General features: G+C 37.1%; 1 long non-coding RNA gene across 2 annotated transcripts; it reads left to right on the top strand.

The window, feature by feature from the left end:
- The first annotated feature begins 29,571 nt into the window (after window positions 1-29,571).
- Window positions 29,572-38,572, top strand: LOC138831543 (uncharacterized). 2 transcript variants are annotated; one of them, XR_011373369.1, is made up of 5 exons: window positions 29,572-29,647; window positions 30,127-30,270; window positions 31,328-31,380; window positions 35,260-35,378; window positions 37,346-38,572. It is a non-coding gene; the product is annotated as an uncharacterized lncRNA (long non-coding RNA). The 2 variants fall into 2 exon arrangements; XR_011373368.1 differs by lacking the exon at window positions 37,346-38,572 and having other exon boundaries at window positions 35,260-35,852.
- Window positions 38,573-72,089: the final 33,517 nt, after the last annotated feature.

The raw sequence follows: 72,089 nt of genomic DNA on the forward strand, positions 1-72,089 counted from the left end.
GTCTGGTTTATTTCATTGAATATGATCTCCACTTCCATCCATTTTCTTACAAACAACATTTCATTCCTTTTTATGGTGATATAGCATCATGTGGTGAATGTGTACCACACACTGTAGGATTTGTGGTTCATAACCCGGTAGGCTAAATCCATCACTTTGCTGCTCTGAGTAGAGCCACTGGAAACAGGTATGAGGTGTCTCTATTTGTAGACTGATTTACAGGTATGTAGCTAGGAGCACAATAGCTATATACTTGTAGTAGCATTATATTTAGTTTTGTGAAGTACTAAAATAGAATGGGAGAATAGAATTGATTTCTATTTCAAGTCTATTTTCTAAAGTAGAATCGATTTCTTGTTTCCACGTTGGATGGGCTAATTTACATTTCTACCAGCAGTGTATTAAGGCTCCCTTCTGCCCTCCAACCTCTCCCGCATTTGTTGTTTCTGGCTTGTGTGAAATGGAATCTCATTGTACTTTTGATTTGCATTTCTTCCGTGGATAAAGATGTTGAACGTGTTTCTAAATGTAGTACTGGTTATTTGTGTCTCTTCTCTGAAAAACTGTTAATTTTCTCATTTATTGATTGGATTATTTTTTCAGTGTTTAACTTTGAGCATTTTACATGTTCTGGATGCTGATCCTCTTTCAGATGGATAGCCGACTGAGATTTTACTCCAGCTTGCAGGGTGACTTTCCACTGTGGTAAGTGCATCATTTGCTGTGCCTAAACTTAATAATTTTGTGTTTGCTGTTATCTCCTGTGTTACTGAGGTCTACTTTAGAAAGTCAGAGAAGATGCCTGTACCTTTGTTTCTGTCTAATAATTTCCCTCTTTCTGGTCTTTCATTATAGTCGTAGGTCTATATGTTGAGTTCATTTTCGCACATCTGAACTCTTAACTATTATTCTGCATGGATAGCTGGCTTCCACTTGCATGTTAATAATTAGAGCAGATTTATGTAATTGGTGCAAACAATTTAGTACCATTCAGGATAAATAAGATGGATCTACTGTGATTTGACATTTTCACTTCAACTATTAGTCCCTTCATGGAAACATGTACAAACCCCTCTTTTCTCTTACCTAAATTTGTATTTCAAAGAAAGACCTCCTCAAAGGAACATAAAATGATAGAGTCAAAAGGAAAACAAAGATAACTCATGAAAGCATTTCAATACTGCCAGTGCACAGGGGACATTGACAAAAATAAGAAACATCTATCATGCAAATATATGCAAATTAACACACCATACATCATCAGGAACATGGAAACTAATGTTTGCATAAATAGTATTTCCTTGGAGTAAATACAGAATCCAACTTCATTTCTCCAATGCTTTTCACTTGGTTCACAGTTGTGGTCTCTGATTTCCAGAGACTTCTCACCAGAGTGAACTCAGAGCTGGCCTTTATTAGGGGAAACTTCATCAGGAATGAGAAAACTATAAAATCCAGCAGTTTGCTCTGTCACCTTCCTTTACCTGATGCTTTGCTTTCAGATGAGTTCAAATGTATGCACTTTGAGACTGTGATAAATGCTGATAGATTTATTCATTTTAACGGAGTTAATTGATTTTAAAAATTCATTGGGATTTTTTTCTTCTTAACTTTAAACTTTTTTCAATACCCAACACACACACGCGCGCGCGCGCACGCACACACACACACACACATGTTTTTCCCTCTGAGGATGGTGAAGGTACACACTTTTGTTTAAATTAAATGATCAGAGGCACATGGGGAACTGAGCCTTTCCTTTTAATGCTGTTGGGGAGGGGCTCACTTGGAGGTTGTTGTATACACTGTCGCAGACATTGGTATTGCATGCACTGAACTAGAAATTTTATTTATTAAACTTTCTGACCCTTTCTACCCCCCACAATTCTCAGGCATCATTAATACATGGCATCTTGGAATTAATAGGGAGAGCACAAAAGATTTTTTTTTTTGGTTGGTCATGCAGCCTGAACTCTGGGCCTGGGCGCTGTCCCTCAGCTATTCAGCTCAAGGCTAGCACTCTACCAATTGAGCCACAGCACCACTTCTGGCTTTCTAGTGGTTTTTATTGGAGATAAGAGTCTCAGAGACATTCCTGTCCAGGCTGGTTTTGAACCACAATCCTCAGATTTCAGCCTCCTGAGTAGCTAGGATTACAGGCATGAGCCACTGATGCCTGACCCTGTTGTCTATTTTATATCAACACCACCTTAATTTTAATTAATAAAGTTGTATAATGTACTTTGCTATCAGGGAGTGTAATATGTCCAACTGTGTTCCTTTTTGCCCCTAAATCCTCAGGGTATTTAGAATTTTTTTTTGTCATTTAGGATTTTCTTTGTATTTCTGTAAAAATAATCTATTGGCATTTTGATAATAGCTACACTGATGATGTCAATCACTTTGGGTAGCATAGCATAATAACTTTAATTCTTTCAATCAGTGGGCAAATGACATCTTTTCATTTATGGTATGTACTCAAATTTCTTTCATCAGTGTTTTATAGTTTGCAATGTTCAAGTCTTTCACTTCCTAAGCTAAATTTATTCATAACTATCTTATTCATTCTCATGCTCTTATAGATGGAGTAGACTCTTCATTTCCTCTCAGCTGGTCTGTTACTCATGCCTAAAAAAAGTATAATTGATCTTTGTTTATTCATTTTGTGTGTTGCAGCTTGACTCAATTATTAGTCTTAATCACTGCCCATTGTACCCAGCTAGCTGTCTCATAAACACTTTTTGTCTGATTGTTCTCAAAACATGATCCTCCTGATCTCACATCCCAGGTAGAGAAAGACTTTTGAAAATGCATCTGGTAGCTCTCATTGAACATCCTGGATTGAAAACACACCGTGAACTCTGAAATTTCACAGCAGTTAGCATTCATATTACCTAATTAAATGTTCTTGTTACAGTCAATTTAATAAATAAACACACACGGAGAGCATAAGCTTAATGAACATTATATTTTTATTTAAAACTTACAATGATTAGGAAAGGAGTATATTTGCATGCTGACCTAGCTCCTCAATTATAATGACTGAGGAAATGGCATTTATTCCCATGTATCATCATTCATTTAGGGGAACAGTAGGAGAAACTGATGGTTGATTCTAACATACAGTAGAGCTGTAACGTACAAATGTAAGTGAATGCAAGGAGGTAGTTTATATTCTCATTCATTTGTGAGATTGTAGGCATTCTCACCTATGACGTCTACATTTTTTTAAAATGGGGTTTTGTAAATGCACTTTGTAGTCTCCACACTGTGAGGAATAGGAACAAATGAAGTGATGGGATTGTTAGTTTTCATTTGGACTGGTTTGGGTTTTATGATTTCCATGCTTGGACAGCCAAAAAGACAGTTGCAAAGCAGTGATAAAATGATGGTGGCTGACCAAGATTGCTACCGTGGCAGGTTCAGCAGGCAACGGTCGTACTTCTATTTAATAGACACAAAAAGGAGCCTGATGCAAGTCACTGAGAAAGAGAATATATGTTATGCTTTATCATATATGTCACCTTGCAGGTTGAATTATAAACTCATCTGGTTTTAAATACCTGACTCTGAGCACTGTCCTTAAATAATGGTTTGCTACCAGAACACATAACTTTATGTGAATGATTTCAACACATTGCTCTCCTTCCATCAAATATATTCTCTTCAAATTGGCTTCTAATTTAGTCATCAGAGACACTAAGGGAAAACCATTTGCTTTGTTTCCTCCTAATCCATATATTCTGGGTTTCTGAGGGTCATTGCTTTCTCTAGGAATATTATAATAGTAAAAGTATCAAAGTGGATAGAAAGTTGGATCCTTCTTTAGGTCATATAATGGCAGACAGTTCAAATACATAAATTGATAGGAAGACCAGAAGTCTGAAAATTAGGAGGCTGAGCAGTTGCTCTGATTGAGAAGTAGGATATCAACTTTTTAAATTTAAATTAGTTATCTAGCTTTTCACGATTTACAGAAACTTTAGCTATCTGTTATGGAATGCACGCGGGTGTAGCGAATGTGTGCAGTGAATATCTCATGTGACAGTGAGCTTAGAATATCTGCGTATCACGACTGCTTCAACAATATGATTCTTCCCATATAAGAACGCTCAGACACCTCAGGAGAAAATTTCAAAGCTCCTAATTGAGCATTTTTTATGCTGTAGGCATTGCAGCAGTCATTTATCCCCAGAAGGCTTGTAGCGTTAGTACTTTAGGCTGACTATTTTGTTCCTGTAATTATTTCTTTCTTGATAAGAAGGTCATTTCAGTAAGCTAATCATATAGGATCTTGTAATTGACATGATAACACGAGAGAATACTCAAGAGAAAAAAAAATCTCTCTGACCCTCATCATGATTCTGTTTATCTCATCCACGCCAGGTGTGTGGATTGCCAGTGCTCAGAGGAGCAGGATATGGGAAATGAAATGAGCACCTATTTTTAATGTACCATTTTTCTTTTTGATGATATACATATACTTATCTATGCATATGTTTAACGTTAGTAACAATACATAACCAAACACTTTCTGCCACGTAGTGAGTCTACAGTACTTTGTTTTGTGAAAGATGTTACAACATAAAATTCACATTTTGATGATTGGTTTACTATACTAGCGCAATGTCTTAGAGGTGTACTATTGTGAGTTATCTAAATAAAGAGATCCATAATTAAGGAAGTGAAAGGAACAGCACAAATCAGGTTGACAATTACTAATCTTTTCCAAAACCCCAATTCAATTGATCGTCGGAAGAAAGTTATTCTTCTAACACTTTCTGAAGATTTCTAAATTGAAATCCATCCTAAACTAGTTTCCCTTCCTTCTTCAGAAGGAGCTTCATGATCTAAGTGTATGAGACGAAAAGTTATTAGCTTTCCCAAACAGCTTATCCTTATGGAAGAATGTGGTTGAACTGATATTTCAAATGTTTTCTGAATACACTGGGTCTCCTAAAATGTTATTATTCCTGAGGCATTTTTTCAACCATTCAGTTCTTTGTCCTTCACTTGCCTCTCAGAAGGCTTACAGGTTAACCTCAGAGGGGCCTAAGTGTTCCTGAGTGCATGTCAGCAAGCGTGCCCCTGCTTCGTGTTAGCTGTAGGTGTCCAGTGTGGTTTCAGCAGAAAATGGCGGTACAAAGAAAACTGCAAGGCTCTTTTGTCATTAATCTGCTATGTATTTTCCATAATGAATCAATGCTCTCGAGTGTTTGCAGCCAATTTAACTTTCTGCTCTCTGATATACCTTCTTGACCTCTACCTTCTTAAAACGCTTTTCACTTGCCCTTCCTGACTGCTCTTGATTTTTGTCCATTTTTGCTTTACCAGTAGCTGTGTTTTAGACCAATTCATAGCTACTTCCCTCTCCTTCTACTTCCCGGCTGAAGTTTAGGGGAAGTATCTTCAACACTTGGCTTATATAATAATTATCTAACAATAATGTGTATGTGTGTGTGTGTGTGTGTGTGTGTGTGTGTGTGTGTGTGTGTGTGTGTGTGAATACTCTGGTATTGCATATAGTACAATAGCTCCAGCAGCTCAGGAATACACCCTCAACATAACACCACCATACAAACAGGTTCTGAGCTAGGTGTGACAGGGAGAGATGCAAAAACAAATTAAGAAGACAAAAAGTGAATGTAGTAGTAATTCTATATAATACAAAGCCACTTAAGGTATAAATTGTGAAGAACAGTAATAGGCAGTCAGGAAAGGCATTTCTTGAAATTAAAGCTGAATGATAAAGATATTCTAGCCATAAAAATGTGTACTGAGAAAGTTGATGGTTACCATATTTATTACATTATATATATATTATTATACCTACTACAGATTTCATTGTTTCTTTATTAAACATTTTCAATGGTCTCTGTGGTATTACATGAATTGTACTCTGCTAAGCCCATATACAATAAACATGTAAAAGAGAGAAGTTTGACAATCATAGTACTTAAACTGAAGGGAGAGATTTCTAACAAATAGTGAAGAAAAAAGTTAGACAGGACAAAATACTCCAAACTCAGTGGAGTTGCAGGGAGGTCAGGGGACTCCTTTGAGATGTGATATTCTAGGAGTGAGATGGAAATGACAAGAAAGAGTCCGTTTTTGTTTTCTATTGTTTTAGCGATTGGGAGAGACCTCAGGCAGAGAGAAATGCTGAAGGAAAGGTGTTAAGACCTTGATGTGTGGTGTTCTTGTAACACAAAGGCACTGTGCCCAAGGGCGGGGGGGGGGCGAGCAGAGCAGCGTGAGTTTTGTAGGGGCTTCGAGGAGAGAACATTGGTGCCTGCTTGTACTTTTAAGAAGCGCATTGCAATGCACATACATGAAATGATAGTGTCTATGTCATTTACTCTGAATCATTTCCAGTAACATTTCACACACATAACTCCTTGTTTATGCCTTCCACAGACATTTATTGTTCCATATGCAGCTGGAATTATTTAGTTCAATATAACAGCAATATATCACTACCAAAATCAAAATAGCCATTTATCAATTATTTATTGAACATATAGCTGCTACACTTGGAATCTGTTCTGGGATTTCCATACAGTATTATTAAAGTTCGCTTCACCACTCTTTACACCAACAGAAGAGCAATCATTGCATGTAAGATTTTATCTACAACTTGACATTTGGGTGTGTTGACCTCATTAAACATGCTACTATGCTGCCAGCCATAGCAGATATTCAGCGTGTCGCTACACACCTGGATCTTCACAAGAGCAGATGTTGGTTCATTTAGACAAAGTGGCAATGTGAAACAGCACCAAATGAATTCACCACAGGTAGATTGCTGTTTACTTTCTATGAAATGGATTTCTATTTAAACAGTTGGAAGTGAGCCATCTTACCAAGATTGTAGTAGTTAAGAAAAAAAAATCTAACATCCTTTGTGTAATTCTAAGCATTTCAAAACTGCATTTTACTTTTTATTTTACCTCATAAAGGTTTTCAGAGTTAAGATGTACAAAACAGAGAGCAGTTATTAAATGTAGTTCAAGCGTGTGATATTATGAGATTAAACATTGATTCTATTTGTTTCTCGTTCTCCAGAATTTACCAATTTATGAAAATTACCTCGTTTTTCTGAATTGTAAGAGTTGTAAAAAAAAGGGACAAACATATCAGAGCCTTCTTGTTCTTTATGTAAATGTGCACCAGCGACAGAAGTGTCTGAATTTCTGAGCGATTCTTTCAATTTTGAAGAGAGACTACAATTTGAAGTCAAATTAATATTGCATATCCTTCCTGTCATTTAGGGTTTCTTCAGCAATCAAGCCACATTTCAGTATCCAGGTGTCAGTCACAGTGATGTAGTTATTACAGTCGGGTGGGAGTCGTGTATACTACCTGTTAGTCCTCTGAGTTTGTGGGATGAGTAAAGGAGAAATTGCATAATTGAGTCCAGGTCCGTGCCTTTGAGTAAACAATGTCTAGAGAGGCCTTCAAAATAAAGAATAGAGCTATTGAGGTATTCATCATCATGATGCTCTTATTATCTTTAAAATTGTCACACAGTATACTTTACCACACACATATATATATATATATAAAGCTATTTATAAGAATCTTACTATTCTCAGTCTATTCATGTACCAATCTTAGTTTTTAAATGAGAAAGAGAATTAGTAATAATTGCCCATGATTTTTGAATATGTAAAGACAAACTCAAGATGATGTTGAATTCTCAACCACAGTTTGGTAATTTCATGAAAAGGCATGTGATCATCTACAGTAGAATTCCTATAGCAGATTAACTTTGAGGAAACCATTAAATTCTCAGTCGGCAGCTAGAGAATTAAGAATGCTGCTTCTAAGAAAAGACAAGGGTGTAAATGTCTTTGGCATCAATGTGGATTGAAATACTCAAAAGCCAGAAGTAGCGCTCCAGACAGAGAAGCATAGCAACAGTAAGAGAGGAGATGCTTTCACAGGTTCCCGTGTCAGACACAAACTCAGGAGGAGATGCGGAGTAGCAATCGAGTAGAGGAGCCTGCATCGATTCACAACAATGATGCTGTGGAAGCAGACCACTGGCCCTAAAATGTATGGCTGTATCAAGAAAAATCTAGCATTATTCAACCATAAAGACTACAGATGGAAGAGAAATGGATGGAACTGGAGATCATTATGTTAACATAAGTAAGCCAGGTGCAGGACAAAGGTCCAAAATGTTCACTCATTTGGGGAAACAGATCTTATAATAATATACGTAAACATGTACAGGATATGTAGATATACACACAAATATTTTTCTAAGTATCTATCATATATAGAAAAATAGAATATATGCATGTATATATATTGAAAATTATACCTATATATAATTTGTACGTGTTTTAGGGGATTAATGGTTATGGGGAGAGGAAAGAGTTCAGAGGGTGAACAATAAATACATTGTGTCTGTGAGAGGAGGTGGCAAAATGAAATGCCATGAGCCCTATTGAAGAACAGTGAAGTGTGGAAATAGCAGAGGCAAAGGTAAGTGAGGACAGGTCAATCTGATTAAAAAAACAGTATATAAATGCTGTCTATTCCCAAGGCGAAACCTCTCTGAATATTAAGCACATACCGAAATGGATTGCCCGTCAGAGATGTAAAATATGTCCTGTCTGGGCCGGGAGGGCAATTAGAGAGGGTGAAGGAGGGTGAATGACAACAAAACACTTCATGTGCATGCTTCAAAATGGAAAATAATGTTGATTGAGGTTCCTTTGGAAAGAGGGGAAGGGGATTGTCAGAGGAGAGAGTGTAATCAGTTCCATGTGTGCATACATGCAAAGGTCAAATTCCATGTACAACTCACGAATGCTAGTAAAAATGTGCAGAAAGTTCTCTGCCTTCCTTCTCTATGAAAACATTAAATGAAAATTGAAACAAAATTAAAACAAGCAGTAAAGCAATCTGCCATATGCAAAGAAATAAAATGTTTTCAAAGAAAAGACAATTGGATGACAGAAACATACCAAACTGTACTTAAGAAACGTTCTCTCTTTTAATGGCTGGATTCTTTTGAATCATGAAAAATACTGAAGTTTGTCAAACGTCTACTCTCCTTTGTAATTTTGTGGTTTATTAAGGTGTTCTGAATGTTTGACTCTCATACGTGGAAGCAATCTTCCATTCCTGCACTCACTGCCCACCCAACGTGTTTATTAACTGAAATAAGGTAGAGTCAGATAGTGCAATTTCTTAGAAAGGTAAGTTCAAAGTTCGACAAAATAAACCCCAGGAAGTAGGTACTTGAAAGGTGTGGGGTGGGGTCAAGGGAAAGGGAAACAGGAATGAAGAAAAGAAATTGCACTTGTTCAAGGTTGTGATCACATTTACATGGTGGGTACAATTCCCCAGTAGTTTTAGTTTTGTGAATCTTTCACTTAAAAATTTTCTTTCTTCCTCCTTCTCCTCCTTCTTCTATTTCTCCTCCATTTCTCCTTCCCTCCTTCCCTCCTTCCCTCCCTTCTACCTTCCCTCCCTTCTTCCCTTCCTCCCTCCTCCTCCTTCTCCTCCTTCTCCTTCTCCTCTCTCTTCCTCCTTCTTTTCCTTCTCCTCCTCCTTCTTCTTCTTGTCCAAATTCATAAATCTATGCTTCTTCTTGTCTTTAAGTAGTTGTATGGAGTTGCCATTGCACAGAGCAGTTCATGGATACATTGCTTCTTTTCAGTGTCACAGCTTTCAATGTTCTCACCCATCCCTCCCCTCCCCAACGTTACTCTTCTTCATTTTGTAGGATATACTTGGATTCTTCGCTACATTCTCCCCCATCTTCATTGCTTTCCCCTTTCTCTTGACCCTAAGCTACACTTCCTGGTATTTATTTTGCTTAACTTTGAATTTGCATTTCTAAGAAATTGCACTATTTGATTTCTCCCCTGAATCTATCTTATTTCAGTTAATAAACACATTGAGTAGACTTGCATACCACCCAAAGTACTTAGTTATAAGTTTATAGGCTAAATCTAGCTTCAATAACAAGGAACAAGATGCACCCATTTTCTCTCTCGGCCTGAGTTACTTCAACTAATGTAACCCCAGGCCTTCCATTTCTTTACAATGATTTTCTTAAGCAATATTGACTTTTAGCATTCTTTTGTATTTATGCATTTGTTTGATTGTTGGTATCTAAAGGTTGGTCTTTGGGACAAGGGGAGAATATTATTTCAGTTTTATATGAGAGGTATTTGAGAGAATTCAATTCATCTATGCATTCTAATTTGTTGTCATAAAATTGTTCCTAGTATGGCTTGAAATCCTTTCATTTCTCTAATGCTAGCTGCAAATGTGTGCCTTCTGTTCATGCCTCATTAATTAGACCTCTTTTCTTTTACGTGATGGTAGGCAAACTAAATGAAAAAAATGGACAAAGGGCTGGGAAGGTAGCTCAGCGGTAGAGTGCATGCCTTGCTAGCATGAGGCCCTGGGTTCAATTCCTCAGCACCACATAAACAGAAAAAGCCGGAAGTGGCGCTGTGGCTCCAGTGGTAGAGTGAGGGACAGCGCCCAGACCCAGAGTTCAGGCCCCATGACCGGCAAAAAAAAACCAACAAAAAAAAAATGGACAAAGAAGAATGGAAAGTGATATAATCACTACATACAAGTGATATTTTCTAGGAGATGTAAGCACACCATGATCACCTATAACACAGCCTCCTTCCTAGATGTCTAGCACAAATAAATTTGAAAATATTCTAAACTGACTTCTACAGCAATGTCATAGAATTTTTTAATTCACAAGTTTGAAAACTTTCACCAAATATCCATAAGAAAATGATCATCAAATGAAGCATGGGTGTAGAATCTATTCTTCCAAATAAACATTAAAGGATAAGTTACTGTGAAGCACCTTAAAAATAAAAATAATAACTTAGTCACAAAAATCTTTCTCAAAATTTCTATAAAATTCAATTTAAATGAAGTGCAAGAATGAGTAAAAGCCAATTTATATTCATGGAAATGTAAATGGTGGTTGCATAAGCAATGATGACTGGCAGAATGTAGGCACTGGACGACAATTTGATATAATGGATTTTGTATTTTATAGAACTGGTAGTTACTTCAAAATGTATGACTGAATACATATTATAAATTTGTCAAAATTCATGAACATATACTTAAGAAATATACATTTCATTGTAATATAAATATTACCTTCTTTAATAATAAAGTTATAATAAAATCCTGGTCCATGAAGTTTTATTCTTAGTAAAGTATATGTATTTGGCCAAAATAATATGCATAGTTCTCTTTTGCACCCTATATGTTTAGGTGATTGATGAAGTAATGCATCTGTATTGATTAAATGTGACTTAAGTGACATTCATTGTGAACAGTGTTGCTGAAGTTAATTTATGCATGAATTCCTTCATATGTATTATTAAAATTTATTTTTTCTTCTGATGAGATTGTCATTGTTTCAACCATTTTATTAAGGGAAACTCTAATATCTACTAAAAGCAACTATAAAATTATCTTCTGTGTATACAAATATACACACTTACTAATGGGTCTATACATCTGTGTGTATACACACATACACTTTAACAGCATTTTTGTAAAATGATACACAGCAAATTGTGCAAGAAACTACATTCTCACAAATATTTTGTATCTGTCCATTAAAAAATTAGCCATGTCTCTCCCTATGATACTGTTGAGAATCACTTAATATTTTGCTGTCATTTCTCAATTACTCATGCTTTTTCTTTAACAGTAGCTCTGTGTGTGTGTGTGTGTGTGTGTGTGTGTGTGTGTGTGTATGTGTGTGTGTGTGTGTGTGTGTGTGTGAGAGACAGTACTAGAACTTCAACTTTGGGCCTTTTCTTCTTGCTCATATCTGGCATTCAGTCAATAGAGCCATGACTTCGTTTCCTGCTTTTGGCTGGTTAACTGGAGAGTTCTCCTGCCCTCTGACGCTCATCGTTTCAGATGTAGAATAGTTAATCATTAGAAACACTTGTTTCTGTGAGGTGTCAGCATCCAGTGCTTTTATGTGCATTCATTCTGTTCTCCTTATCTTTAATTTTCAAATATAGCACTGAACTTTGCGCCTGTCAGTACTCAGCATTATCTGACTCTCTCTTAACTTGTGTATTTATGCTGTTTTCTGTACTTTTGGAATTCAGAAACTGGTTTTTATTTTTTTTTAATTTTATTTATTTATTTTGTGAACATACTGTACAGAGGGGTTACAATTACATGGGAAGGATAATGCGTACATTTCTTACCAAGCATTGCAGCCTCCTCCTTTGTTTACCCTTCACATCCCTTCCCAGCCTCTCCTCCCACCCCCCCACCCAGTCCTCCCTGCCTCCCCCCCCCCACCGCACCAACGTTGTAAAGCCCATTTTCGACATGACAACTTGTACTTCTCATAGTTGCAACGGGTCCACCTGTATCCTTAAATGACTTGTTTTTCCCCATCTCCTCCACAAGTTATACTGACATCAAATATAGTGAAAGCAGGGTTATACTGTGGGGGAGGGACATACAAAGCAATAAAGAAATAATCTTATAAATCAGTTAGAAACAAATGCATGAAAAAAAACATTTAAATACATATCTAAGGGTTCATTTTCCTAACATCACATTATCTGACCTTTTCTGCTTGACTCATACATATACTAGATATTGCAAATAAGGGAAACCATGGGGCCTATGTTTCTTTGGGCCTGGCTTACTTCACTTAATATAATTTTTTCCATTTTTTTTCCATTTCCTAACAAACGGGGCAATGTCATTCTTTCTGATGGAGGCATAGAATTCCATTGTGTATATATACCACATTTTCTTGATCCATTCATCTACTGAGGGGCATCTGGGTTGGTTCCATATTTTAGCTATGGTAAATAATGCTGCAATAAACATAGTTGTGCTGGTAGCTTTAGTGTGGTCTTGTTTGTAAACATTTGGGTAAATGCCCAAAAGTGGGATTGCTGGGTCATAGGGGAGCTCTATGTGAAGTCTTTTGAGGAACCTCCATACTGCTTTCCAAAGTGATTGAACAAGTTTACATTCCCACCAACAATGAAGTAAGGTTCCTTTCTGTCCACATCCCCTCCAGCATCTGTTGTTGTTAGAGTTCTTGATTTTTGCCTTTCTAACTGGAGTGAGGTGGTATCTCAATGTTGTTTTGATTTGCATTTCTTTTATGGCTAGGGATGTTGAGCATTTCTTCATGTGTCTATTGGCCATCCTTCTTTCTTCTTCAGAGAAGTTTCTCTTTAAGTCTTTAGCCCACTTATTTATTGGGCAGTTGTTTCTTTGAGGATTTGTTGTTGGGGGATTTAATTTTTTGAGTTCCAAGTATATTTTAGATATGAGACCCTTGTCTGTTGTATGGCTAGTGAAGATCTTCTCCCAATCTGTGGGCTTTCTATTGTTCTTGCTAGCTATGTCCTTTGCCATGCAGAAGCTCTGCAACTTCATGCAATCTTAAAACAATAGAATGGAAGAAAGATAGCCTCTTCAGTAAATGGTGCTGGCAAAATTGGTTAACTACTTGTAGAAAACTAAAGCTAGATCCTTATATATCACCCTGCACCAGAATCAACTCCAAATGGATCAAAGACCTCGAAGTCAAAGCAGACACTCTGAAAACATTACAGGATGGCATAGGAGAAACCCTAGGTCTCCTTGGCTCAGGCCGAAATTTTCTGAATAGAGACCCAGAAACACAATAAATCAAAGAAAGGTTGGACAAATGGGATTGCATGGTTTTTATTTTTGATGCCCCATGGTTTTCCTCTTTTACCTTTCTTCTGGTATCTTTTTAAAAATATGTCTTAGTGCTTTTCAGTGGAAATGCTTTTAGTATTTAATATTTTTAGTTTCTGAGATTCTGTTTATTTCAATGCAATTTTTCCTCAGCTCTCTGTTTTCTTTGGAGATTAAAACCTAGTTATTGCTATACCCCACAAGCACTGATGCTGTCAGTTTCTACCCTGATCCAGCTATTAAACCCATATCATAGTATTTTATTTTTGATTTTAAATTTTAATCAGAGCATTTTCATTTTTCTTTTACCATTTACTTGTTTCCTGTAGGGTCTCTTACGTTTGTTCTGTTACACTGACATTTTCCTTTATGAGTATTAAAACACCTACACACCCATTTTTATTACACTTTTAAACTTAGAATTGGTCTACCCTCATTTATATTTTCAGGAATGGTCCATATCTGGTTTTCTGAATGCTGAGTTATTTAGATATTTTCTTTTTCTTGACACTGTGACTCTTATTTTGTAAGGAATAAGAAATATGTAATTCTTCCCCCCTCCCCACAACTGTTTTTTTCTTTATGTATTTCATTTAACTCCACCATCAAGTTGATTATATAAAATCTGCATATTGTTTTCACCAGTAGAATAAATGTGTCTTCAATTCCTTGAGGTTACTTGAAATTTTTTCATGCTGACCTTCAGGTGTATGTTTAATGGTTTATCTCAATGGGTGGGCCAGCAAACACAGATATTTGAGGTTCTTCTTAAAATGTATTCCTTCTGTGGGATCAACACGGCCATACTTTGGCTACTATATTTGCCTTCTGTTTATCATGCCAGAAATTCTACATAATGAAATATTCTTCTGGTCCTGTGCTGTCTGTAGCTACTTCTCATGCTAAATGCTGTGGGACTGAGAAGCTTACGTGGTCAGTTGTATTTTTCCCATGGGTTGACTCTGTTATAGAATTCTTCTTCCTTTTCTCTGTCTGGAATTATTTTTCTACTGTATCCATAGTTAGTAGCAATTATTGACAAGGTTGTAGCTTAGTAGGCAGTTACCTAGGTATAATAAAAGTAGATAGACAATTCTTTTATGAGTTACTAAGTATGTATAGCATTAAACATGTTTCTTTTCCTTGTGTTAAAAAATCAATAATGATCTGGTTACCTTTGTAATTGTGTAATATGTTTAGCTTGAAGATACAGCTTCATATACAATGAAACTTAAACTCCACTGTATCTGAAGTATATTTGATAAAATAGGGCTTCTGTTTCCTAAATTACTCTGAGTTGACAGTATAAAAATGGCTAGAATGTAGAACAATTATTCCTTTTACTGTGTTAGGATGAGGGAAATAGACCCAGGCTTAAAATGGAAATTATAGTTTGCTATTGAGTGAAGGGTAAAAATTGTCATAGCGTACCACATAAATGAGAATTTTACATTGGGTTGTATATTCATTGTTAAAGTAGGAAGGAAAATTAACTTACATATAAATTCCTATCAACTATCAACATGCTTTCCAGAATTAGCTGGATTAAAATTTACTATCTTTCTTTCTGTGTCTTGACTTCTCCATAGAACTGTGATAATAATAAAAAAACTCACAATTTAGTGTAGGTTCCACCCCAACAGTTATTAAAGGATTAGTAAGGAAACAGTGTAAATGTCAACTGTTCAAGTCAACTATATATGTTTCATGTGATAATTACAGCTTAATTCTGTGAATTGCTCATTTAGTATTGTTTGTTTAAATGTAAAGAGCAATTCTTCTACATAACAAAATTCCATTCTTATTTGCAGAATGTTCACCATCTGAGTTTATTTCTAGGATTTCACTGCTTTTAAGCTGTAGATGCATTACTAACTTCTGTTTAAATGTGAGGTTGACATTAGCCTATCACAGTAAATTAATACTGCTATCATATTACTGACTTTCAGAATTATCCACCATTAATTTGGAAACCAATTTTGTGAATAACAGTTAAAATGGCAAACACATCTATATAATTTGTTCCCATTTACCCTATGTTTGGCCATATTTAAGTATAATAATTAGTATGGATCTTCATATACTGTTTTCTTTTGACAGAGAACTCTTTCCTGTGCTGTCACATTCTCTCTTAACTACAGGAAAATGATAGCCACAGTCTTTCTTGCCTTCCAGTTCCAGCTGTGCCCTTGATAACCTCTATGTCATAAAATCTATGACATAAAATCCCTGTGCTTCACTGGAAATTGTAGACAATGCTATTAATGTCCTTACAGAGTGCAACGAAGAGCCAATGAGTGATCCTGAAAAACTCTTAAGATCCTACCTCCTACCTGTCCTGGGAGGCATGCTATTTATATACTGGTAACATTAAAATATTTTCAGTAAAGCAGGGAAAACAGTTTTTATAAAATGATATCTCTTACAAGCACAATACATATAAAAACATAATAAATTCAAGACAAATTGTTACAAGGGACGTAACAAAAAGATGTTTTCCAAGAAATATTTAAAATAGGTGTTTCTTTTTTATTCTCTTTCCCACCTTTCTCCTCACTCGCTTTTCTCTCCTCTCCTTTTTTGTCCTTTTTTCCCCTCTTCTGTTTGGTTGAGAAACCCTAAGCACTGTTTAAAACTGAGAGCAAACTTTTGAGAGAAAACACAGACGGCCAGAAGGTTTTAGCAATACCATTTCCTCCTTTATGCTCCCCACATGTGTGTGCTCATCCGTTAGTGACACCTGTGGGTTTCCTCGCGCCATGTCAGTCTGTGTGAGATGTAACTTGATCGGAGTCACTCTCCTAACCAACCCTTTCAGATGGCATCGCCTCATTCTAACATGTACGAAGTAGGCTGAACATGCTCATCCCTCCACCATCTCCATTCATCCTTCCCTTCTGGGGGGTACATATCCCAGATGGCACTGCTTCTCCTTTCTGTCATTCTTAAAAATTCAGACCGAATATTCACGTATACCACCTGTAGTATATTTGTAATTACATTGGTTATTATTTGTTTATAATTTTAGGCTAATGTATGAGGTAGACTAGGAGGTAATCACTAGCTACGTCTCAAACCATTAATTTTCATGGACAAAGTCGACATTCTACCAATGTAATTTGCAATCCAAATATGTGCCTTTTCCCTCTTGGCTACTTTTATATTTACAGGAAGTCTTGGTTGAATTAATAAATAAACAGTAGCTGAAACCTTTCATTTTAATTAGTACGGAGTGACATTTGTAGAGGAATGTTTAACCAAAAGATCTGAGGTGTTTTCTGACAGGGGATTAACACTGAAACGGAGATCTGAATAAATAGGTGGATTATCAAGCCGCACACAGGGGATGGCTGTAGATAAGACTCTTGCATTTCATTTGAGCGAGGATGGTCACAAAAGTGATACATTGCTCAGCGGGTGTCTTTTAGGGACAAAAGACAACAAGATATTATTCTTCACCTTGGAACTCTCCAGCCCTCCTATTTCCTTTGAACCTGAAGAGTTTTGAAAGTGAAAGGAAAAGACCTCTGAAATAATAATGCTTTGTATTGTTTTTCAAGAACAACACAACATTAGCAACAATGTCATTCTTGTAAAAAATGCAAAATTAGCATCAATGTTATTCTTGTAAAAATGTGTCAGCATAGTAATAGGAGAAAGCTTGGATTTTCTACTTCAGGAATGATAAACAACTAAAGTAAGCTAACCTTTCTACAGATGATCCTGGATTTTGTTTGTGGTATCAACATTGTGCAAGCACCTGTTTTACAACAAATATTCACTTTGTAAATCTGTTAAAAAATGTTCTTTCTGGACATTTTACTGCTATACTTTCCATCTAGGCTGACACAAAGATAAATTTTCCTCACTTCTACAATTCCTTTTTTATATATATATATATATATATATATATATATATATATATATATATATATATATATATATATATGGAGATATATGGAGAGAGAGAGAGAAAGAGAGAGAGAGAGAGAGAGAGAGAGAGAGAGAGAGAGAGAGAGAGAGAGAGAGAGAGAGAGAGAGAGAGAGAGAGAACTCTAGTCTGCTCATTCATTCATGAGACAACTTCCTGGGACGAAGTCTTTGTTGAGAGATTTGCTAGGTGCTGTCTAGAAATCAAGAAACTATGTGAGTGGCTGTCTTTCTTTATTTAATTTCCTGTCTGAAGAGTGAAATCACATGTCTCCTGTTCGGGATGTGTGTCACTGAAGAGCGGGAGCGGCAGGCAATGGTAGGAAGGTGTGCCAGAGTCAGACCGGACTTCTACTCAGAACCCTCCACAGAAGGAGATGAATTCATATGGTTTTGTATCATACAGCTGGCACATATCCGTGCATGTAAACCACATAACCATGACATGCACATTTGGTTTTAGGTGCTTCACGCAAACCAACAAAGTGTCTTGAGAATCACAGGGCTCTAATGAGAGATTTCATACCTAAATCAAATAATATGCCCTTTCAACTCTTACAAGTGACACACTGTAGATTTAAAAAGTCATCTAGGGCTGGGAAGGTGGCTCAGTAATAGATTGCCTCACATGCATGAGGCCCTGGGTTCGATTCTACATCACCACAAAAACAGAAAAATTTGGAAGTAGCGCTCTGGCTCAAGTGGTAGGGCGCTAGCCGTAAGCTGAAGAGCTCACGGACACCCCAGGCCTGGGGTTCAAGCCCCACAACTGACAAAAAGTTATCTAAATGTTTTCATAGATTTGCTTCTTTTTATGAAGTCTTAGGGTCCCAAGTTTTTTTTTTTATTGTGAAAATACTGTACAGAAGGGTTACAATTACATGGGCAAGATAATGCGCACATTTCTTATCAAGCATTGCAGCCTCCTCCTTTGTTTCCCCTTCCCAACCCTTCCCAGTCTCCCCCCTGCCTCCCACCAAATCCTCCCCCTGCCACCAAAAGTGTAAAGTTCATTTTCGACATAAGGACTTGTACATCTCATTGCTGCAGTGCAGTTGCCCCAAGTTTTATTACAATGTGGCAGGTGTGCTTTGCAGCTGTGTGGATGCAGTGCTATAGCTTGTGTGGCAAAGATGCCATGGCCCAGCCAGGACACCTCCCACCCAACTCTTTAAGGCTCAACATGGTGGAAAAGCACAGGTGGGTAGCTGCATTTGCAAAAGTTTAACCATCGGATTGCCTGGTAAAGGGCTGATACTCATTAATCTCTAAATAAATTTTAGAAAAGACATAGCGGTGTCATAAGATATTAACAAAATATATAGGTTGAAAGGCATTTTTCAAAAAGTGAATACATAGCTAAGGTACAATAATTAATATATTTGCCAGTTCTTATTATTAATTGCTTAAATTTTCTTTTTGGTTATCAACAGAAAAAAAAATCCAGAAGTTTTTTTTTTTTTTTTTTTTTTGTCATGGGACTTGGACTCTGAGCCTGGGCGCTGTCCCTCAGCTTTTCAGCTCAAGGCTAGTGCCCTACCACTTGAGCCACAGCACCACTTCCAGTTTTCTTTTGGCTTATTAGAGATAAGAATCTCATCGACTTTCCTGCCTGGGCTGGCTTTAAAGCTCAAACCTCAGATCTCAGCCTCCTGAGTAGCTAGGATTATAGGCATGAGCCACCAACACCTGGCTCCAGAAGTGTTTCATGTGAATGAAACTAAAATAATTTTGAAGCCATTCAGGCTCAGTATCAAAATTCAGCCTTCATTGTACATACTTTTACTTAAAATAAACCTTTTTTGTTTCCCATGGGGGAATAAATAAGCACAAAAGAGATCTGAGATCTACTTCATGGGCAGGTTTTTATTTGTTTTTTTTTGGTGGGGGGGTCCGGTCGTGGGTCCTGAACTCTGGGCCTGGGAGCTGTCCCTCAGCTCTTCAGCTCAAGGCCAGCGCTCTACCACTTGAGCCACAGCCCCACTTCCGGCTTTTTTCTTTTTGCTTATGTGATGCTCAGGAATTGAACCCAGGGCCTCAGGCATGCAAGGCAAGCGCTCTACCACTGAGCCACCTTCCCAGCCCCGGCAGATATTTTTAAGGCAAAGACCTTGCTAAATTTTATTTAATAAAGATCATGGAAGTGCATGTCACATTTTCTTTATGAAAGGAATAGCAGGGATTTCTCAAGATTCCTCATGTTCCAGACAAGAAAAACTTCTCTTCATCCCTCCCAAAAAAACTTTAATAGACTCATGTTATACCAGACAAGCAAAGAGCAAAAGATTGCATAACCTTACCAAGTACTTTGAAAGTTAAATTTCTTTGTGAAACTTTCTCAGCTGCCTTAGAGCACATATTAAAACAGAAACACAAGGAAGAAATAAAAGAGTCCATCTTTACATTTTTCACATGTAATTCTCAGACTGGAATGATTTTTAATCTGATTTAAATTTGGGGTTGAGGGTGTATTTCAACTAGTAGAGCACCTGCCTAGAATGTGCAGGTCCTGGGCTGAGACCCTAAGGACACCAACCAACTAAAATTTGCATTGTTGTTCAGTTTCTCTTACTCCAAGCTTTCCCACCAACCAGGAATTCTGGCTTCTTAATGGTCTCTCTTTAAATCCTGGGGTGCTTACCTTACAGCAGCAAGGTAGAATGAATGAAATTACTTCTTTGAGTCAATATTACTTTAACACACTCATTTTTTAAATCTTATCTTACATGTTTGTTGTATGTTATCTCTTTTAATAAATCTGTATCACCTACAATTATCTTCAGACATCTGTTTTTTTTTTAAGATGTGGGTGACACAGATCAAGATACGCTGTATACATAAACTGCAAAAAACTCAATAAACATTCTACAAAATTAACACAAGTGAGGGAAGAGATGGCCTAGGAGGGCTGGGTGAGATTGTGGAAAGGAGTGATATTGACCTAGATGCACTGTTCATAAACTGCTTTGTTGAATGGCAACTCCTTTGTAAAACTACTTTAACACATTTTAATTGTTTTTATACATTTTACATATATTTTAAAAAATATGATGGGTTAGCTGGATGGTTTAGCTAGCTATAAAAGAGATTCACACTGGGTTAGACGGTAAGGGAGTATTTGAGTTCTTCTATGAAGAAGTTTACTGGAAGTAGGGGCAGACTTCAGGTCTAGAAGACATCCAATATTCAGTGATAGGCTTGCCAGTAATTTATTCCTAAGTAGATCAGATGTCTCTGGATATTGCCATATTGGTAGAGTGAAGTATTTAGGATAGTAGCAGTCTTTGGGGATTCTGAAAATAAAAAGAAGTAAAAGAGTAGAGGTGCAGTGAGGACAGGGAGTGCGGGGAGGGAGAGAGGAAGCCAGCATGCCTCTGTGGGTTTCTGAATGCCTGGCTTCTGCAGAGGCAGCTGCCTGCGCTTATTCCTAACACACTCTGCCCACAGCAGAAGGGTGCGTCGCACAGACTTCTGAACACAAAGGAAACCCATGGTCTTCCATCCACATGAAAAAAAGAGGAAACACCATGCAGGAACTAAGCAGTGTAGGCCACAAATGCTAAGGAAGGGTAGAGAGTATTCTGATGGCCATGTGTTTTTATATCGTAAGTACTGCATATAAAGACAAAGCTTCTTAAAAATCTCTGCATTATTGCATGGAATTTATTTTCTGAAATAAAAATAATGTATTACATCAAACCCCAAATCTTTTTCCTAGGACATAAAACAATCAAAACAATGAAAGTGCAAGTAATAGATTTTGAGAAAGTATATGAAAGCCAGTTATCCTTAAGATCCAAAATATATACTGAATTTTTACCTGTTGACAGTGAAAAATTCAAATATATCTGCGATCCTCAGATAGCTAAAAGTTTCTGACTTGTCAATTCTCCAAAGTATGCATACAAATATGAAGTTGCCCATCAGTGATGGGCAAATATTAACACATAAAAATTGTCACTATTATGAACAAACATGAGTAATCAATATGGAGACACAGTGTAAAGGAATTGCTGGTTTGATGTTGCTATTGGGGAAGGGTGGTTAAATTGGTACAGTCACCATAGAAAAAGTACAGAAATTCCTCAAAAAATTAAACATCCTACTAGTGTATGATTTAGCAATCTCACTTCATGGTATATACCTAAAGCTACTCATAAGGCTGAGATTTGAGGATCCAGTCCCAAACCAACATTGGTAGAAAAGTCCATGGGACTCTATTTTTAATTAGCTATCAAAAAGTGTACTAATGGCTTGACTTCAGTGGTGGAGTGAGAGGTATAAAAGGAACAGCATGAGGCTTTGAATTCATTCTCAAATTTAAAAAACAATTTTAAAAAACCTTTTTTTTTTCTTTTTTGTCAGTTGTGGAGTTTGAACTCTGGGGCTGGGCACTGTTCCTGAGCTCTTCAGCTCAAGGCAACTGCTCTACCACTTGAGCCACAGCACCACTTAGGTGTTTTATTAGAGATAAGAGTCTCACAAACTTTCTCGCCTGGGCTGGCTTTGAACCGCGATCCTCAGATCTCAGCCTCCTGAATATCTAGGAATACAAAACACAAGCGTGAGCCACCAGCACCCAGCTAAGGCTTCCTTAATAATAATCCAATCAAAGATGCAGGGTAATGGGCTCTGCTATCTCATTAACAGTATTGAGCTCTCAGCCTTTGTTAACTAAATTGATGAACACACACATTTTGTGATATAGATGTACTGTTGAACTCCAAAAGTGCCATATTGTCTGCCTGTTGGTTATATATGGTCACTGTAAAACCTTTCACTGAAATGAAAAAGGAAAAGATGATAAAACTACACAATGGAGTGAGAAATATTTGGTGCTGCTTTCTATGAATCAAAACCTACATTTGCATCATAAAATCTGAAATAAAATGGGATGAGAATTATAAATTGATGTCCATTGCTATGCATAAAATCTTTTGGGATCTGTATGTTATATTTTCCATTGCATAGGCAGCTTTTTTTATTGCTCTTTTGCAAATTGGATTTTAGTGGAGTAAATAATGATACTTGTGTGGTGATATTTAAAGTAAGGTCACATTTAAAGAAAATATAAATTTGCAATTATAGTCTTTGGAGAGTTTGCTTTTGTGTAATCTTTGGTTTAATAACATTGATTTTTTTTAATGAACTATAAATTATTGATGGCATAGTTTTGAAAATAAGGTTTAAAATGAGTTCAAAATGTAAAGTTATTCTCTAATAGTTTTTAAATTACACAATTAAATGCTATACAAGGAATCCAGGTTTTGTGGCAGAAATTATGCAGTGGATATTTGTGCTCATATGTGTGTGCTTTTTAAATAATCAATTCATCAACAGAGACCTCATAGATTCTTGGTACATGGGTATATGAGCAACATCTGCTATAAAAGTCTGTTCATAAATCTGTTACTACAAAATGAGCAAACCCAATAGCAATTCATCTCTCTCAAGCATTTTTATTTTCTTCACTAAAATAGAAATATGTGTTCTTAATGCCACCCGGATTGACAAATGCCATGAAAGGACTCATGCAGATCTTATTTTCATGGCGTTCACTGGTTTTCTTGCAAAGGGCTGAGTTTCAAACATGATTATTTATTTTGTCAAAAATATAATTTCAAAACATTATCTTTTAGAGTTGTAAGTTTGCTCTAGTCTGCATGACAGTGCTTCAATGGCTAAAACAGTAGGATTTTTTATCCTGTTTGTATTGACCTGTCTTGAGTACAGGTTGAAATTTGTGTGTAAATCATCTCAGATCTCAGAAAAATGATTCTATGTGGAATAAACATGAACTCAAGGCAGTGATCCAGTATTGGATAATGTTTCTTTCCTTTCTTTCTTTCATTCTTTTGTTTTTAATTTGAGGCTTATGCTATAGGATGAGCTTCTGAATGGAAAACATGGAACTTCCTGAGCCTAAGGCTGATGATACTTATTCCCCAACCTGCTTATGCACATTCTTCTACTGGTTTAAACAATGACATTCCATTTCTTTGTTTCTCTGTGATTTTTGTTTTGTTTCATTGCCTTTCATTTTGTGCGTGTGCATCTGAGCAGATGTTTCACCGTGTGTGTGACTTTCTCTTTTGCTCACCTATGTCTCTGTCTTCACAGCATCTGTCCCCGTTGATCCAATTTGGACCTAATGACACAAAGTCTGACAATATGAGAAGCAGATCACATGACCAGGCACAGGATGGCACGGGGTGAGTGCCCATGACAACACTCCATGGGGGTCAACGGAATGACAGGAGACCTGCTGTTAGTTGGAAGTAGGAGAAGCCAAGAGGACAAGATGATGTTGAGATTAGCCTCTTGGTCCTGTGGATGGGATTTCTAGCAACACAAGCACAAAGAAAATAGTTCGTGCAAAGGGAGTTGTCCAAAGTCATGGAGTAGCAGAAACTGGAAAGATATATGAGGACATACTAAAAAAAATAAAGTTCAGGATAAATGCTACTAAAGTTCAGGATAAATGCTACTAAAGATCATGCTCAGTGGAAACCAAAGGAATATGTTTTAAAGTATTTTATGATGTAAATGGAATGCTGCTTGAAACAGACTAATCTCAAATCAAGTCATAAAATGTTAAGCAACAGAAATAAAGATAATAAAATAAATATGATGACAGGAGAGAGAAAAATACAAAATCAGCTTTGAAGTCTTTGAGCTTATCTTGCTCAGAGGATGACTGTGCCTTTAACGCATTAAAGTGTTTTTATGAAATATTTGCTAGTTATAACTTCAGCTACCAATTTTAATCATATTAAAAAAACAAACTTCTAACAGTTCACCCTTTATATTATTAGAGTGACACTTTGTACCTGCTTATAGTTTGTATCAATTGACAGTTTTTGATATTTATGATCATTAATACTTTTTAGCTTTCATGTCAACTTAAAAGCAAGTGACATGGCCCATTGCAGTATTACTGGGGGTCTCTTTTTATCTAGATATTTATCTTTAGACATTAGTTCTATATTTTACATATTTCCTAAAGCAGAAACTTTTAAATGTCCTGAATGATAAAAATCATTACTATATCCTTTTATTCTATTCTTTCATTTAATTGTTAATCCATCTCAAGATTTACCTAAGGCCTAATTTCAATTTAATTTCTCCTAGGAAAAAAATTACTACATAATCACTTCTTTCCTGTTTGTAATCCCATATCTTACATGTGAACAGAAGTCAGATAATGATAATTATTATATATATTATATACTATATTTATTCAATGCTTCTATGTATGTATGTATGTATCTATCTATCCATCTATCCATCTTTGTCCAAGAAAATAAGTTGGGTATTCCTATTCTTTTTGTTTCTACTACAGACAAATCTGCTATAATACTACCGGAAGCAAGTAGTGACCTTTCCTAGAAACAATTAGAAATTAATCCTAGATTACATAGAGTACTATATATATATATATATATATATATATATATATATAATTTGCATATTTACTATAAGATAGAAATTTTATTTTTTATATCCTAATTGGATGCCCAACTTATTTTATGTTATCTCTTAGGAATGTTAATTGTAGATCACAGTTAAGAAAGATCAGCAGAATGTTGGATTTCTAGCACCTTCTCCTTCATGCAGAAGCATGGAGAAATTCAGGAAAGAAAGCTCTGTCCTAGTTAGGGAATCTTCCATAGGAGGTGCAACAACTTTCTCTCTCTTCTTAAGTGCAAGTAATCGTATGGAAAGCAAAAGTATATTGTATATAATCTCTACACATGCTTTTAAATGCAGAAAAAGAAAACATTTCCTCATTTACTAATTATAATAGATATGTAAAATGTGTGAATAAATACAGGATGCTTTGTGGGGTTGAGTGGTTTAGTAAAGAGAAGGATAAACACAATTTCAAAAGGAGATTTTGTTGTGAATAAAATGCTGGTAAAGGCTATGAAGGAAGCCAACTTATTATTCCCCAGTGAGATGCTTAGTGTCAGTAACAACCTCCAAATCATCTACAAACTCTACAGTGATACTTACACCACTATATTTTTATCTTGAAATAACCAAGTCTCATTGTAATGGGCTTTCCCCAACTCCCCATTGCCTGTCAGGGACTGTGTTTGTTTTCTGAGAGCAAGCATGCCTGTGAAGAATAGATTATGACTTTCCCTCATGAAAATCAATTAAGGATTTTTGTCTAAAGCTTTATCAAACACAACAGAATGCATTCACCCTGGAGAAGAAAGACAGGTCAGGGTTGTTCCTGAGACAGGATGTGCACACGCATCTTGCACAATCTAGGCACATGTACTGTACATACACAGGAGGCTTCACAGAGAGATGGGTAAACACCACCCTGCAGAAATGCAAAATAAAATGCTGAAATAAGGATACAGGTTGACCCATTGTAACAATGAGATGTACAAACACTATGTTGAAAACAAACTTCACAACTTTGGGGGGATGGTGGGAGAGGGGAGGGAGGATCTGGGGAGCTGGGGAGGAAAGCGATGGTAGGGGAAATATCAAGGAGAGGGCAACAATGTTCCATAGGAAATGGACTCATTACCTTGCTCACATAACTGTAACCCCTCTGTACAGTATCTTTACAATAAAAATATATATTAAAAAAAGAAGAAATGCACGCCGGCCCTCTGAGAAGTGGGGAATTTTCCTCTGTGCTGGAGAAACTACCATGGTCAGAAACCTCAAAAAGCAGAAAGCTCACTAGTCCCACTGGCAGCTGAGGAGTTTGACAGGTCGGTGGCCTTATCTACAGAGAAATTCAAGAGGAGACTATTTGCTGGGACTCTCAATAAACAACATCCTATGCATTTCCGTAATGCACCGTTTTGTATAAACACTTTCTCCTCTGCATCCAATACATTCTTGAAACCCTTCTTTATTGATCATTTTTCAGCACTCAGACACCATAAGGTTTTGGGAGAGAAGGGGATGAAGGTCTACATGATTTATGTTTGATTGCCTGAGTTTTACTTGTCAATCAAGCTGACAATATAGTCTGAATAAAGAAAATTAGAATCTGAAAAAGCCCAGAAGTTGAAAGGGAAATTATTTAGCCAAATTGATTCATTTCTTAGTGTCATTACAAACAAGCTATTTTATCAAATTAACCTTTGCTGCTTTATGGAATGTAATCATTCAGCTATGTGGCCTATCTCTAATAGGTGACCTAAAAATCTCACCTCATAATTTCCCTCCCTGACTTCTTTGGATTTGGTAAAATGATTTAGATTCCGGGATCCAGACTAAGTACCTTAAACAAAGACATGTGCCTTTGAACTCAAAGAACTTAAAATCAGTAAAAGTAATGAAAGAAGCAATGCATGCATCAAGCACATAAGCTTCTCTTTCTTTCCCTTTCCACCACCTCTTCCTCCCCATCTGCCTCCTCCTCCTCTTCCTTGTTCTTCTCGTCTGTCTGTCTGTCTGTCTGTCTGTCTGTCTGTCTGTCTGTCTGTCTGTCGGTCTGTCTGTCTGTCGGTCTGTCTGTCTTTCTCTGTCTCCTTTCCTCCCTACCTCTGCTGTACACGTTTCAGAGTCCTAGACACTTTTCATTTGAACCTGTTACTCTTTCATGGTGGTCTCACAGCTCTCTCTGTACAGATGAAGAGCATCTGTTGATTTGCATGCTTCAGGGGTAGCTGGGGTTTTATAGGACTTAAAATGATTCCAACTTAGGAGAGAGAAACAATAAAAAATTATTTAGTAAACAAGACAGTATGCCATATATTACTCAGCATGACATATGTCCTCTCCAAGGGCTAGGAGAGACGCCATGGCTACTAGAATTGTTGCTTTCTCTAGAGTTGGTAGAGGGGAAGTTTTGGATCTCCCATCTTTGGTGTTGGGGTGAAGGATGCTGTGACTTTCCACTACGGAATGTGATGGGATCAGGACAGGCACTGTGGAAAATGCCAACCTTTCTTATATTTTCGGCATAGGATATAGTCTCGGGGTGTCGAGTTCTCAGTAGCCAATTTCCTCCAGCACACATCCTTGGTATAGGAGAGGCAAAGGGAAAACCAGCAGCTACGCTCTCTCGCCTGCTGTGGCTGCAGTCTGAACATTCCCGGGCAATCTGTCTTCTCTCCACCTTTCCGTGTTCATCGGTGTCCAGGGAGCTCAGCTAGACCGGCAAGGAGGAGAGAATAATAGCCCGGGCTCCACCCACCGTGACCGGACTGAAACCCCTTTGATCCCCGTTTACCTCAGCACTCATTAAAACACCTTCCCCCCCCTTGTCATTTTGCAACAATAAATGTCTCCATTGCATGCCACTAAATTATCCTCAACTCCGCAAGGCTTCCTCCTCTCGCTCAGGGCTCCGGCTGAGGCCTCTCTGGTCCTGAGCACTACACTACGGACCGACTGTTCCTCCTCAAATCAGCCCTGCTCTGTGGCTGCAGGAGTTAATGGTTGCTTATGAGTCTCAAAGCAACTGCAGGAAGCATGCATTCATCTTCTCCTGACATTTTCACTGTCAATCAGAACCTCATGAGTAAAATTTATTTGATTTTTCTTTATCATGCTGTAATACTGAAGATAAAAAAAAAACTTAATCTGAGCAATGGTATGAAATCACTGCTTTAAACTTTTAATGTATGTTCCTTCCAGCAGCGTTTTCATAGACTACTCTCTAAGGTTTACTGTTATAGAGAAATCGCTCCAGCAAATAAGCAAGGAGAAAAAAAAAACCCGAATATATAGATATATGGGTAAGTGTTGAATGAAGCTGAAGAAACCAAGCTTTCCTTCAGTTCTGAAGATTGTACCCAGGGGTTTTATTGGTTTTAAAATTCATCTTTATGACTGTAGAGGTGAGTTCACTTTGGGTCTTCTTTTCTTGCAGAAGAAATAAAATCATGTGTCTCTACATTAATTTTTTTTTTACTGCTGTCTGGTAAGTTTCTTTCATAATTCATCAGAGAAAAGGATTATCAGTTTATCATGTATAATGTCTCAATTTTTTGAAGTTTCATCTTTGAAAATGTTTCCATGTGGATAATTTGAAGTGCAGAGTTTGGGAGTACAAAGAACTACCATATTTCTAAAGCTGTTTAGGAAAATAAAAGTATTATTTTATTTTATGTTTTACTTTAATCCAATTGCTTTGCCAGATCTTTTATAGAACCCTGAAACAAAAGAGCTATAAATGACAAGAAAACATTTTATTACTGCAATGCACAAGAATCAAAAAACCAATCACTGAGTGTGATTTCTATGCTTAAATCTGTTTATTACCTTTCTGGGATTAAAAAATAAAGCAGAAATCTAACTCAAAGAAAACTTTATATAGAGAGAAGGTCACAGTCTTATACTTGGATCTTAAGAAGGCTATAATAATCTTCCTTCTTTCAATTAATTTAAATATACCTCATCCAACATTTTCTCCCAAAAGTTGAACAGCACAATCTACATATGTTTTGAAGTAATATAAGACCTTTTTGTACACTTCTTATGTCATGGCATTCTGGTTTGAACTTGAGGGCTATCCAGATGTGGGAGTGTATTTTCCCTCTGTGGACATTTGGCTGTGATGTAGGTAAATGTCCAGAGTCAGGTGTAATTTTCATGAGCTTGGCTTGCTATTGGCAGCCAGTGGGAGGGACCAGGACAGATACAATTCCTTCCACAGTATGGAGACACAACCTGTTTAGACCAGATCTGGTCTAAAAATGCCAATAGAGCCATTGTTGAGAAACTTTGATATGAAAAGAATAATTTCAGGGTCTGTTTATTTATGGATTGTTGAAGCTGAAAGATTAAACATCAGATTCATGTTAAGAATTTTATATACGTGAGTAATAGAGGCCATTAGACCAAGGTCTTTATACATTCCAGTAGAAGCTTTATTACTTTATTATGTCATACCCTTGAGCAAATATATCCAGTTAAAAGAACCTTCTCGAGTGACTCCTGATGAAATTTACAGGAATGAAGTTGCCTTCCACATGGCTTTGCAAATCCCTCTCTAATGTCTCTACAGCAGGTAAGTGGGAGAGGGGAAGGTCACATACATTTTAATGGGCATTGTGCTGGGTGTGTAAGCCACAGAAACATCATGGTCTGAGATTCTGGCTAGACGCCATGTGAACCTGCAAGTCCCCTGCTAGCTCAACAGGATAGTCACTGCTAAGACCTCCCTGCCTCCAGGAAGCTAAGACCTCTCTGAACTGCTCCTGGCCCCAGCTCATGGGCAAAGCCTAGGCTTGATTGCTGCAGACACATCTCCACTTTCTGTAAGGGCAGATTGTTACCAATGACCACCAATCAAAGACCCTCTTGAATTTCTTGATGATGTGGTTATTTCTTGCCCAACTGGAGTCTTTCCAATTCTTGCCTCTGGGTGGTGATCTGTAGAAAGTCCCTCTTGACAGGTTTGCTTTCTCCTGGGAATGCTCTGATTCAGGTAAAGGTTTCATCTCACACAAGTTTTCATCTCATACAAATTTTTTTCTCCTTACACAGGACAAATGGAAGGCAGCAGAGCATTCTGAGAATGGGTTCACATTCCAGACTCAGAGATGTTTCAAGCTACAACACTGACATTCTTGCCTACCATATTATTCGCCTGTACGCTACCCTTCCATCTATCAGCTTTTCTGCATACAGGTAAATAACGGAATAAGAAAGGTTAAATTCTCTACCTCCTTACCTGTGCCTCCTAAGCAGAGATGATGCCCTTGAGCACCATGACATATTGACTATAATATCATTGTAACTTGGTTGAGATTTTTTTTAAAGCAATTTCTTTATTCTTTAGAGATCTCAGGGAATTGTAAACTGAGTCAGTAGGCAGGATGAAAATACACCCACATTTCATGATATGGACTAAATCAAACACTTTGGGCAGCACTTTGATACCTTGTGTCCAGGCCTCATAGATAGTAGTAATGACCAGATATCGCAATTTCAAAGCTACAAGAATGTGTGTCTAGTAACCATCAGGAAATTCCAGACAATGTGCTCTGGTAGCTTAATAAACAATCAACACTAGATGGGCTTGAGCTGAAAAGATTTGGAGGGTAAGAGATTTAGCACCACCAGATTACCCAGTTGTCCCCTGAGATTTCCCCACCCTCACCCCTAGGATCTGTTAATATTATATGGCAGGAGAGACCATAAGAGTGAGATTATATTAAAGATTTTGTATAGAGAAATTATGGTCCGATTTCTACTGGGAGATCTTATGAAGGAAATTAAAGGTTACAGTACTATAAACAAGGGGCCGTGAGCCAAGGAGGGCATACAAACTCTAGAAGCTGGAAAACACAAGGAAATGGATTGTCTCCTGGAACCGCAGGAAAATTTAGCCTTGTGCACACTCAGTGGGTCTTATTTGGACTTCTAACTTCTCTAGCTGGAAGAGAGCAGATAGGTATTGCTTGCGAGTTATTGCAGTAATACATTGCTTCAGCCTGCAGTTTCACACAAGCCCCACTTGGGTCTCGACTGGCCCTGAAATGCATGCACATTCATCTTCCCACAAACACTGGCACACCCAAAGACAGTGCTCATGACTGGTGCCTCTTTGCTTGAAGATTTGGCTTGAGGTTTTCACACTAAGTTAGAAATTCAGTAGGACCCTGTGTTCTTGATTGAAAGAAATTTCAGTCATTTCTCTGAGTGGTTGTTTTCAAGCAGAGTTTCCTTTCCTCCTCACTCACAGGAAATGTTCCGGGGCCAAATAATTGTGCTGTTGAATTCAATGCTCAACTTAAGGTAAGTTTCCTTATCCATAAGCAAAGTATCTTAGAGCTCTCTCTTCTAGAGATGCTTTAAGGATTAAGTGAAAGAGGTTTGAAACCTCTGTAATTTGTTTTCTACGTAAATATTAACTACTCTAAATACCAAGGCATTAAGATAAACACTGTTTTTGGTGGGACAGGATCCCAAGAAAAATAACTGCCAAAATTATGGAGTCATGCAGGGTCAGAGACTTTTCTTCATAAGCCACTTGATTTATATTCCTGTTGCTCCTCATGGAGAAGCAGCCTGGACAGAGAATGATAAGCTTTGTCTCCAAAGGCAAGCTTCTGGCAATCAGATCCTATCTCTTCTATTTATTGCTATCTCAAAATGTGGTTGCAGAGATGTTGTGAATTGATGCACTCAGATTGCCTGACTTGTTGCTGGTAGTCAGTAAATATTATCATTATCCTTTCTATTGCTGCACTAAAGACATTTTTTATCAAGAGCAGAAAGAAAGGGAAAGGGCAGAGACACTTAGAAGAGATCCTTTTGAGACAACTTGAAATGCTGGATGGAAAGGCCTTTGCATACCTGAATGTGGCAGACATGCACGACACACATGCACAAGACTTATAGCTACTTAAGTAGACATGTCTTTGAAGTCAAGATTGAAATGGACGGTCAGCTGAGATGCTGACCTAAGTTTCAGCAATCTGCTTTCTTAGGACATACATTATTAAAAACAGCTTCGTTGATAAAAATCATTTTACTGTATTTATATGTAATAGTTTTACCTCTTTAAGGTTTTTGTTTTTTTACAATTCTGTTATGTTTTGGTAGTGGTACAAAAGAATTGCCATTTAATAAAGCTGTTTATGCATACAATGAATCGTGCTCAGTGTCACCCCTTTCCACATTTATACCCACCCTCCTCTCCACCCATTCCTCCCCTCACTCTTCTTCATTTTTTAGTCTGTACATCTAATTCTTCTTTTAGAAAGTTATTTTCAAGGTGGTGTACAGAGGGGTTACAGTTACATAAGTAAGGTAGTGAGTTTATTTCCTGTCCAATTTGTTACCCCCTCCCTCATTTTTCTCCCACTTTCCCTCCTCCTCAACCCTCAAGTTGTACAGATCATTCCCAACATACTGTCTTGTGAGTATCACTGTTGCATTGGTTCCTCTTTGTCCTTTGTCTCACCATTTTGTTTGACTGCCTTCTTCCCTTCTTCTCTCTTTATTCCCCTTTTTCTCACCCCACCCTATTCAAGTACACACTTCCTGGTGTTTATTTTGTTGAACTTTGACTTTGCCTTTCTAAGGAAATAGACAGTCTGAGTTGTCTCTTGACTCTACCGTATTTCAGTTAACACATTTGTCTACACTTGCTTACCACCCAATGCATTTACTTACAAGTTCTGCTGGCTAGGTTTAATTTTCTCTTATTTGAAGTTATTGCAATGTTGTGACATTACTAATTGACTGCTGATCTCCACTGTGTAATAATTTGTCTTGCTTCACACTTGGTACGATGCTTGGCTCCCATTTCATAGTGGGTGATCGCATTTGTCACAGTTAGGACTTCACATTAACTGTGGGATTATAGAGTTCCTGTAATCCTCTCAGGGCAGAGGATCTGTCCTGACAGGGACTTTGTGTATACTCAGTGCTGATGTCCAAACTCACCCAGACTGAGACATAACATAGCAGATGCTAAGAGCAGGAGCACTGCATATCTTCAATTGCACACACTCACACACATTCCTTTACAATCATGCTGGGCTCATAGCTCTACTATGATGGTATCCCTCCTTCTTCCTCTTGCTAACCAAGAAGAACTGACACATTCCATATTGCTTTGCATCTCAGAGCATCCTTTATTCTTTATGGTTTTAGATTCTGACAATGAGCGAAAGTTTCACAGAATGTTAACAGTTAAAAAGGGAGAAGTAGCCATGATCAAGGAAGTATGTCTTTTGTCCGTAGGCAGCTGAGCAATCACCAAAGACCTTTGACCTTTTCTGGATTCACAAGCTTTTTCTCTCAGGTTTACAACTCTACATTCTAGCCTTTGATACTGGGTGTATTTAAAATGGCATCTCATCTTGTTTTCTTGCTTTAATTCTTGAAGAGCACAATCAAGGCACCTCCATTTCAAAGTAAAGACACTGTTTAATATGATGGAAAGGATCTAAAACAGAGATTACTGCCTTGGCCAGTATTTACACAGCTATGTGTGGAGCTGTCTAAACTCGGTAGGCAGTTTAGTGTGATTAAGAATCTATTATCCATTTTATACTTCTCTATACAGATTATCTTGAATATTGCTTCAGTAATTATACTTTATAGCTTTACATCTTGGTATTATATTTTATAAGTTCATTAAAATGCAGTAATGGATAAATGGTTTTGAAATCTATGATTATTTTCTTAGCAAAGTGTGATATACCTTAGATATTTGTTTCTATGATGATATTGTGTATTTTAACCACTTCTCACATTCAAAGAAGGGCCAGACAGATAAACTGCCCCTAAAGAAATATAAAGACATGAGAAGTCAGACATTGCTCTCCCTCCTTCCCTCCCTCCTTCCCTTCCTCCCTCCCTCCCCTCCTCCCTCCCTCCCTGCCTCCCTCTCCCCCTCTCCCTCCCCCTCTCCCTCTCTCTCTTCCTCTCTTCCCTCTTTCTCTCTCCCTCTCTCCCCTCCAACTCTCTCCCCTCTGTATGTGTGTGGTGTATGTGTTTGGCATGTAATCATGGAGATGGACATGTTACAACCTTAAATGATATTGTCAGTGAAAAAGTTTCTGGCTGAGCTGTACTGTCTATCAAAATTAGCCAGAGCAGTGGACACAAGGCAAGGAAACCGATATTGTCCTCTATTCAATTAATACACAAGGTCCTTGTTTTAATAGCTAGAATTAGGGGGTTGTTAGTGTACTAAGAGTTAGAAAGAGGAGCATACACTGCCACCGAGGGATAGTGACTGCCTTCACCCCAAATCCTAAAACTCTAAGACTTGTAAGTTCATAAATAGCTATTTGGAAGCTATGGTGTGTAAAACCAAACTTCGTTGTGCACAACAAATTTATGTTTTTTCTGGTATCCTATGTATAAAGGTTAAATACCAGTATAAAAGGATAAGAATAATCTATCTGTAAAAGAAGTCACCTTTAAGTTTTCTTTTTCTTACTTTTTTCTTTTTCTTATTAGTTTTTTTTGCCTGAGGGAGAAGGATACACATAAAGCATTAAATACATCATCATTAATGACTTAATTAAAGAAAAATGAAAGATGTAGCTGAGTGCTTTCTTTAAGGCTATAATTAAGGGAGTGGTGGCATTTTAGCATTCACTTTCACTTGATTGATTGTCAAAAGCACAGCTTACATAGGAATGAACAAAACTCAGCTAGCATAGAATGAGAATAAGAGAAATTATGAACCACTGCTTCAAAATTAACTACAATGGGGTTGAGTCATACACAATTATTTTATATTAGAATTTCAATAGAGGAATGATGAAAATAGACAATCTATACTTGAAAGCAATAGTTTTAATGGTGTGTCAAAAGTTCGAAGTAAATCAAAGGCACCTTTGAACTTCTAGCATTTCTCTGAGAGGTGATTTCTTCACTTGCTAGCATTCTTCAGATGACTTTGAGACATATCCCTGTGTTGACATGAGTAAACTTTCCATCATCATCTAGCTTCCAGTGACAATTATTTTTGCAAGACGAAAGTGGCAAAGTTTTCTAGCAATTTCTGCATTCACTGAAACGGGTCAAATCATCAGAGTGAATTCTTTCATTGCTTTAAAGATAATTTTAGCAAACAGTGCTGTATACATAGAAGGAAAAGCTAACTTCAAGCCAATGCATTTACTAAAGGAATATCTCTGCCTTCAACAGGTCCAACAATCATGGCTGATATCTCCAGTGTGGATGGTGAACAACTAATGACAATCAGAAATTTCAATTACTACTGTCTTCATAAAAGTTGCAAATATTGAGCAAGAGAAACTGTAAATGTATGAGATGCAATTTATTCCCATGTGATGCCATTGCATGCACGTCACTGTGTGTGTGTGTGTGTGTGTGTGTGTGTGTGTGTGTGTGTGTGTGTGTGTGTGTGTGTGTGTTCTGTGTCTGTGTGTGTATGCCAGTCCTGGGGCTTGAACTCAGGGTCTGGACACTGTCCCCTGAGCATTTGTGCTCAGGCTAGTATGCAATCACTTGAGTCACAACTTGACTTCTAGCTATTTTGAGCTAAGAGTGTCATAGACTTTCCTCACACCTGATCTTCAGATCTCTGCTTCCTGAGCAGGTAGGATTTCAGGCAGGAACCACCAGCACCCAGTTTACCTCTTGCTTTTTGCATTTCCTATTTGATTCCGTTGGCCACACTGTTGCTATTGATGGAATTTGCAGTTTCGAAGGTATACATCTGAATAAATATGGCAAACATATATGGCCTACTTGTGAAGAATTTTTTTCATGGCCCAAAATAGGAGATAAGCTATATCTTTCAAACTTGCAATAAAAATATTGTTAAATCTGGGAAAATAACAGACACCAACAACCCAGATTTTAGTTTTTATTCTAGTTCATCTAAACTGACAGGTAGAGATAGGAGAATTGTCATCCAAAGTCAGTCTGTGCAAAAGCTAGTTATGATCTTTGCAAACACAACATAAAATTAAAATAATAAAACAAAAGGCCAAAGACTGGAGGTCAGGCTCAAGTGGTAGAGCATTTGCTTTCTAAGCACAAGGCCCTGGGTTGAAAGCCTCTTCCTGCTCAACACCAGGTCAAATGAAGCTTACCCAGGAGAAAATTGCCATCTTTCATTAAGTTGCCATTCATTAGGGTGCTAGTGCTGTGTATTCACAGGGCTATTTGTTACTTCTCTTACCAGTCCTTGGCTATTGATTTGAAATGTTTATACTAGTGTTCCAAAGTGTTAAAAATAATTCCTTTACTACTTATTTATTTTTGTGCTAGATGTAGCCATCACCCAGAGATGACTACTGGTTAAGAAGCAGAAGCCAAAAACTAACTTTGAGATAGAAGCCATGACTTTACACACAGGACAGAGAAGGAGGTCTATAGAAATGAAGGGAATAAAGTTTTGTATTTTCCTCTGAGCATGTGTGCTCTCAGTAAAAAGAAAGAAAGAAACAAAGAAGACAAGGAGAAATGAAGGAAAAGACACAGCCAAAAAAGCAAAATTAAAATGATGCAGAAGTCTCTTCACTGTCCTAAAGCAAACTGCAATTCCGTATCATACAAGCACATGTTTCTTATTAGATCTATAAAGGCAGATTCCATATCTCCATTTTAATATTATAGTTGACAGGTAAACAGTACCAAATAATATTACTTAAATGAAAGGGGAAAAGTGAAGAATACCGTAAAGAGAATGTCATAATAGACGCTCTGGCTGAGTTTTACAGGGCAACATGCCATCTCAAGGGGACACAGTGAGAAGGGATCTATGTGAGGTACTGGCTTTGAATGGAAGGGGCACCAAATTCTGAGCCAGGTGGCTCTGAGTCTTCACAGTCTTTTCGATTCTAAACTGGATAATGGGTAAAATGGCACACACTTCCCAGTTCTGTCCTCTCACATAAAGAGCATTGTCCAGTGCAAGCCACGATTGTTGTTGTTTTATGATGAGTCACAATCTCCAAAATCCTTGTGTGGTATGGAGAGAGACATCACATTATACTCCCTCACTACCGTTGCTAAGATTGAAAGAAGAAAAAGGACAAACATATGAAAATTGACTTTTCATGTATGAGATCTATGGAAAAACCTATGCTTCTATTTTAGTATTTCACACCTTTTTATAAATATAGTTTCATGGTTGAAGTAGATTAGGGTTTTAAAAAAGAAATTAATGTCAGTGCATACATTGGATTTCATTTTCAGTAATTAAGTCTCTGGTGGATTTGTTTTTGCCATGAATAGACTAACTTTAATTATAACCTTTCAGATCAATATTTTTCGTCGTGATAATTATAACAATGAGTACTTCTCTGATGTTTTGGGAAAGGCCTGGAAAGTCAACTCTGATCCGACATTTACCATCAGATGACACCCTCTGCTCTTAAAATGCAGCAAATTGGAGAAATCGCTATTGTATTCTGGAAAAATTCATGCATAATTAGTAGACTCTATTCTAATGCTTGTGTTAATGTTAGGCCAAAATTTTTTAAAAAGTGCTTTTAACTTGTATAATTTTGTTCACCTTGTTTCATCTGCCCAAGGTTACATGCTATATTAAATAATATTTCCTTTTAGTTTTCTTTCCAACACCCTGTAAACCAATTGTTCATCTAAAATTGTGGTAAGTGGAGTAACATGAAGTTGGGGGAGGAGGGGAAACCTTCTCAGTTGCTTCTCTAACAGAGCCCTAGATCATGTGGCTCACATCACAAGACAGCTCATTAAAACCTCAGCCTCAAGGCCTTGCCCACAGAGGCTGCTCACACACCCCACACAAGTGGGGTCCCAAATATGGACTGATAGATTTATACCATTCATAATACCAGCTGAATTAACTGTCATGCCTATGTGTTGATTTGTGGGGTGGTCGTCTGTCCTTTAAACTGGCTCCTGCTTGCTTTCCGATTAGATTCAGAGGTTGCACCTTTTAGACAAAAGCCCAATAAATAATCCCAGTATTGGTGGATGAAGGCTGACAGAGGGCACACAGCTCAGTGCCGGGGGAATGGCCAGGTTCTTGTCTGGCTCAGTGGGCCGCAGAAGTCACGAGATCTTAGTCGACATGAAAGCCATGACACAACACACAGACTCAAGAATTGAAGAGGAATTTCCCAGCGACTTAATTAAACTGTTGATAGCAAAGCTAAAATATAAAGATTTCCAGCACTTAAGAAAATATATGTCCCTTTCTTGCAATAATTCATAAATACATTCCATGACAATCATTCCACACATATGTTGGCATTAAAAATGAACATGGGTGGGGCTGGGAAGATGGCTCAGTGGCAGAGTGCTTGCCTTGCAATGCATGAGGCCCTGGGTTTGATTCCCCAGCACCACATAAGCAAAAAAAAAAAAAAAAAAAAAAAATGAACATGGGTAACTCCCAATAAAATGGAAATTGCCAGGCTTCATTATACCAACCTAGTATATCTTGTTTATGAGGGTAAATTTCGTGAGTTATGTTAGTGTTAGGTAGGAAGAAGAATGTATTTGAAAGATGTATAAAATATTATGATATTGCCTGTTCTCACATCGTAGTGTGATTCAGTTTAATAAACTCTTTGGGCAGTTATTTCTAATGCAAACTCATAAATATATTTGCCTGTAACTACGTAACTCTTCATTTCATTAAAAATTTATAAAGAATGACTTGCTCTAAAAGAGGAACTAGTATCTTATTACAGAAATTTGTATCAATCAAGAATTGTTCCACTAGAACATTAAGTTTTAAATTAATCTTTTAAATTAAGATCATATTTATATTGAATTCTTTTTATTAGTTTTCTTGACATCCTTATTTTTACAGACATATCATTAATATCTTTATCACCTTAATTACTGCGTGATTCTATTTTTATTACAGGAGATAAAGTTTGTCAGAGGTAAGAAATACAATGAGCGACATAAGCATACTGTTGTGAATCTACCTTGGAGAGTATCAGGAATTCTCAGTTTAGGACATGGCTCAGTGGTAGAGAGGTCTATTATGTTTGAGGCTCCAGTTTTATTCTCAGCATTATACCCCCACCTCTCAAAAAGAAAACAAAGTAGTGTTGACACATGAATTTTAAGCATAATTGCTTGAACAAATGTCATTTCCATGAGAATTAGAAGATGAAAAAATGACTTTTGGTTTTTGCTTGGAGTAAAGAAAAGCTGAAAAGTATCTCAGACTTGATACAGAGTGTTTTACTATACCACTGAGTTTTCTTTGGTAAGTTTTTTTTTTAAATTGTGAGAATACCGTACAGAAGAGTTACAATTACATGGGCAAGATAACTAGTACATTTCTTATCAAGCATTGTTGCCTCCTCTTTGTTTCCCCTTCCCATCCCTTCCCATACTCCTCCCACCTCCCCCCACCCGATCCTCCCCCCCCCCCAGCAAAGTTGTAAAGTTCATTTTTCCACATAATGACTTGTATAAGTTTTTGTCCCCAAGGACTGGTGACCAAACAGTGTCCTTTCAAAATCAAAATAAAAGGCTGGGTTTGATACTAGCTTTCAGTTCTTGTTTTTACAAAGAAAAAAAGAGCGATTTCAAGAAGAAATGATTTGCTTAAGATCACACTCAAAATTAACATAAGAGCTGCAAGTCAAACTTTGTACTCTTGTCTCTTTTGGCTTCTATACTTGTCTCCCATTAAGTTCTAATTTTATCTTTTCATTTTTAATGATGATTAATTACCAATTAACCTCTTCTGTTATCTTTTTAAATCATCCTAGGAGTAAATAGCTAAGGAACAATTGAAGGGAGGAAGCATTTGGTTTGACCTCTGGATGAAGAATTTGCCATGTGTGGTTGACGAGCTCTGGACTTGTACAAGGTAGAGCAAAGGCAGATGTGTGGTCAGGATTGAAGTTCTTCTACAGGAAGCAGGGAGACTGTCTGCATTTCATGCATTTCCTCCCTCACATTTTTTTTGGGGGGGTCCAGTCGTGGGGCCTGAACTCTGGGCCTGGGCGCTATCCCTCAGCTCTTCAGCTCAAGGCTAGCGCTCTACCACTTGAGCCATATCGCCACTTCCGGCTTTTTTCTTTGTGCTTATGTGGTGCTGAGGACTCGAACCCAGGGCCTCATGCATGCAAGGCAAGCGCTCTACCACTGAGCCACCTTCCCAGCCCAACCCTCCCTCACATACTTTATTTGAGGTCCTGGCTATCAGCCTTTGGGGTATGGCAGCCACATTCAGAATGGATTTTCCCACTTTAGCTAATGGTCTTTAGTAAGGGTCTGTCTCAAAGACACACCTAGAAATGAGTTTCACTAATTTCCTTGGCATTTATTTCTCTCTCCAGTTAAACTGACAGTCATGATTAACCACTGCAACAATTTTTTCTGGACATACTTTCTCTTCTAATTATATACACTTGTTCCATAGAATGATTTATGTTGAGTCATTAGAATACCAACATAAAACCTGTACTGAAAATTAAATATAATTTTTTCAAAGTATGCAAGTAAACGGATGATCTTTCCTGTCTGGGTGAACCATGCTATAAATATCCTCTGAACATTTTAGAAAACCACATGTATTCTTCATTAAAATTAGTGTTGGGAAAAAAACCCACTCATGACATATCTATACCAGCTATTTATGGAGCCTCACTGCCGGTCTCTAAAACTCCTTCAACACGCCAGTGTTTACACAGAGAGACACCATCAGATTTGTTTCCATTGCAAACTCTGCAGGTTTAGGAAAAGTAAGAGAAATGAATGGAGTGAGTAGGGGAGTCCTGAGAATGCACAGCACAATGTGAAGCCAACCACAAGAGGTGGAGACTGAATTAGAGGATTTGCTTGGAACAGATGCCAGGGACAGAACAGAGGAGACCCAGTCAGGTGAAATCCTCATGCAAATGTTCTCGTCTGTTAAGACACCATATTTGTTGCAAGGATTGATGGGACTTGAAGAAATGGTGCTATGCACACTGTACACTCAATTTTCTTCAATATTTGGACCACAGCACTGTGGCAGAGACTTTTTAGGGGGCTTTGCACACAGAATCCTATGTGCACGAGTTGGGGCTGAGCACATGAAGGGGAACGGACATCACGTATGCTACAGCATTCTGCACAAGGTAGCTTGCTCTGTGTCGCGTTCAGTAAAGGAGCTGACCCTGGGAAAAGATTCATTTTCCAAGATCTGAGGTAGGCCTCTGACCTACAGCCTACAAGTAAAAGTCTTCTTCCAGGATGGTGAACTTCAGATGAAAACCCAGAACTGGCTGAATACCATACATGCAGAGTTGTGGGAGACTCTGTAGTGCTCTGGATCCTTCGTTCTTGGCCTACTAAGTCCCTGAAGGGAAGATGGAATAAGTTAAGCTCCCTCACTGTAACTTCTGGAGAATTTTGAGTCCCTATGTCTCCAGGGTTGTGAATCAGCTGAATTGTCCCGTTCTTGTAACCTTGAGTGGTGTTTGCATGCATTGCTTAAGATGACCTTAAGCTGTACCATATGTGAGCATATTGGAGCAGGTGGCACTTTGTAAACAGGCTCCACTACTTGATAGGGTGCTGTTGGTGTTGGCGTTGCTGAGGGGCTGTGTTACATTGAGCACAACGGGTCCCCTTCCCTACCAGGCCTTGCATTTTCTTTGACTTGAGTCTCATTTTGGTTTACTGGGATTCGAGAACCTGTACGACAATCACAAAGCCTGCGACTTCATAACATCTTGCTGTTCAAACCTCCAGAACTGGAGAAATGTGTGCAGGAATACACGTGTCTTAACATGCATGCATCACAGATTCTGCTAAGGATATAAAGATTTATTTAAAACAAAGCTGTTTAGGCCTACAGGGCTAATTTAATATTTCACTCACAACTCTATGATATTTTACTGAGAAATAAAAAGAATACATGCTATGGGTAAAATTTGTAAACATCCTACTAGGAACTGAGGTCTAAAAGTACATTTATTTGTCTTTCCTTGGATTAATTCCTTTCTAAGCAAGGTACAAGATATGAAGGGTTAAATAGCTTTGTTGATATTGGGCATCTCAAATCTAAATGTTTAAGTATTTATTTAGAAAGTGTGCCTAGACTTAAAGGTTTCAAAAGAAAAAAATCACAGCTCAACTATATTACTTATATTTGGGTTTCTAATGACAGCTACTATATATTTACATTGCAATGCACACATAAGGGCACACTTATTTGAAGGAAATTTTTGGTGACTTACAGTGGACCTAACACTTACAAAATCTTGAAGTTGGGATCAGCTTTATTTCTGTACATCAGACATTCTCTTGGCCTCAAGCTTTCCTTCTGGTCTTTAATAATTTAAGAAACCTTTCTCTGTTGCTTTTCGGTCTTTGATAGTCAGTTCTTCTACTCTGATGAATACCGTGTTTGTTCTATCGCCCACATGCTGCAGAGGATGGGAAGACCAGGGCACAGGACCTCTGTCATGTCCGCCTCCTGTTAGATAGGAGATAAGCAAACGATCTGATATGCGTCATGTCGAAGCATCACAGGTTAATTTAAGTCAAACAGTCCACACTTCAACAGTCTATCCAGGCGATCTTTAGAACCTCTTGGCCAGGACAAATCTGCACACTGCATATGCCTCTGTCAACCACCGTTGCCTATGTACATTTCCGCAAACAGTCCCTTGGAGTCCTCAGCTTCTACACAATTGCGTGCCCTTGTGCCCGCGATGAGCCAAAAGCACTAGACTTGGGGAACCTTCTAGAAATTGGGACTCATGTTCACAGCTGAGCTGTGTGCTCTCCCCAAATCAGTGCTTTGTCACGCTTGTCACATGTCTTGTGCTGTTTCAAGCAGAGAGGGGTTCAATTAGCAACAGGAGAGAAAAAAAAATCATAAACAATACCTATGCAAAGTGTGCTTCGTTGCATTAAACCTCCAATTAAAATCAAGATTAATTTATTCAAATTGCATGTGATTGTAACGAATGTATTCATTTATTTAAAATACATACACACAGTGTTGCTACTTGGATGCAGACAATATGCATCCCCTTATTAGCGCTCAGCGCCTGATTGCTGGTGAGAGGCTGGTGTGATTTCCCGGATCCTCCCTTTGCCCTGGCCAGCTCAGTGCGTGGATGCCAAAATGTGCCATCCTGTGCGACGCTGGCTCTTTGTGTCTGCGCTAAGCAGTGATTAAGTCAATAATAATAATATTTTGGCTCCTAATCTAGCATTTGCCACATTCTATCCCTCATTAGAGTCAACTAAAAATTTTTATACTGAAAGCGAGAGAATAATCAGTAGGCAATATACTAAGAAAGGCAAAGGAACAAGAGCAATCTGTTGATTGTATTTCGTGTCCTTTGCTCCATCTATGGTGAAATAACCTTTTTTTATCCGCAGTTTATCTGTATAGGTAGTTATTGAATACTTTCACGTATACTAATTTCTGTAGTGATCACAAGCAACCCCAGGTTATCTCTGTTCATCTTCTGAGTGGGATCAGAAACTGTTCCTCCGTCTATCAGACAGCTACCACAGCCCCGCTCCGCGCACGCCCCTCTACCTCCGTGCTCCTCCTGTCTTAGCCCTCTGGGTTTATCTGTCTGTGCACAGAAAACTCATACCTCATCCCCCTAACTTGGGGTTTAGTTGTACTTTTGCTTAGATAACATCACTGAGAAAACCACCAGTCTTTACTGATGACTCATGCTACTACTTCTCTCCTCTGTACTTGAAATGAACTCGCTCACCATTCATTAAGACAGATCATATATTTATATTCTTCGTTATAGAAGTTTAGGTCTATGTGCATAAATCAGGACTAGTAGATCAGCAGCAGTAGAATGAATGGCACCTGTATGGGAACAAGTGGGCCAGGTGTACCTCCAGAGACACCAGAAGGTTTTCCCTCACATCAGGCCTGTTTTACAATGCCATGTGGTTAGCCATGCATGGGAGTGGCGCACAGTGAGTATTTTGGTCCTTGGAGATCCAGACTTAGAGAAACATGGGACTCAGGTGACATTGTCTCCAAGTTCTTGCACAGGCTTTAGTTTACTTCTGGATAAAATGTATCTTACAGTGAAGACAAATTGATGGGTTTTATATATGTATCACAAAGTATTTTTCCAATGGTAAAAATATATATTTGTACATATATTTAATCTAAAGGCAAAGGTATTTCTTGCAGACTCAATTCATAAAATACCATCTACAAACCAAATGAGATGTTTATTAGGTTATAAAGTGAAGTGCCTAAGAGAGAAACTAAAAACATCGATGTAATTTCCTATTGAATTAAATATAAAATGGTCTTATCCACAACTATCAAAAGGATGTATGGAGAGATTTGTGTAGTGGTCCCTTCTGGTCTATAATCTATACAGCAAGAAGTTAAGTATGGACGTATAATACTCACACATTTTTGTCAGGGACAGGATAAAATGGTTGGTCATAAAACATGCATAATAAAGAGCTTTTTCTCTACCACCAGAAAATTTATGTTTAAGACTAAATTAGTTTCTTATAAATTATGCACAAGCTCTTATGAAGTTAGCAAAAATGAAGCATAAACCACTACTCTGTTTGCTTCTAGTGTAAATTCTATAGCAGTTTGGAAGTGATTATATTTATTTAAAAGAAATTAAAGAAAAGATAACAGGATTTCATCATTTATTTTTGTGAAGCCATACTTTTCACTAAAAGTTTATGCTAACATGGTAAAGAAAACAGTGTGAAAATTCAATTTGAACTCTAACAATACGCCTAACTATTGTCACAAGTTTGAGGCTGCATGGAATTACTGCTACCACTGACTGATTTTCTGATCTTCATGAACTGGTAATGATAATGGTCAGAGCGGAGATGGAGAATATCATTTGAGACTCAAAATGAGAGAAAACAAACGGTGGGCCCCATGGATTTAGCTTTTGTGTGTTCTCCACCTGAAAAATCTTCAAGCAAATATGTGCTCATTCCTGAATATTTCTCCCAGAAAAGTAAACTGGAACAAAATGTCTGAATTGCAATTGGGACTAAAAATAGTTACAGCCCATTGTCAAATAATTGTGCAGGCTCAAAGCACAGGCATACACATACGCACAGAAAACGGCCATTTAGTACAATGGTAACATTCCAGACCCTCCTATCTTCAATCACTCACCAAGCTCACCAGCACAGCACACACAAATCCATTTTCTTCACCACCTCTTGCATCTTGGGGATTTTAGAAATAAGGGACGTGGAAGTCAGCAAAAATAATCAAAACACAATCTTATCATAAGACCTACTTCCAGCTACGTTCCCAGCTTCTCCTGAGAGAGAGAAGACAGGCCAGGGCCTAAAGCCCTGTATTTGGTGTCTCAGCTGTCTTGGAGAGCTGATAGGACCGGACATTCTCCAGATATCTGGTAACCTTTGAGAAGTAAAACACACATTTCCCTGGGCTGAAGGTGTAAGTCTTCCCACAGGACTCCTGGCCAGGAAGATCGATGAGCAGCTTCCTTTACACAGAACCAGTCATCAGCGCTAGCGATGGCTCTTGGTTTATCTAATCCTCAGACACAAAACAAAAATTCCAGGAAAATGAAAAAAAATACAGTAATATGTTCCCAACAAATGAGCAAAGAAACCAATAAACAATAAAAACAACTCTACAAGAATGGATCTCATGAAATGGAGATTTTGTTTTCCTAACAGGGAATTGGAAATAAAATTTATTAAATAAAATTTATTAGTGTGTCATACACAATACATCACAAACATATCTCAAGCATATCAGGAAAAATTGCTCTAGAGTGAAAATAACAACATAGAGATTTTAAAAATGTTAAAAGGTAATAAGCAGATATGATAGGGCAACATGCAATAGTTGTACTTTAAAAAAGCATGACTGGATTTCCAGAGCTGACTAGTTGAAGCAGAATATAATCATTGAAAAATTCAAAAGACTGGAAATTATTTACTCAGAGGAGAAAACAATCTGTGTATGAGAAACAGTAAAAGATGCTCAAGAGTGTTAGCAGAGAGCACCGATGACACTGCTGTGTGCATTGCCATTGTTCCAGAGGAGGAGAGGGTAAAGGCTGATACAGCTAACACCAACAACCGCGTGTGATTGAGACCTTGAGTTCAAACCTCAGCACCAGGAAAACAGAAAACCAAAAGAAATAAACACCAAACCCGAAAAAGGACAATGTGTGTACACACATATGCATAATATAATGCCAACAAAAAGTGAAAGAATGCCATCATATGTAATGATACAGATGCATCAGGAAGACATTGGGCTAGGTCATCGCCAATCAGAGGACAGACACTGCTTCCTCCCAGGACGGAGGGAAGAGGAGCATGGGGATGACCCCTCTACTACAGAAAACTTTCGGTATGTAAAATGATTAATCTCAAGAGATATAGCATGTAACATCTTTCTTATAGATAACATGATTTTAGTTGACTTACTTCTTAAATTAATTGTTTAAGTAATAGCTTCAAGTAATTTTTAATTTTCAAAAAATTGGATGTATAGATTGTATTTTAAAATCATGGTAAAAAAAAAAACAGGGATTGAAAAATGATCCTTTTAAAATAGAAAGAAAAATAGGCATAAACTTCCTGATTTCCAATGAATGGTTAAGATATTAGGATTTCTTTTCTGCAACTTTGGTATGTTTTCTATAAGTGAAATGATTATTTTTAGTAATGCTGACTTTTAACACATTAGAAAATACTCAGGAGTGCACCAGGCAAGTCATGAATGCAGGGCCCTCTGATGACTGTCCCGTCTTCACCATCTCACCCACCCCTTTCAATCCACGCCTTCCCTTGCTTACATTACTTTTAGGTTGTGTATTTAATTTTTTGCCTTTTATCAAAGTACTTTATGTATACAATGCATCTTGATCTATGCCATCCATCTTTTTATTTTGGGGGGGAAAATAGCATAGACTAAATCAGGCACAGAGAGACGTGGGACGTGTTTTCTCTCATCTGCGAAAGTTAGATCTAAATTATAAATATCCATTGAAACATATGCAGGATCATATGCATATATCCACAGGCAAATTAGCTAAAGTATGAGATATACTCCCTTTTTTAACAAAATGAATGGCAGGAAGCTGGACCATATGTTGTCCGATGGTGGTGAGGATTGGGGAGGGGTGAGGTAAAGGGAGAGAGGAAGTGTGGGCTAAGGCAGTCAGCACATTCAACGTGCATGTGTGAACGTAGGAACAGGTCACGTGGCATGGGTGGGGCTGGGACCAATTTTAGGGAGAATGACTGGGGAGACATTGATATGGAGCTCATAAGTTCCTTTCTCAAATTTACAATGAAGAAAAATTTCAGAGCCATAAGCTATAATGGGCTTAGTGCTTCTAGTTTTGATTTGCTCTTTTCTTTTTTGTTCCTTATCGCCTACATCCTAAGTAAGATTTCATTCACAAGAAGGAAGAAAAAAAGTCCTACTTCTGAAAGGAAGGCCATTTTCTCTATCAGATAAAAGAATGTGGCCAATCCCTCTTTGTTTCTGAAAGGCATTCTGTATATTCTTGATGAACTCAGGGACAATTTAGAGACAGAAGTGGCTAATGGTCTTGGCTCAGTCGTGACAGTGTGATGTCTACCATAGGGTTAGAGATCTAGACGCGAACGTTGATCCAGCCATAACTCCTATCAAGTGACAGGTGACACCTGCTCACTCCCTTTCCCTGGCCACAGCCAATATTCAAGGGAGCACTGCTGTCGCTAGGGGAGGACTGCTGTCCTAGGAGCCTCTGTGAGAAATGTTGGTTCAATCGAGATCATCTCCCACCCCTTCACCACATAGAACCATTCATTAGTTTGGAAGCTGCATTTCATTTCACTTTTTCAACGTTTTCAGAATAAAAGTATCACCGCTGGGATCACAGATCACAGGACTGCGGCCTGATGTGGCAAAGTAACCCTGAGACTTGAACGAAATGAGTCTTTAGAGCTTACCCATGGGAGGCTTTTGAGGAACTGTCCTTTGCCAGAGCATAAAGGGAGCCTGGCAGCTTGAGGAGGTGCCTGAGGTTGGGTGAGATGAGGAGGAAGAGGGTGGCGTTGATCACATGGCCTCGCACGCAAAAGCTGACTCGGAAACCCCTTGAAACCTACGTAAAAATAATGAAAAGAAAAATAATTCAGAAACTTATTTATTGAGAGCTTCTCCACTATCATTTCCTATAACTGCTCAATAGCATTAAACTCTGCCTATTATATGAATACTTAAAGCATATAAGCACAAAGAATGATTTGGATTTCAGCACTGGATTTTTGACTGCAATGCAATTTACCTTCAAAGCAAAGTATGATTTTTGTATGCAAAAAGAATATTCTAGATGTACACTTAATTTTCAACTCGATCTTTAAGTTGAAATCTGCTGTACAGTGGGGTTTTTCTCAAATATTTACATTTTGGACTTAAAACCAGTAAGCAACACGGATGCCAAGTATAAATTCTCCTGTCATCCAAGAGCAAGTTTCATCTCTCTGATGATAATTTCAGTAAACATGATTATTTTTTTCTGTTAGAAAACAGGCTTGTTACTGAGAAGGTTTGTGAACAGAGAGAGGCTCAGACATTCAGAGGAGAACACTGCTTGACTAACTCCATTTGCTGTGTAAGGTTCAGGATCAGAAATCTCATACTACAACTGCAATCTCTGCTCTGCCCTGACCTTTCCTAGAATACATTTAGATCAGAGAGATATGTCTACCATGGTGAGACTGATTATTTAAAGTAACAACTTCACAAAAGGATTTCCTTTGTATAACTTATACATACTAAGAAAAATCTTAATAAAAATAAAGTAAAATGAAGGCACTGGTTGAGTGAGTTAATAGCTCAATTTTAATGCAATACGTGAGAGATGAAAACATATTGTGTGATCCTCTGGTAAGTCTTCAAACAGTGATATCATGTCATATCTGTATGACTCTTTCCAAATAATTTTATTGAATACAATTTGGTGTGACGGCAATGGTGTAACAGGAATGATCTAGAAGCACAAACATAAATATTAGTCATCACATTTCATTTGTTTGATTTAATAGACAGCCAAATGAGTGAATGCACACAGCTGTGCTTGCTGATTTAAGTATTATTAATATTCACATATACTAAGGTGATTACTACTTTCCTGCAGATGGCCTTATTTTTTAACATCACTTTATATAAATTCACAAAGCTTCACTTGTCTTACTAAGTGTGAGAAGATTAAAGATCATGATTCTTACATTGGTTGAGTGACTATACTTGGTCATTTTTATATTGTTTATTCTAAAGAATAGAGTTATTCATGGAAACAAACCATTTTCAACCCAGGAACTGTGTTAAAGAAATGACCAAATTAGCCTCACATCACTAAAATTTTAAAATTGTTGGCCAAGCCTCAGTAGTGACAAGCCATTTGTATACCTCAATAGATTGTGTCCATTATTTAAAATGACTTTTTGTGTAAGTGCTGAGAAACATCACATTTTATCATTCCTCTTTTCCTTTAATTTATTCACATGAGTGTGTATTTTGTTATAAAAATTTAGATAATTCTTCATAAGTAAGTTTAATCACTACCCCATTGGTACAAGAAAGTCATACTTGACTCTCGTAGCTCAGATCACTGGGTCCAGCTGCCATTGTTATTGAAAGTTTAGGAGCGTTCACAACTATACTCAAGCATGACTTACACCAACCAAATGTAGCAGGAACATTCTAAAGTCAAAAGGAATTTTAGGGCAAAATTTGATTTCCATTTCAAAATGGAAAGAAACCACTTTATATTTATTGTTTCATGTCGTCTTAATTTTAGATATTGTGGGGTAAATGGTTTTCAAAAACCTTCCAACGCTTATCCCCAAGTCTTCAAAAGACAGGGTATGAAAGAAATGACCATTAATCTGGGCTTTTTGTTACAGGAATTTAGGGCAATCCAGTGACTCTCCTTTGAAATGTTGTATTTAGTGTCATCCACCTGACTGAGACTTCTTTAAAGCAATTTTTAAACGTATGGGTTTAGTATCCATGAGGTCTAGACATTCAAGCTGTCATCTCAGTGAGTGAATGGAAACTCTATTCATTGCATCGCTATTTACATAAGCATATTCACATGTGCACATTAGTGTTGCTAGGCAACTCAGAGCGAGGCCCATTCACCAGTCAGGAGAGATGCATAAAGGCCTGTCGTCAGATCACTGTACTTATTACAGCAGATTCTTCCCTATGGCTCATCTCACTGCACCTGAATTAGACTTTTACACCCAAGCCTGTTTAAATTGGCCCTGGCTGCCAAGTGTCTGCAAACATCTTAAATTAAAATTAAACACACCATAGTCAACCTGGGCAAATCCTTTCAACTCTAATTGATTTGCTGGTGTCCATCCTTACATCTAAGACACAGAGTGTATCTCTCCTATCTATGTCTATTCATTGCCTCTTGTTTAATCACCTCCAAATTAAAGATTTTTTCATGAGTTTTTTAAAATATTTCCATAATGATCGAACTCGTGTGCACTTGGCAAATCAGACAACGCAAAGATGAGCCAGACCTGGCGTTTGCACACAGGAACTTTCTGTCTAATGAACACGATCAATCAAGCAAGTTAGTGAAAATATTTTAGCATTCAGATTATAACTATATTTAAAATATATGACCTAGACTATATGATATGTAATTTCAGATCAAGAAGCGGGTAATTAGGGATTTCCATGGTTTGGGAGACAAGCACTCCAGTTGGAAGGAATATTAACACAGTTTGTTATGAAGTCAGCAATGAAGGAGGTGATTGTTACTGAATTCAGTTTAAGTGAAAATACAAATTCAGTGCAGTATCACTAAGTGCATTTAAAAATTACAAAATAAAAGGGGACAGGTACTCCTTCACAATGGTGATGCAGATCTCTCTGAGATAATCTGTGGGATTTCAGAGAATTTGACACTTTGTCTCCGGGGTCAAGAGTGGTAGTCTTTTAGCTGATCTTAATAGAATTTAAACAAAATTGGATTAAATATAGAATTTATAAAGTAGGATTAAAGTAGAATTAAAAATAGAAAATAGGACTTTAGTGATAGTCTTCTTAAAGAATGATTTTGTTGTCAAGGTGATGTACAGAGGAGTTACAGTTACATGCATAAGCTAATGAGCAATTTCTTGTTACCCACTTAGTGCCAAGTGAAATAATGGTTTTGCTGCTAAATAAATAATCTACTATCCATGCAAATTGAGAATTTCCTAAAAGGTGTTCTAAGAATTTCATTATACACTTAAAAGAATGGCTTCCTTTTTAAAATTTCTGATAGTAATTAGCAAATATAATCTATAGAACCAGGTTTGCTTTTTAATGTTCATTTAGGAAATGATGTGTGTACCCTGTGATATGAATTTTTAGCCCCAAAGTCTACCTTATACTTTCACAAGTGATACTTGATCTGCACATGCTTGGATAAATAAACTTAATTTTGTCTTTCCTTGAACTTTTTGGGCCATTGGAATCCAAGTGTCACTGGGATATCAGGCTATCGGACTAGGGAAGAGGACGCCTATGGCTCATTCTGAATGGAGAATCTCAGGACACATCTTTGAAAGTGCAGCATGTACTCACACAGTAGACTGATTCAATAAGCCCCTAGCAGGACAGGAATGAATGTAATTCATGAAAATTCCAACAAAATGCCTGCATCTCCTCCTTCATGCTTTAATATTAAACCCAGGAGAAGTCCCTGAGAAGCCACACACTCTGTGAGGCTTTTTAGAGGAAGCCTGCGAAATGCAGGCTGGCTTCGGAAACCCAGTTGAAAAGGCGTCAAACTAAAGGTTTCTTAAATCTGAATATGAGGGAGGTGCCTTGTGCCAAGATGGCACGCTGATAAACTCTTCTGCAAAAAACTTTACATCACAATTTGCCCATCATCTAAACCACGGGTTTATAATCAAAACACAAGTACAATGTTTCTGGAATGAACTAGAGTTTAGTTATAAACCAACAATGAAGGAACCATGGATAAAGACTATAAGGAATGCATGAAGGGAAAAAAAAAGACAACAGAACCAAAAGTTTTATTGCCAAATGAAAGAATGGTTTTGTTGCTAAACAGATTACAAACTATTCATGCAAAAATCTGGGACTGAGCATGTTGTGAGTAAAATATTAATGCAGAATCAAGCATGTTGCTCGCTCTCCTTACTACTCCATATTTCATTGCTTGCTTTCTTCTCTCAGACACACTTCATCTAAGATGGCCTCTTTCCCTTTCCCTCAGTCCTTCTTCTGTTACAGAACCCTTTGCTACTTTATTGCAAGTCCACCCAGATGTAATGGCTTTTGATTATAGCAGAAACCAGATGAGAGATTTAATTCTCTGAGGGGCAGAGTTATATTACCAAAAGCATTCATTAGTTATATTTAATGAGTACCATAAAGTTCTGTTGCTTGTTTTTGAATCATCTCTGGCTGAAGCAGAAATAGTGAGATTTAAAAAAAAGGCATCTATAGTTTAGTTGTCTTGGCAGGTAATCTGATAGCTACAGTCAGGTTGGTATGGGCTGGAGCTAAGCCTTCTCTAATGGATCATTATCAGGCAAATGTTTTCTTATATAAAGAAAGTGAAATGGTGAAAGCAGAGATATTCCACAAGTATTGATATTATGAGGCTCACAAACCACTTTCAAATTTTCACTGAAAGGTAAATTCTGCAGGCCTGAACACTGTCGAGCTTATTGAGCTATGTCTCTTACTCTTTCTGTAAGAAGAAGTGAGGAGAAATTGGTAGGCCTGATTTTCCTTTTATTTCTATTGTATCAGCAAAACCTATCTTCTTGGTTGACCTAGTATAAGTCAGAGAAACCTTGTTCTTACCAGGATGATTTTTATCCATTGATGAAAGACAAATCACAGAACTCAAGGTCAAGACTTAGATAAAGTTTCCTATTTTTTTCTTCCCTTTCTTCTTCCCTACCATCAGTCTCTTACTTTGAAACAAATTTCCTCCCAAAAGTTTCTACACTCAATTTTAAGAAAATACCAATTGTATTAAAGTAGCTTGGTTTATATTTTCTACTTTCCTTTCCCCCCTCATCTTGTGTTCTACCTTTTGTGTCTTCCTTGTACTTCATAGATACATGACTACACTGCTTTCAAATGCAAAAATCAAGCAAAAACAGTTCACTGTAGTGTGAAAGAATTTTCTTTCTAATTGACCACACCTATTATGAATTTAATAAATATTTCTTTATTCTTGTAATGCAGAAAGCATGTCATACAATGTCTGTGCTTCCAAATCAATTGCTTTCAACAGTGCTTAGGATTTTGTACTTGGTAATGTGTTATTAATATCCCTTTTTCAAAGTTGAGAGTTGCATAAGTGGGTGCATTTCTGTTGCAGGTAAATATTCCTCTTAGTATTCATGCATTTTTTTTGGAGAGTGTAGAACAACGCAATCTCACTTACTAATTTTTGCTGTAGTCTACCTTTTATCCTGAGAGACTTATAAGGCTTGATCTGATCATCACAATCTTTACCTATCAATAGATATAGCTTAAATATCTTAAGAAATATTGTAAAATGTAGACTAGAACTGAACAAACATCATGGCTGTAATTCCTCACTGAGTAAACTGAAGCCTAGAAAGTTTGGAGCACGTTTAGTGTTGCATAGGCTTTTGATGGATCAAGCAGGTGTCAAGGGCTGGTCCATTATCCCTGGAGAACAATATTTTCTCTGTCCTGATGTGCTGTTCTCCTTGCTTGGCTTTGCAGATGGAAATACTACTGAAGACCAGACACCGATAGCATGTTTTCACACTGTGTCTGTGCATAGGGGCGGGGGTGGAAGCAAAATACTGCTATTTTCTTACATAAACAAATTCTCTTGCAAAGTGATGCTGACAGCGCAAGTTTCACAAGGAAAAATAATGCTCTTACAGGGAATTACCTTTGGAAATGTCACTGTGGCTATTAGCCCTCTCTCTTTAAACACGGATACATCTTTAAAATTGAATGCACATCTAAAATTGAGTACATACATTTATTTCTCAAATATTTCCTCTTGATTTCCCCAGTTGCTTTACTCAGACTTAAAGTTCTGAGAGAAAGAGTTTTGCTCTCTACTGACTCCTTTTTCCCCATGGTATTTTACACTGGGTTCAATGTCCATGTGGAGATGCTCTGGAATGCCAAGGGCTTGTTTTGTGCTCTGAAGGGAGGGGTGCTAGCCTGCTATCCACGGGACCATGTGGAGGCTGCTTTTAGAGGAGGAACCTAAGGGAGAGGGTTTGGGTCACTGGTCTCTGCAGTCGGTGGGTGGGCATCTCCCAGGAGTAAAAGCAGAGCTCTTCTTCCTTGTGTCCCCATGTTGTGCTGGTGTCTTGGCTCTAACATGCACTTCTGCAGGAATCTCACCTGTCAGGTAAGAGACCCAGAAATCCTCAGAGAGGCTGAGCCATCCCAGGACATCAGCCTCTAACACTGTAAACTGAATGAACTCTGTCTTCTATAAAGTATCCAGCCTTAGGTATTATGTTATAGAAAAACAAAATGGGTTTAAAAAAACTCACTAGAAATACTTTAAAAAGTATTTCTACAGAGACTTCCATAGTTCAAGGCTTCTGTTTCTAAAGTATTTATCTACTGAAAAGAATTCCCATCCCACAACAATGTGTGCACAATTTCAGACTGGTTTTCATGACTGGACTGAAAATGATGTCAGCTCTACAGTTTAATCTATGTCCTAGCTTCAGGGAAATAACAAGTATTTTCTGTACAAGTAGGAATAAATAGTATAAAGTCAATTTTTATTCCACATATTCTGCATAAGATGAATCAAAGCAATATAAGGGGAAATAAAATAGGACTCAAAGGGAACATAAATAAATGAAAATAAAAGAAAAAAACGTGAATAAGCGAGTCTATTCAATGGATTTTTTTTTGCAGAGTTGAAAACACATCTATCGATCACAGTATCATTTGATGGTGTATACATAAAAACTGGAATATTTAAAGGAAGAATTACAGAAACACTTAACTAGCATACTGGAATGGTCCATTTTCTATCTCTCTAACAAAGTACCTGAATGGGAAGACCTGATGAACAAGGAGGTTGATGAGCTCACCCGATTTCGATGTAGAATCCATGATCGTGTGGCTGGCCTGCTGACTTCCACTGGCTGCTGCACTAGGCAGCCATCACCGAAGGTACGCCGAGCATATCCTCACATTTGATCACTCTTTGTGAGGACATGAAATCAATGAGTGGAAAAGGATACAGAAACAACAGGCAGAAAGATTCCTAGAAGACTTGGTTGCATTGACCAGAACCTAGTCACACAATTACAAGTAGAAAGCATAGTCTTCAGCGCATTGATTTAGGTTTATGTAAATGGGTACATCAGGCAAAGCGCTGGTTCAGCTTATAAACAAGAAGTGATAGCTTTGTGTCTAATATCAGAATTCTCTTCTTGTTCATTATATTCAGAATTTTTCTTATTTTTCCTAGTGAATAATATTTCCCTCTTTAGACATGAAGAGTATTTTGGATGCATGTGTTATGTCTCTTTCAATACTATTCCTGGAAGTACAATTATGAAATAGCTGAAGTTTATTACTTTTTTGTGTTGCTGAATAATTTAGTACAAGAATTCTCCTATCGAGTATAATACAAATTCAGTAAACATAACTTTTTTGAGAAAATCGATGAAGGCAATCAGAGCTATAAAATGGAAAATTAAAATGTAAAAAAAACTAGATGGTATTCAAATTTAAGGTATTATATGTTATCACATAGTCCCCTGACTGTGTTATGAATGTACAATGCATAATCAGCAGCATAGTAGGTTTTCATTTTCTCTTGAAGCGTAAGATTGAAGGCCAAGTAATGCATTTGAATATATTCATATATATATATGTATATATTAAAGTTGGTAAATTTGAGGCAGTTGTATTATTATTTTCTCTGGGAAATACACACATATTCATATTTTACATATAGAATAGTATAGTGAATTGAATAGTACATTACTTGGAGTTGTCATATTATATTTCACAAAATATATGTGAACACTTTGCTAAACTAGTTTCCTCTTGATTTTGGCATAGCCATTAGAAAAGTGCTCAATGTCAAAAGCAACATTTACAATTGTAATGATGGTAATGGGAGAAGATGGGAGACATAGAAATCAGACCCATTGTCAGCTTTCACATTTTCTTCTCCCATGTTCATTTTTTTCCCTGTGTCTGGGATTTGAGATAAGTATAAATTAAGAAATCTGAAATGACACTAAGCTTGACGATTAACTGCTGGGATATAAAGCAATCAGCATGCAAAAATCAACTGAGCTGAATAAAATGTATTTTCAACCTTCAAGGGTATTGTTTTGAGATCATAACTCTCACAAAAACCGAAAATGTGCACTGTGCAAAGGATTTGTACTGTATAATTAATGAAAACCTTGGGTACCAATTGGAAAAATAAAATGACAGAACTCTTAGGAGTGAATTGAACGCGAAACAAAGAGCCTCTCCAACCAACCCACCAGAGAAAGCCGAAGACAAAAGGAAAGCAGGGATTATAACTCTGCCATTGACACATCCCTTCCCCCCACCCCTTGGTTTTTTCACGAATTTTGCTACATTAGTTTTAGGCGAAATTTTATTTACTTTTCAGCCTTTAACAGAGATTCTAGAAAAGCCTGGAGTCTTTGTCTCCTCTCCCTCTGTCTTCCCTTGGCCACAGAGCTGGGCAGGCAGCTACTGATCACTAGGGATGATACCATGAGTCACCATTGCTGACTTCGTGGAGGAGAGCAGGGCACACAGCACAGCGTAGGAGGGCGGGCCTTACCCCTGCCCTTTGCATGGCAACTCAGAGCAGCCCAGAGGAATCTCAGTTTTGGGGATCCCTGCCAGCTGTATCTGTGCACTGCGGGGAACCGGGGTGGGGGGGCATTTCCAGAAACTCTTACACGTCTCCTAGGACCTGACAGAAGGTAAAATGCCTGTGGTGTGGGGCGGGAGACATATTAATGAAAGATCTATTCTGAAGTCTTGCCCCCCGGGGGCTGGAGGGCTTTCTGCACCTGCACAGGCAGTGAGGACGGAGGTGTGATTCGATGTCTGCCTGTGAACTGTATGAACTTTGATTGTTTTCCACAGATTAGGTGAGAAGTGATCAAAGGTGATCTCTGGTTATGTGGACACTGAATTGTTCGTGCTTCACTCATTTTGTTCTCTTTAAAAGTGAAATGATTACACAAGGTAACAAATACCACCAAAAGAAAACAAAGAGCCACATGTTTATGCTCACACGTACTTCAACACTATTTTCTTGGTAATGCATTCTAGATTTCTCTAGAATTGGGCTACTTAGGAAAGACCGAGGTTTAAGTTAGGTTACCTGTGTATTTCCAGTATGGAGTTTCTCAGAAGAGACTTTTGGACACAGGTAAACTGTGAGCTTGTGGACTGCAGAAACACTGCCCTCTGAACTGGGAAGAGATTTCCTTTTTGTATTAAGGATTTTTCCATTGGAGAGGAGCAGCTACCATGCATTCTTTTCATTTAAAGAGGAAAGCTGGTCCAAGATAATACTCAGTGCTTGAGGGGTTATATTGCCAAGTTTACAAAATAGATTTCAGGTCTATTGTCTGCAGTGTTACAATGATGTTCACAAGATAGTTCTCCATATGTTTAATTATCCTAGTCTGAGCCTTCCAGTGAAATAATACTCTGAAGCAATGAGCATGTCTACGGTGTTGTAAAGACTTGAATTTAGACTCGTTTATTTTTCTCTTAGTATTAGCCTCTTCTTTGAGAGAACAAATATTTTATCCAGTGTACTCATTACTTAAATTTTCTTTTTCTTTGAAAGCCTAATGATTTGGAAATGGGAATTGCATACAAAACACATATGTTAAAAGCTTATAATGATCAAGTGTATAATTAATAGCCCTGTTGTATTCTGGAGAAAAAAGATTTGATTTCTATTTTATTTGAATATTCTGTTCTTGTTTATGTTCCAGATTCTTCTTGTCAGACAGCCACAATTAAAATAATTGATTCTGTGAAAAGATCCAGCAGTGAAATGCTTACCAGCCCATATCAAAAAGGTCAGACACCAATTACTGTAATTTTGCATAAAACGAAATAAAAAAGCTGCCCCTTTCACTCCAAGTGAGACATGTTAGGCTAATCAGAATTCTCACGAGGCTTTTTCAATCAATACATGCTTCATTGAATGATTGTGACACCAAAATTGAAAGAACATTCTATTCAACCCTACAATTATGCCACACAGAACTCAAGTCCTTTCAGAAGGACTTTCTTTTTGTAAGAAAAAATTGATTTTAGTTGTCCATAATCCTCATATTTTCTTTGACACTATATTTTGAACATTTCCGAAGTTCAGTACCTTTTGTGAATATTTGCACTCACTGGATTGACGTTTTCCTGCAACTAGGATACATTTTCTATTCAGAGGATCTGCACTTTATCAGAAAAACCTGAAAATATTAGGAGAATGAAACTGTGAGGTTCTGTAAACTCAGCAGACAGAAAGCATCTTTGCAGTAAAAATATCCTTTTGAGTCTGCATCTGTGAAATTCATCTTTTCCTATCAAATACATTTCTCAATTTTGTCTTAGAATGGACATCCATATTCTTTCTAGTTAGAAAGGAAATACATGAAGGACGAATGACATCTTGTGTGCTGTTTGCTTACGTTGCTCTAATGATGACTCATGCTGAACTTTTTCTCCCATGGCTGTCTGACATTTCTATGTCTTATTTTGAGAACTTCTGCTCATGTCCTTCGTTCCTATTTTTAGTCAGGTTATTTCTTTACTTACTTTTGAGTTGCTACTTATACATTTTGGATATTGATCCTTATCAATAGTTGGTAAATTTTATGCATTTTATTCCATTTTGTAGGTTCTTCTCTGTGGTGACTCTTGGCTTTGATATGAAAATGAGGCAATTATTAGTCTAATGATGTAGTCCTTAGTCTGTTTTTGTTTTTGCTTGTGGAGTCACCACTAATGCTCTCAGATAGATCATTGTCTTAGACTCTTCCTGTGCATTTTTCCAGTGTTTTATTTCATGCCATCTGCAGAAATAGACTCAAAATATATTAAAGATTTAAACATGAGACCTGAAACTTTAAACCTAACAGAAGAAGTCATGAAGTGATTCACAGCTCTTAATGGAAGAAATGGCATTTCAGACCTGGAAAAGCTTAATTTTTCTAGAATTGTAGATTCCTGTGGGATAATTTCAAACAGGCTGAGACATAGAAATGAAGGTATTCACTGGGTTGTTTTGTTCTTGAGGCTATGTAGGGTAGCCATGATGCTTCCTGGTCTTCCTCCGAGTTCTTTCTGAGATTTTTGGCATTCTTTTAGTCATAGCTTCATTTGTTCCTTTGCCTCGCTAGTTACACAGATGATTCAGTAAAACACATCTAAACATGGCTTTATCTATAAAGGCTGTTGTACATTCCCAGGCCCCAAATGAACATAAATTGCAGGGGACATTATTTAATCCAGTATAAATCAAAATTACTAATGTAAAAACCCTCATCTTCCTTGGTGACCTAGCCAGTCAAGTGAAAAAGAAGAATGAAGTAAAGAACCCAATGTATATCCTATAAAATTAAGAAGAAGGAGCGAAGGACTTGGCTGTGGAATGATGGGTGAGCATGTTGAAAGGGGTGCTGTTGTTCAAGATATACTGTGTTCATAAACTGCTTTGTTAAATGTCAGCTCCTTTGTACAACTACTAAAAGACAAAAAGAAAAAAAATTAATTTGTCTTACACCATATACAGTGTAATTTTATTCAGCCTAAATCTTGTGAAGGGTTACGCTTGTCTCTTTATTCAACTGAATTAAACGTTGACAAGACTGACCACAATGTAGCCTTATAGACATTGTTTTCTAAGTCTTGGATCCTCTTGGACCTTACTATTGATGTGAATCCTCATGTCCAGAGTCTGTGTTCTGGTCAGTAATCCAGAGGACCATGATGAAGAATACAATTAGAGAGCTTCTGTTTTAGGAAGAAGTAGTTTGCCCTGTACCCTTGGTCATTTCTTGTAAAAGCAAGAAAAGACCTTGGTGTCTTATCTGGCTTAATTAACTCTTCCAGGATCAGATAATGGAACTATGTGGTTGGGAATTTGTTTTAAGTTTACTCTCAAATGTCAAATTTTAGGTTCTTAATTTGGCAACTCTGTGTATATTCTTCAAGGCTGAGTTAGGCTGTGGTCTTACTCTAAACCTGTAAGGAACTATCATTTTCAACACATATTGCCATTTCAGTTTCAACCTTATACAACGGATATGTGGATGAATGTGTTTCCTCTCTTTTATGGGTACACATTCTTTCAGGACTAGGGAAATACATTGTTATGCTGTTTGCGTTTATAGTTCCTACATAGAGTAAAGTTGATTTGCATGCAGTGGCCACTCTGAAAGTGTGGGATAGGGGAGAGAATTACACATACTTTCTTGGAAAAAAATAAATGATTTTGCAGAGGCAATTTTTGCGCCTTCCATAGTGAATCATATTGACATTTTACTGTATTTATCTGTGCATTTCAAAGCCAATGCTTTTCACTGCCACAAAATAGAATTATATACTAAATTCATTTCCATAGTGAGGAAGAAAGAATCTGAATAGCATGAATCAAAATGTCCTCTTAAATACCAAGCGTGCTGATGGAAATAATTGAAGTTTCTAGGAGCACCATGGAGGAGGTAATGAGTGCTCGCCTCAGCGGTTGCAGACTGACTTATTAAGTACACAGAAACTGTTTGTAGCTTTGAATAGGAAGAGATACTAGATGCCTTGATCATTGTTTAACTCCAATGTAGATTCTTTTTTTTTTTTTTGAAAGAAAATAAGCTTCCCTTAATGAGGACTTCTTTAAATCACTTCTAGCTCTTGCCTTTCTACTTCATGATTAAAATATCAAGAGAATGTGCTTTTTAAAAATACTCATTATGCTCTCTTCTCAAGAATATCACACGACATAGAACATGTGTGATATTCTTGCTATGCATCATGAAAAAGACACAGAACCATGATAAATTATTAATCTTTTTTTCTAATTAAACATAAAAGTATACACATACCTTGAAAATTCCACTATATTTTGTTGCTCTAAATTTGTACATTACTAATGGAAATTTATCTAATAACTAGACATTGCTTTATATGGATCCATAGAATATCTTGAGAAATTATTTAAACTATAATATCCAAGAGAATAAAATTTAGAACTTTGCTACCACTGATGAATTCATATGACATTGATAACCAGACAATAATACTGGCACTCAAAAATATCTGAAAAATTGAACGAGCTAATTTGAATTAACGTACATCTCAATAATGAGTAAATTTGGGCTGAGAAGGTGGCTCAGTGGTAGAGCGCTTGCCTTGCATGCATGAGGCCCTGGGTTTGATTCTTCAGCACCACATAAGCAAAAAGAAAAAAAGCAGGAAGTGGCGCTGTGGCTCAAGTGGTAGAGCGCTAGCCTTGAGCTGAAGAGCTGAGGGACAGTGCTCAGGCCCAGAGTTCAGGCCCCACGACTGGACGCCCCCCCCCGCCCCCCACAAAAAATAAAATGAGTACATTTTTTCAGGAAACAAAGTGGTCAGGGAATATTGTGGAGTAGGAAAAATAGAAGCAATTCACAAAAAAATTAGATTCTGAATACCAGTGTTGTGAAGAGAAAGCAATCCAGCAATTAGTATCCTTAATGGATCAAGTGGTTGAAATTTATAATACTATTTTAAAATGTGGTATCTTTGGGGTTAATAATGTGAAGACTATCATATTGTGATTTGGAATTTAAAAATCATAGCAATAATAATTGATATCATTGAATTGTGATAGAAACAACAGTCACACCAAAACCCATTTACTATTGTCTCTCTGCAAAGTAATTGCTATGCCTAAAAGCAATTCACACATAATGTGATAATTCACATATGTGGTAATTCACACATAATGTACATATAGGCAACATTTTCTCACTGTAAGGAGTCACCTAATGCAGGCTATTAACTTGATAGGTGACATAATATTGTTTATCTGTAGCTGAAGTATAGTAGAGAAATTAAAATAACTTTGTAGCATAGTAAGAGGTAAGACAAAACTGATTTAAGAGTACAGAGCCCAAGCCGGGCACTGGTGACTCATGCCTGTAATCCTAGCTACTCAGAAGGCTGAGATCTGAGGATTGCAGTTCAAAGCTAGCCCAGGCAGGAAAGTTCATGAGACTCTTATCTCTAATAAACCACTCAGAAAACAGGAAGTGGCACTGTGGCTCAAGTGGTAGGGTGCTAGCCTTGAACTGAGGGACATCAAACAGGCCCAGAGTTCAAGCCCCATGACGGAGAAAAAAAAAAGTATACAGCCTAAATTATTTGTATACCTGACACTAAATCTCCCTCTTGCTTAGTCCAGCCAAGAAGATAACAATTCTTGTCCCTTTCTTCTCTCCAGCCTTTGGGTTTAGCATCAAAGATGCTCAGCAATTCCAGGTGGTTGGTAGTACAATTTGAGAAATAACGGTTTCCTTGTCCATTCTCTTCCTATTTAGAAATGATATTATCCCTTGTTGTCCTCTTTTCATCAATATATTTGATTTTTTCCAAATTTTCACTCATACGATAGTGTCCAGACTCTATCTTTCTCATTCTACCTTATCAACTTGGTTTTTCACTTGGTTCATTCATCACAGACATGCGCCAACAGCTATAAAATATTGAGATGACTCAATATAACAAAAAAGTACAAAGGCTATACCTGAACTGACAAAGAAATGCAGTATATGGTTTGGAGAGAAATTGAGTTTGATGAAGAAAAATTGCCATAAACCATTGCAGTCTGGTAGAAGACAGACACTACTTTAAAAGTGCTTGTTATCTTTTTTTTTTTTTTTTTTGAGATAAGTAACTGACTTTCTTTGGAGTACAATTTGTAACAGTAAGAGTAAACTTAACACTTGGTATTGTTAAATACTCTATGTTTTAATGTAACATTGTATTTTTTTTTTTTACCATTTTCTTTAAAAATGTATATCATTTCGACTTTAACACAGCTGAAAAATATTATGGTGGTTTAAATGGAGAATTATACCAGTCTTTTCTATGCTATTTTCACTAGAAAACAGAAAATCACTTTGGGAAACCTAGTTTAAAATGGAACATTAATTTTCAATTTCACTGAACAGTTGGAGGAGTATTGGTATGAGTTTTGCTTTGAAGGTCTTGAAAAATTCAGCAGTGAATACATCTGGTCCTGGGCTTTTCTTGAACGGGAAGTCTCTTATTGCTGTTTCTATTTCAATGATTGATATGGATCTGATAAATTTGGTTTAACTTATCTTGGTTTACTTTGGGCACATCAATATTTGCTAGAAATTCTTCCATCCAGATTCTCAAACTTATTAGCATAAAGGTTTGAGAAGTATTCCCTTATAATGTTCTGAATCTTTTTTGTATTATTTTTTGTTGTAAAAATACTGTACAGTGGGGTTACAGTTACATGAGCAAGGTAATAAGTACATTTCCTATCAACCTCCCCAAATTAGAGAAGTGTATATACAAGATACAGGGCACCAGAATCACATACAGTGAAAACAGGGGTTATACCATGGGGGAGGAACATTCAAAGAAACAAAAAGATCACATAGTACATTGTTAATGTTAGAAACAATGCAAGAAAGAAAAAAAAACCACTTGTGTCTCTGTCTTGTGGATCATCTTACAACATCATCTTATATGGGCATATGTGCATAGCTTTTGACCTTTTCTACTTGTCCTAGACATATACTAGCTATTGCAAATGAGGGAAACCATGGGACCTATATTTCCCTGTACCTAGCTTACTTCACTTAATATAATTTTTTCCAAGTCTTTCAATTTCCTAACAAATAGGGAGACATCATTCTTTCTGATGGAGGCATAGAATTCCATTGTGTGTGTGTATGTATATATATATATATATATATATATATATATATATATATATATATATATATATATATATATATATATATACACATACATATATATCACATTTTCTTGATCTATTCATCTACTGAGGGACATCTGGGTTGGTTCCATATCTTAGCTATGTTAAATAATGTTACGATAAACATAGTTGTGCTGGTAGCCTTGTTTGTGATCGTTTGGGTAAATGTTTTGAATCTTGATTTTTTCCTCTGGTGATGTTTCCATTCTTGTCTTGAGTTTGTTTATTTGGATGTGTTCTCTTCTCTTTCTGGTAACATTTGCTAAGAGTATGTCAATTTTGTCAATATTTCCAAAGAACCAACTCTGTTTTGTTGATTCTTTCTATGGCTTTTTGGACTCTAATTCATTTAATTCTGATTTAATTTTAATTATTTGTTTCCATCTACTGGTTTGGGTTTTGGCTTGTTGCTCTTTCTCAAGGAGCTGCAGGTTCATCATTAATTTTTGGTTTGAGATATGTCCAATTCGTTGATGTAGGAACTCAGAGCTATGAATTTTCCTCTGAGTACTGCCTTTGCTGTTTCCCAGAGGAGCTGGGGAGGAGTATAGGAGAGTGGGGAGGGAAGGGATAGTGGGACAACAAAGGAAAAGGGTGAAAATGATTGACAAGTAATGTACTCATTGCTTTACCCATGTAACGGTAACCCCTCTGTGCAGCATCTTTACAATAAAATTTAAAAATAAAAGGTAAATATTACCTTATCAAAAAATGGAACATAAGTGCATCTTCAGATGACTAGTTTGAAAACTAGTCATTGGTTTAAAATTGAAATTTAGAAAAGTCTAATGCAAGAATATTCTTTCTCGAAACCAGGAACTCATTGTTACAATCCTAAAAGTTCAGGAGGCTGAGATCTGTGAATCACAGTTTGAAGATAGTCCAGGCAGATAAATTAGCCATGAAAACTCCCGAATTTGAGTTGTTGCTCAAATGTTAGAGAACCATTCATGAGCAAGAGATCGAGACCCTCTAAATTTAAGCCCTAATTGTGTCACACACCAAAAGAATTCTATCCATATATTCAGGTTTTCTGTGGTATTTTTGTAAGAAGTTTAGGCAAGAAGAGAATGAGAAATGAAATATTGAAATTTGTACACTTGGTGTGATGACTGTTCACCTTTCAGTAGGCAGTGAACCCAACCTCCACATTTATTATGTATCAGCAAAGGTTTGCCAAGTACCTAAGTGGCTAAACTCCACCCACAGCTGTCAATCTTTATGACAGTTTACATTGTTTATGTGTTAGCAGGTGAGGCTGATAGAGGTAATTACCCAGGATTTGAAGAGTAGAATGGAATTCCTGAGTAAATTTTTTTTTTTGCACATGAACAATATAATTGAAAGGAACGGATCTATTTTGAAGACTCATGAGTACAGCAGCATTAGAGCAAGAATAACAAATTTCATACATTTAAAGTGTATATTAATTGTGGAAATGAGTGGAAACAGGTTTTCACAGGATTCAATAGCGTGTGTAATTATAACAATACTTTAGGTATCAAATTATTTTATTTCTAACTACAGAGAGTACTCTTATCAAAATAAGTTCAACATAGGGGACAAACAGAACAAAAAATGCAAAATGCACCCTTCCCCTCCTCCATACAAGACACAAATATTTAACAGGAGATGGGAGAAACTCTTTATTTTCTTCATCTCTATACTCTTCTATCATCTCCATCTCTATTTTTCTCTTTTTTCTTCTTCATAGTTCCATCCCCCCTCAATCTACCTTCAGTTTCTCGAGCAGGACAGCCTAGTACAACTTTCCCAGGATAAATCAGTAACCCCAACAAAAGGGAAATCTCCTGTGTACTATCCAGTTGCCCATGATATATCTCCTTTGTAATATCTGTTCTCTAGATTACATAACTATCTATGTGTTGAACATTTTGATGATAAGTTCTGTAATGGCAGCCTGCTTAGGTCAGTACTATTTCCTTGTGTTAAACATGATGGATGATGTATTAGTATATAGTCAGTGCATAGTAGGTATAAATACATCTGACAGACTGAAAGTTGACAATGATTATACACCTGTTTGTGTCCACGAATATCTACAGTGCATTTTCACAGAGGGAAGTGTTTTTGTTACAGAGAAAATTAATAGAACAGGCTGTTATTTCAACCATAAAAGGTCCTCTATTAGTGTTGGAGAATGATTCATTTAACAGAGAATTCTCTGCTAAGTTGACTACAAAAGGTATTCTACAGCTAAAATAATATGTTTTATCCAAAGTAAGACATGGTGTTATGAACATGTTCTAGCATTAGGTACATTTGGGCTTGAATTCCATCATTTTTAGTTAACTAAATTAAGCAAATTATTTGAATTTTATAAGCCTTAGTTTTGTCTTGTTGAGGTTAGTGTCATTAACTTTGTAAAACTTAGAATGTCACGGCAATTACTTCAACAATTTCTGATACATAATAAATGTTAATTATTTTGTGTGTACCAATTCATGTCATGAACAACAATATCTTAAATGAGTCAAAAACAAAGGAATATTTTCTTTTATTCTTTAATTAAGTAAAATGTATTTATCCAAGTCTTTCAATATGCAAGCAGTAAATGTCCAATTTCTCCTAATTGTCTTTTTTCATTCAAATGTGGATGTATATATATGTATATATTTGTACATACATAAACACCGCATCCAATATACATAGATATGTACACTGAATATCCACTAATATAGAATCCATCTCAACTTAAAATGTTCTGAAGTTGTTCTTTTCAACTTAGTTTTACCAGTCATATTTTAGTTATCTTTAAAGAATCATGGGAAAACATTGTGAACTTACATTGCCCAAAATGAGTAAAGTAAATCATTTTACTGTGCAAAGCTACTGTATGACTCCCTTGAATCAATATATTAATATTTAATAATGTGAGATTAAGAAAGAATTAAGCAAGTACTTTGTAATGTAAAATGAAAATTTGGTCTTAGAAGTAGCTTCTTCACATCATTCACTAATCTTGGTTAGAATATAAATGGTCAGTAACATCTTGGGCTAAGATTGTGTACTAAATGTATGTATCTAATTTTTTCCCTTCCAGAATCTTTCTCTCTCTGTACACACACACACACACACACACACACACACACACACACACACACACACACATACACACACACACACACAAAGGATACTTATCAACTCATTTATTTATTTATTCTTTATTTTTATTTATTTCTTTTTGAAATATATTTATTTCCTTCAGGCACTTGTACAAAGGAGTTGCCATTCAACAGAGCAGTTACTTAATGCAGTGTTTCTTACCATTGTAATTGAAAAGATGTATTTACTATGATAGGGAAGTATGAAAACAAGGAATAGAAATAAAGTTTTGGGAATAGGATAAATGAGGAATAAATGGAAATTCACTCAGATGAATCTTAGGCACATAAGGAGGAAAAGAGAGAAACTGAGCCCCAAATATACTTACTTGGTACAAAACTTAACAATGAGTCACCGAGAGTGATGACAACCACCGCATTTGTAAAATGTGACGGATTCGGACACGCAAGTGAGAACCAAGTCACTTGAAAACAGTCCCACCACCCCATCGGCCCTCACCCTGGTGGGCTTCTGCAGGGTTGCCTCCATCTACCTCTTGCTCTAGAATTGTGAAGCTGTGCTCTCTAACGACAATAGGTGGGTCTCTGAGAGATGCCAGATACATTGGAGCGGTGAGTAGCAGAACTAATGGTCTGATTAAGTAGCCAGAGTCCAGCCATCCTGAGACACATCTGTCATTATCCCACTGTGCAATTCATGTCATGCCATATTGACAGCAATACCCTTCAGAAGATACTAGCATTGGAGAATTCTCTAGAAATGACCTAAGCTCAGTGTGAGATTTTACTGGGACCTCCAAATAGGAGGAATCATTTGTGTACAAGAGTCAGGAAAAGGAAACAATGCCACCGGTCCTTTGGATGTAATTAAATAGGGAAATCCAGAGCCACTATACCACCAACTGCTAAAATGCTAACAAGACTTGTCATAAGAGATGGAAGGCTTTAGTGATCTTTGGAAACAGTTGAAAACAATGTTTAGGTACATCAGCCCAGTCTCTTTTCCTCTTTTACAAAGACACCAATGCCATGGTTCCACTCTGTGGCTTCATCTAACTCGTTATATACTTCCACATTTAATTAATATAAGAAATTGGAGATTAAGTTTCTAAACCACAAACTCCGAGCACTATATTCAAATTGTAACAAAATGAAACAGTAAGAATATCTCAGATATGTAAGTCCAAACTGGTATAATTTTTGAGAGTTTGTGAAACTTTCTTCAATCCCTTTTTTTCTATCTAAGGGTTACTTAAGAAGATTTATGTTTTAGTTGGGTTTGGAATTGGCTTTACATGAGTGGTAATAAAAATAATGTGCAATTGTGCAAGGAGGATTAAAACTAGGTAAGTCAGTTATCAAGATTTAGAAACATGAACGGGACGCATTGATATAATGAAGAATTCAAAGTTAGACTAGAGGACAAAGTACAGAAATATTGATGATAAAGGCACAGACATCTGTTTTCTGAAGAGACTCCAGAATCTGGTAAATAAAAACAAGATTTGATAAATGGAATCATATTAAAATAAAAACATTCTGCACATCAAGTTGAAACCATGGTCTACTCGGTGGAGGAAAATCACTATGAGCTATTCATCGGACAAATGATTAATATCCAATGGGTGTAAAGAGCATTGAACATTATATGTTGAATGAGTCAATTATAGTAAAAACAGGGAGTCGAATAACAATTTTCAAATGAAGTACAATTGGCCAATAAATGGCCAACATGGTCCTCCATAAAGGGAATTCAGATGAAGACCATAGAGAGATTCCATCTACCAGTCAGAACTGCTCTCATCAAGTAAACCCCCAACAACAAATGCTGTGTGGGAAATAATGCTCAGACACTGTCAGTGGAAATATTAATTACTGCCACCATGATGGCAAACAGTATGGAGGCTTCTCAAAAACTAAAAGAAATGAACTACCTTATTATTCTACTCCACCAATTCTCAGAACACACTTGAAGGAATTAAGTCAGTGTACAATTAAGATACCCACACACCCATTTTTGTGGGGAGTTATAGAAGTAGATGGTATGCTAATCAACTGATGAGTGGATAAAGAAAATATAGTATACACACGCACATACATACACTCATGGAGTATTACGCAGCCATATGAGAATCGTTATATCTTTGCAGGAAGATGGAAGGTTCTAGAGATCATCATGCTAAGCAAAATAAACCAGAGTCAGAAACACAAATATTTCATTTTTCTCTCATATGAGGAATCTAGAAACATAAACACAAAGAAACATATAAAAGACTACCTGAGGAAAGATACCAACAGAGAAAATGATGGCAATAAGGGAGAATGAAGTAAGTGAAGAAGATCAAGCTGTGTTGTATATATGTGTAGAAATATCATAATGAATCCCTTTAATACAGAAACTTAAAAAGAAACAAAATGCTGTGCTGAAGTGTTATAAAATAATTAAGGAGCTAAGATTAAAAAAAAAAAGAGTAAGCCTGGACCTGTGATATAACAAGCAAGCCAATGGATTTTCAGGACGGAGAAAGAACATTCTAGAAGAAGCAGTGTAAAAGACAGATTTGACATTCCACTTGAGGCCAAGGGGTGAGAGGAGGGAGGGGCATACATCAGGACCCCTGGGAAAAGGACCCCTGGGAAAAGTGTTTTGTAGAGACTTTGCTGTGGGAAGAATTTAGGAGCCGTCTTATGCATTGCTTTATGCACTGGACAATGATTTCTGTCTTAATGTTTTGTGTGCAATTTGTTTGAGTCTCACCCTGTGTCTCAGGCTGTCTGGAACGTCTGGCCTTGAATTTCCTATACTTTTCTTATTGACTTCCATGCTGGTATGTTCCCATGCCTGACTGAGCCATCTCTTTACTCATATTCATATTCAGAGAAATAATGCCCAGATAATTTCAAGTAAAATAAAATATTAAAATTTCAAAATATGAGCTATACATACAGAAGAAGGAAATTTAAGGGTACTTGAATATTTCTAAATTTTATAGGAATATATATATATCCTGCACCTCTCACTTTATCTCTTCAACGTGCCTAATGTATCGCAGTGGATCCCAAACATTTTTAATGCACATTTTCTTGTGGAGTGGCAATGTGCCCACTCTATCCCATCAGTAACTCAGTCATTAGAAAGTTTCATATGGTGAAGGAAGTTCATAGTTTCCCATTCCTTAATGCAATCTAAAACAAGTCTCCTGCGACACATTCTGACTTGATCATTCCGAGTTCAAAAAGTTCCTTTCGCGCTATTCCTCATTATGTTTAAAATTTGTTGTGAAGTGACTCAGAATGTAAAAGCCTGGAGCTATGTTTAAATGAGAGCAACACTTACACCGAATACCAGGCTCCTTCAGCCCATCCTTGTCAGCTCGAAGCCAGAGCTGCACTCACCAGCGACTTGTAGTTTTTAATAATCAATACACAGCGGCAGCTAATACTGCCTTCGCCAGTGCTCTGTGGACAATAGAAAATAGATTGTCCAAGTGCTATCTTACCTGATGCCATCTTAAAACATACTCATTGGAACAATCCTTGGCAGTTCTCAACTCTTGGGAAAGAATTTCTTTTCTGGGAAATTTGTAAACATTAATCCATACTGGAATGCTAGTTGTATAAAATAGCATCATAGAACACAAAATAAGAGCCAAGCATCAAATATTTCTCTAATGCACTTATATCTTGCAACAAGTATTTCTAACTACCCTTGACTGTCTGTTGAATTGAGAGGCTTGTGTGGCTGTGCTCTTATTTTTATTGTCATAGGTTATTTATTTATTTTATTATTCAAATGTTAGGTATTCTGCTTGGAAAAAGAAATAAAACCAGTAAGGATAGTTGAGACATGTTTATTTTAAACGACATTTGATTTAAAATAAAATCCTAATTTCTGTTCCAAGTATGTATATGCTTGAAAATAAATATTCAATGGCAAATATATATGTTAACCATTATTCTAAAATGAAAATGGGAAACTAACATGTATCTTTTTATGTAGTAAAGCTGTTCAGATAATATAGAAAATCAAAGTAACATGTTAAAGAGAAAATATAGAAAATAGAATTGGTAGGCAGAGTTACAATTTAAGAAAATTTGCAAAAAGCATTGGCTTTTTAACAAGTATCATATAAAAATGACCCCCCAAAACTACAGAGAAATACATGGCATTATGGGAGAAATGGAGTAAAATCATGTTAAAAATGGTGTAAGTAATGATTATAGGAGTCAATGATTTATTTTTAAAAATAGATCAGTGTGTAGAAACATGTAAAATGATTATATTGTACAACATGTAGAATAGAATAAAGAAATAAACATGATGAGGAGGTTAAATTTAGGTTAGACACACTTTGTGAAACTCTCCCAAAAGAATGAAAAGAAACTTCAGCATTTGTTAAGGACAGTTACTTTGTATAGAGAAACAACAGACAAAGATCATGAATACTGAGTCATATTGCTCATTCTTTTTCCAATAAAAATGGATTGAGCACCATGAGCCAAAAATGTCTGAACTTCTAGGGAAAAAAATCTGTCTTTGAAGGTATTCAGGCAGAACACATACAGTCCCTAAAGCTGTGAGCAAAAATGAGAATGGCCCTAGAATTCTCATAACTCTTGATGCCAGAAGAAAGTGAAAACCCTCCAGTTTCAAAGGCAGAGGTGAGGTTCGGAGTCTTACCCCGGCTAGAGCCAGGCCCAGGTTAAAAGGCCCAGTGTGCTGGGCTGCTCATATCCACACAGTGGTGCACTCAATAGTGGGAGAGGGAGCGGTTGAGCTGCAATAAAATTAATAATTGCTATCTGTAAGAATGAGTTCAAATATGAAATGAAATTTCTGAGAATGAATAAAAAGTGAGATGTTTGTATAGAATTTATAACCCTGAAGCTTCAGTAAGTTCCCAATCCATATTGCCAAACGAATTAT

The sequence above is a fragment of the Dipodomys merriami genome, unplaced genomic scaffold (assembly GCF_024711535.1).
Source record: "Dipodomys merriami isolate MVZ:Mamm:240054 unplaced genomic scaffold, mDipMer1.0.p SCAF_2, whole genome shotgun sequence".
NCBI lineage: Eukaryota > Metazoa > Chordata > Mammalia > Rodentia > Heteromyidae > Dipodomys > Dipodomys merriami.